This window comes from Ambystoma mexicanum, chromosome 4q, assembly GCF_040938575.1.
Source record: "Ambystoma mexicanum isolate Mex_15411 chromosome 4q, UKY_AmexF1_1, whole genome shotgun sequence".
Classification (NCBI taxonomy): Eukaryota; Metazoa; Chordata; class Amphibia; order Caudata; family Ambystomatidae; genus Ambystoma; species Ambystoma mexicanum.
The window spans coordinates 488,329,220-488,399,681 of record NC_090928.1 but is presented as its reverse complement, the minus strand read 5'-3'; positions in this window follow the sequence as shown (position 1 = coordinate 488,399,681).

Here is a 70,462-nt window from a genome sequence, read left to right as displayed (position 1 = left end):
CTCTCATGCCCCGTGTCTCTCTCCTGTTACCATCAAGCCCCCTCTCATGCCCCGTGTCTCTCTCCTGATGCCCCCACCCCAATCATGCCCCGTGTCCCCCTTCTGTTGCCCCCCACCCCCCGCTCATGCCCTGTGTCTCTCTCCTGTTACCCCGCACACCCCTCTCATGTCCCGTGTCTCCCTCATGTTCCCCCAACCCCACGCTCATGCCCCATATCTCCCTGCTGTTTCCCCCCACCCCCGGTCATGCACCATGTCTCCCTGCTGTTGCCCCCCGCTCATGCCCCGTGTCTCTCTCCTATTACCCCCACTCCCCGCTCATGCCCGTGTCGCCCTGCTGTTGTCCCCCACCCCCTGGTATGCCCTGTGTCTCCCCGCTGTTGCCCCCCACCCCCCGCTCATGCCCTCTGTCTCCCTGCTGTTGCCCCCACCCCCCGCTCATGCACCGTGTCTCTCTCCTGTTACCCCCCACCCCCCTCTCATGCCCCGCATCTCTCCCTCGTGTTCCCCCCACCCCCTCTCATGCCAGTGTCTCTCTCCTGTTGCCCCCCACCCCCCGGTCATGCCCCGTGTCTCCCTGCTGCTGCCCCCCAACCCCCACTCATGCCCTGTGTCTCTCTCCTGTTACCCCCACCCCCCGGTCATGCACGTGTCTCCCTGCTGTTGCCCCCCGCTCATGCCCCGTGTCTCCCTCGTGTTCCCCCCCACCCCCCGCTCATGCCCCGTGTCTCCCCTGTTCCCCCCCACCCCCGTTCATGCGCTGTGTCTCCCTACTGTTCCACCACCCCCCGATCATGCCCCGTGTGTCCCTATTGTTGCCCCCCACACCCCGCTCATGCCCCGTCTCTCCCTCGTGTTCCCCCCAACCCCTGCTCATGCCCCGTGTCTCCCTCGTGTTCCCCCCACCCCCCGCTCATGCCCTGTGTCTCCCTGCTGTTGCCCCCCCACACCCTGCTCATGCCCCGTGTCTCTCTCCTGTTGCCCCCCACTCCCCGGTCATGCCCCGTGTCTCCCTGCTGTTGCCCCCCACCCCCTGCGCATGCCCCCTGTCTCTCTCCTGTTACTCCCCACCCCCCTCTCATGCCCCTGGTCTCCCTCGTGATCCCCCCACCCCCACTCATGCCCCATGTCTCCCTGCTGTTGCCTCCCACCCCCCGCTCATGCCCTGTGTCTCCCTGCTGTTACCTCCCACCCCCCGCTCATGCCCTGTGTCTCCCTCGTGTTCCCCCCACGCCCCGCTCATGCCCCGTGTCTCTCTCCTGTAGCCCCCCACCCTCTGCTCATGCCCCGTGTCTCTCTCCTGTTACCCCCACGCCCCCGCTCATGCCCTGTGTCTCCCTCTTGTTGCCCCCCACCCCCTGCTCATGCCCCGTGTCTCCCTCATGTTCCCCCACCCCCTGCTCATGCCCTGTGTCTCCATCTTGTACCCCCCACCACCCACTCATGCCCCGTGTCTCCCTGCTGTTGCCCCCCCACCCCCCGCTCATGCCCTGTGTCTCTCTCCTGTTTCCCCCCACCCCCCGTTTATGTCCCGTGTCTCCCCTGTTACCCCACCCCCTGATCATGCCCGGTGTCTCCCTCGTGTTCCCCCCCACATCCCACTCATGCCCCATGTCTCCCTCCTGTCCCCCCAACCCCTGCTCATGCCCCATGTCTCCCCTGTTCCCCTCCACCCCCCGTTCATGCCCCGTGTCTCCCTCCTGTTCCCCCCACCCCCACTCATGCCCCATGTCTCTCTCCTGTTACCCCCACCCCCGCACATGCCCCGTGTCTCCCTCTTTTTGCCCCCCACACCCCGCTCATGCCTTGTGTCTCCCTCGTGTTCCCCCCACCCCCGCTCATGCCCCGTGTCTCCCTGTTGTTGCCCTCCACCCCCCGGTCATGCCCGTGTCTCCCTGGTGTTGCCCCCCACCCCCTGCTCATGCCCTGTGTCTCTCTCCTGTTACCCCCACCACCCTCTCATGCCCCGTTTCTCCCTCGTGTTCCCCCCACCCCCGCTCATGCCCCGTGTCTCTCTCCTGTTACCCCCACTCACGCCCTGTGTCTCACTCGTGTCCCCCCCGCTCATGCCCAGTGTCTCTCTCCTGTTACCCCCACCCCCCACTCATGCCCCATGTCTCCCTCTTGTTGCCCCCCACCCCCCGCTCATGCCCCGTGTCTCCCTCGTGTTCCCCCCACCCCCTGCTCATGCCCCGTGTCTCCCTGCTGTTGCCCCCCCATCCCCGGTCATGCCCCGTGTCTCCTTGCTATTGCCCCCCACCCCCCGCTCATGCCCCGTGTCTCTCTCCTGTTACCACCCACCCCCCTCTCATGCCCCGTGTCTCTCTCCTGTTGCCATCCACCCCCTCTAATGCCCCGTGTCTCTCTCCTGTAACCCTCCCGCTCATGCCCTGTGTCTCCCTCGTGTTCCCCCCACCCTCGCTCATGCCCCGTGTCTCCCTGCTGTTGCCCACCACCCACCGCTCATGCCCCGTGTCTCCCTCGTGTTCCCCCACCCCGCTCATGCCCTTGTCTCCCTCCTGTTGCACCCCACCCCCCGCTCATGCCCCGTGTCTCACTGCTATTACCCCCACTCCCCCGCTCATGCCCTGTGTCTCCCTCTTGTTGCTACCCACTCATGCCCCGTGTCTCCGTCGTGTTCCCCCCACCCTCCGCTCATGCCCCGTGTCTCTGTCTTGTTCCCCACACCCCCCGCTCATGCACCATGTCTCCCCTGTTCCCCCCACCCCCGTTCATGCGCGGTGTCTCCCTACTGTTCCCCCACCCCCCGATCATGCCCCGTGTGTCTCTCCTGTTACCCCCCACCCCCCGCTCATGCCCCGTGTCTCCCTATTGTTGCCCCACACACCCTGCTCATGCCCCGTCTCACTCGTGTTCCCGCCACCCCCCGCTCATGCCCCGTGTCTCCCTCGTGTTCCCCCCACCCCCCGCTCATGCCCTGTGTCTCCTTGCTGTTGCCCCCAACCCCTGCTCATGCCCCCTGTCTCTCTCCTGTGCCCCCCACTCCCCGGTCATGCCCCGTGTCTCCCTGCTGTTGCCCCCCACCCCCTGCTCATGCCCCCTGTCTCTCTCCGGTTACTCCCCAACCCCCTCTCATGCCCCTTGTCTCCCTCGTGTTCCCCCCACCCCCGCTCATGCCCTGTGTCTCCCTGCTGTTGCCTCCCACCCCCCGCTCATGCCCTGTGTCTCCCTCGTGTTCCCCCCACACCCCGCTCATGCCCCGTGTCTCTCTCCTGTTGCCCCCCACCCTCTGCTCATGCCCCGTGTCTCTCTCCTGTTACCCCCACACCCCTGCTCATGCCCTGTGTCTCCCTCTTGTTGCCCCCCACCCCCTGCTCATGCCCCGTGTCTCCCTCATGTTCCCCCACCCAATGTTCATGCCCCGTGTCTCCCTCTTGTACCCCCCACCACCCACTCATGCCCCGTGTCTCCCTCATGTTCCCCCACCCCCCGCTCATGCCCCGTGTCTCCCTCTTGTACCCCCCACCACCCACTCATGCCCCGTGTCTCGCTGCTGTTGCCCCCCACCCCCCGCTCATGCCCTGTGTCTTTCTCCTGTTTCCCCCACCCCCCGTTTATGTCCCGTGTCTCCCCTGTTACCCCACCCCCCGATCATGCCCGGTGTCTCCCTCGTGTTCCCCCCCACATCCCACTCATGCCCCATGTCTCCCTCCTGTCCCCCAACCCCTGCTCATGCCCCGTGTCTCCCCTGTTCCCCTCCACCCCCGCTCATGCCCCATGTCTCTCTCCTGTTACCCCCACCCCCGCACATGCCCCGTGTCTCCCTCTTGTTGCCCCCCACACCCCGCTCATGCCTTGTGTCTCCCTCGTGTTCCCTCCACCCCCGCTCATGCCCCGTGTCTCCCTGTTGTTGCCCTCCACTCCCCGGTCATGCCCGTGTCTCCCTGATGTTGCCCCCCACCCCCTGCTCATGCCCTGTGTCTCTCTCCTGTTACCCCCACCACCCTCTCATGCCCCGTTTGTCCCTCGTGTTCCCCCCACCCCCCGCTCATGCCCCGTGTCTCCCTGCTGTTGCTCCCCACCCCCCACCCATGCCCTGTGTCTCTCTCCTGTTACCCCCTGCTCATGCCCCGTCTCCCTCGTGTCTCCCCACCCCCGCTCATGCCCCGTGTCTCCCTGCTGTTGCCCACCACCCACCGCTCATGCCCCGTGTCTCCCTGCTGTTGCCCCCCAACCCCGGTAATGCCCTGTGTCTCCTTGCTGTTGCCCCCCACCCCCCGCTCATGCCCTGTGTCTCTCTCCTGTTACCACCCACTCCCCTCTCATGCCCCGTGTCTCTCTCCTGTTACCATCCACCCCCCTCTCATGCCCCGTGTCTCTCTCCTGTTACCCCCCGCTCATGCCCCGTGTCTCCCTCGTGTCTCCCCACCCCCGCTCATGCCCCGTGTCTCCCTGCTGTTGCCCACCACCCACCGCTCATGCCCCGTGTCTCCCTCGTGTTCCCCCCACCCCGCTCATGCCCCGTGTCTCCCTCCTGTTGCACCCCACCCCCCGCTCATGCCCCGTGTCTCACTGCTGTTACCCCCACTCTCCCGCTCATGCCCTGTGTCTCCCTCTTGTTGCCACCCGCTCATGCCAGTGTCTCCCTCGTGTTCCCCCCACCCTCCGCTCATGCCCCGTGTCTCTGTCTTGTTCCCCCCACCCCCGCTCATGCACCATGTCTCTCTCCTATTTCCTCCCACACCCCGCTCATGTCCCATGTCTCCCCTGTTACCCCACCCCCTGATCATGCCCCGTGTCTCCCTCGTGTTCCCCCACACCAACCGCTCATGCCCCGTGTCTCCATGCTGTTGCCCCCTACCCCCCTCTCATGCCCCGTGTCTCTCTCCTGTTACCCCCACCCCCCTCTCATGCCCCGTGTCTCTCTCCTGTTGCCCCCCACCCCCCGGTCATGCCCTGTGTCTCCCTGCTGTTGCCCCCAACCCCCGCTCATGCCCCGTGTCTCTCTCCTGTTACCCCCACCCCCGGTCATGCTTCGTGTCTCCCTGCTGTTGCCCCTCACCCCCGATCATGCCCTGTTTCTCCCTGCTGTTGCCCCCCACCTCCCGCTCATACCCCGTTTCTCTCTCCTGTTACCCCCACCCTCCGCTCATGCCCCGTGTCTCTCTCCTGTTACCCCCCACCCCCCTCTGATGACCCGTGCCTCTCTCCTGTTACCCTCCACCCCCTCCCATGCCCCGTGTCTCTCTCCTGTTACCCCCACCCCCCTCTCATGCCCTGTGTCTCCCTGCTGTTGCCCCCCACCCCCTGCTCATGCCCCATGTCTCTCCCCTGTTACCCCCCACCCCACGCTCATGCCCTGTGTCTCCCTGCTGTTGCCTCCCACCCCGGGTCATGCCCCGTGTCTCCCTGAGGTTGCCCCCCACCCCCTGAGCATGCCCTGTGTCTCTCTCCTGTTACCCCCCACCCCCCCTCATGCCCCGTGTCTCCCTCTTGTTCCCCCACCCCCCGCTCATGCCCCGTGTCTCTCTCCTGTTACCACCCACCCCCCTCTCATGCCCCGTGTCTCTCTCCTGTTACCATCCAGCCCCCTCTCATGCCCCGTGTCTCTCTCCTGATGCCCCCACCCCAATCATGCCCCGTGTCCCCCTTCTGTTGCCCCCCACCCCCCGCTCATGCCCCGTGTCTCTCTCCTGTTACCCCGCACACCCCTCTCATGTCCCGTGTCTCCCTCATGTTCCCCCCACCCCACGCTCATGCCCCACATCTCCCTGCTGTTTCCCCCCACCCCCGGTCATGCACCATGTCTCCCTGCTGTTGCCCCCCACCCCCCGCTCATGCCCCGTGTCTCTCTCCTATTACCCCCACTACCCGCTCATGCCCGTGTCGCCCTGCTGTTGTCCCCCACCCCCTGGTATGCCCTGTGTCTCCCCGCTGTTGCCCCCCACCCCCCGCTCATGCCCTCTGTCTCCCTGCTGTTGCCCCCACCCCCGCTCATGCACCGTGTCTCTCTCCTGTTACCCCCCACCCCCCTCTCATGCCCCGCATCTCTCCCTCGTGTTCCCCCCACCCCCTCTCATGCCAGTGTCTCTCTCCTATTGCCCCTCACCCCCCGGTCATGCCCCGTGTCTCCCTGCTGCTGCCCCCCAACCCCCACTCATGCCCTGTGTCTCTCTCCTGTTACCCCCACCCCCGGTCATGCCCGTGTCTCCCTGCTGTTGCCCCCCGCTCATGCCCCGTGTCTCCCTCGTGTTCCCCCACCTCCTGCTCATGCCCAATGTCTCCCTCCTGTTCCCCCCCACCCCCCGCTCATGCCCCGTGTCTCCCCTGTTCCCCCCCACCCCCGTTCATCCGCTGTGTCTCCCTACTGTTCCCCCACCCCCCGATCTTGCCCCGTGTGTCCCTATTGTTGCCCCCCACACCCCGCTCATGCCCCGTCTCTCCCTCGTGTTCCCCCCAACCCCTGCTCATGCCCCGTGTCTCCCTCGTGTTCCCCCCACCCCCCGCTCATGCCCTGTGTCTCCCTGCTGTTGCCCCCCCGCACCCTGCTCATGCCCTGTGTCTCTCTCCTGTTGCCCCCCACTCCCCGGTCATGCCCCGTGTCTCCCTGCTGTTGCCCCCCACCCCCTGCGCATGCCCCCTGTCTCTCTCCTGTTACTCCCCACCCCCCTCTCATGCCCCTGGTCTCCCTCGTGATCCCCCCACCCCCACTCATGCCCCATGTCTCCCTGCTGTTGCCTCCCACCCCCCGCTCATGCCCTGTGTCTCCCTGCTGTTACCTCCCACCCCCCGCTCATGCCCTGTGTCTCCCTCGTGTTCCCCCCACGCCCCGCTCATGCCCCGTGTCTCTCTCCTGTAGCCCCCCACCCTCTGCTCATGCCCCGTGTCTCTCTCCTGTTACCCCCACGCCCCCGCTCATGCCCTGTGTCTCCCTCTTGTTGCCCCCCACCCCCTGCTCATGCCCCGTGTCTCCCTCATGTTCCCCCACCCCCTGCTCATGCCCTGTGTCTCCATCTTGTACTCCCCACCACCCACTCATGCCCCGTGTCTCCCTGCTGTTGCCCCCGCACCCCCCGCTCATGCCCTGTGTCTCTCTCCTGTTTCCCCCCACCCCCCGTTTATGTCCCATGTCTCCCCTGTTACCCCACCCCCGGATAATGCCCGGTGTCTCCCTCGTGTTCCCCCCCACATCCCACTCATGCCCCATGTCTCCCTCCTGTCCCCCCAACCCCTGCTCATGCCCCATGTCTCCCCTGTTCCCCTCCACCCCCCGTTCATGCCCAGTGTCTCCCTCCTGTTCCCCCCACCCCCACTCATGCCCCATGTCTCTCTCCTGTTACCCCCACCCCCGCACATGCCCCGTGTCTCCCTCTTTTTGCCCCCCACACCCCGCTCATGCCTTGTGTCTCCCTCGTGTTCCCCCCACCCCCGCTCATGCCCCGTGTCTCCCTGTTGTTGCCCTCCACCCCCCGGTCATGCCCGTGTCTCCCTGATGTTGCCCACCACCCCCTGCTCATGCCCTGTGTCTCTCTCCTGTTACCCCCACCACCCTCTCATGCCCCGTTTCTCCCTCGTGTTCCCCCCACCCCCGCTCATGCCCCGTGTCTCCCTCCTGTTGCTCCCCCCACCCCGCTCATGCCCCGTGTCTCCCTCCTGTTGCCACCCACCCCCCGCTCATGCCCCGTGTCTCTCTCCTGTTACCCCCACCCCCCACTCACGCCCTGTGTCTCACTCGTGTCCCCCCCGCTCATGCCCAGTGTCTCTCTCCTGTTACCCCCACCCCCCACTCATGCCCCATGTCTCCCTCTTGTTGCCCCCCACCCCCCGCTCATGCCCCGTGTCTCCCTCGTGTTCCCCCCACCCCCTGCTCATGCCCCGTGTCTCCCTGCTGTTGCCCCCCCATCCCCGGTCATGCCCCGTGTCTCCTTGCTGTTGCCCCCCACCCCCCGCTCATGCCCCGTGTCTCTCTCCTGTTACCACCCACCCCCCTCTCATGCCCCGTGTCTCTCTCCTGTTGCCATCCACCCCCTCTCATGCCCCGTGTCTCTCTCCTGTAACCCCCCCGCTCATGCCCTGTGTCTCCCTCGTGTTCCCCCCACCCTCGCTCATGCCCCGTGTCTCCCTGCTGTTGCCCACCACCCACCGCTCATGCCCCGTGTCTCCCTCGTGTTCCCCCCACCCCGCTCATGCCCTTGTCTCCCTCCTGTTGCACCCCACCCCCCGCTCATGCCCCGTGTCTCACTGCTGTTACCCCCACTCCCCCGCTCATGCCCTGTGTCTCCCTCTTGTTGCCACCCGCTCATGCCCCGTGTCTCCGTCGTGTTCCCCCCACCCTCCGCTCATGCCACGTGTCTCTGTCTTGTTCCCCACACCCCCCGCTCATGCACCATGTCTCTCTCCTGTTACCCCCACCCCCCTCTCATGCCCCGTGTCTCTCTCCTGTTTCCCCCCACACCCCGGTCATGCCCCGTGTCTCCCTGCTGTTGCCCCCCACCCCCCGCTCATGCCCCTTGTCTCTCTCCTGTGCCCCCCACCCCCCGGTCATGCTTCGTGTCTCCCTGCTGTTGCCCCTCACCCCCGATCATGCCCTGTGTCTCCCTGCTGTTGCCCCCCACCTCCCGCTCATGCCCCGTGTCTCCCTGAGGTTGCCCCCCACCCCCTGATCATGCCCTGTATCTCTCTCCTGTTACCCCCACCCCCCGCTCATGCCCCGTGTCTCCCTCTTGTTCCCCCCACCCCCTGCTCATGCCCCGTGTCTCCCTGCTGTTGCCCCCAACCCCCGCTCATGCCCCGTGTCTCTCTCCTGTTACCACCCACCCCCTCTCATGCCCCGTGTCTCTCTCCTGTTACCATCCACCCCCCTCTCATGCCCCGTGTCTCTCTCCTGATGCCCCCACCCCCAGTCATGCCCCATGTCCCCCTTCTGTTGCCCCCACCCCCCGCTCATGCCCCGTGTCTCTCTCTTGTTACCCCGCACCCCCCTCTCATGTCCCGTGTCTCCCTCATGTTCCCCCCACCCCGCGCTCATGCCCCGTATCTCCCTGCTGTTTCCCCCCACCCCCGGTCATGCCCCGTGTCTCCCTGCTGTTGCTCCCCACCCCCCGCTCATGCCCCGTGTCTCTCTCCTATTACCCCCCACTCACCGCTCATGCCCGTGTCGCCCTGCTGTTGTCCCCCACCCCCCTGGCATGCCCTGTGTCCCCCCGCTGTTGCCCCCCACCCCCCGCTCATGCCCTGTGTCTCTCTGCTGTTGCCCCCCACCCCCGCTCATGCACCGTGTCTCTCTCCTGTTACCCCCCACCCCCCTCTCATGCCCCGCGTCTCTCCCTCGTGTTCCACCCACCCCCGCTCATGTCCTGTGTCCCCCCGCTGTTGCCCCCCACCCCCCGCTCATGCCCTGTGTCTCCCTGCTGTTGCCCCCCACCCCCCTCTCATGCCCCGCGTCTCTCTCCTGTTGCCCCCCACCCCCGGTCATGCCCCGTGTCTCCCTGCTGTTGCCCCCCAACCCCGGCTCATGCATGTGTCTCTCTCCTGTTACCCCCACCCCCCGGTCATGCCCCGTGTCAAAATGCTGGTGCCCCCCACCCCCCGCTCATGCCCCGTGTCTCTCTCCTGTGCCCCCCATCCCCCGGTCATGCTTTGTGTTTCCCTGCTGTTGCCCCTCACGCCCGCTTATGCCCCGTGTCTACCCCCTGTTGCCCCCCACCCCCCGCTCATGCCCCGTGTCTCTCTCCTGTTACCCCCCACCCTCCGCTCATGCCCCGTGTCTCTCTCCTGTTACCCTCCACCCCCCTCTCATGCCCCGTGTCTCTCTCCTGTTACTCCCACCTCCCGCTCATGCCCCGTGTGTCTCCTTTGTTACCCCGCACCCCCCGCTCTTGCCCTGTGTCTCCCTGCTGTTGCCCCCCACCCCGGGTCATTCCCCATGTCTCCCTGCTGTTGCCCCATCCCCCGCTCATGCCCTGTGTCTCCCTGTAGTTGCCCCCACCCCCGATCATGCCCCTTGTTTCTCTCCTGTTACCCCCAACCCCTGCTCATGCCCTGTGTCTCACTCGTGTTCCCCCCACCACCCCTCATGCCCTGTGTCTCCCTGCTCTTGCCCCCCACCCCCCGCTCATGCCCCGTGTCTCCCTCGTGTTCCCCCCACCCGACGCTCATACCCCGTAACTTCCTCCTGTTGCCCCCCACCCCCCGCTCATGCCCTTTGTCTCTCTCCTGTTACCCCCACGCCCCGCGCTCATGCCCGTGTCTCCCTCTTGTTGCCCCCAGCCCCTGCTCATGCCCCGTGTCTCCCTCGTGTTGCCCCCATCCCCCGCTCATGCCTCGTGTCTTCCTCTTGTTCCCCCTATCCCTGCTCATGCCCTGTGTCTCCCTGCTGTTGCCCCCCACCCCCTGCTCATGCCCCATGTCTCCCCTGTTCCCCCAACCCCGTTCATTCCCTGTGTCTCCCTCCTATTCCCCCCACCCCCGCTCATGCCCTGTGTCTCTCTCCTGTTTCCCCCCGCCCCCTGTTTATGTCCCGTGTCTCCCCTGTTACCCCACCCCCCGATCATGCTTGGTGTCTCCCTTGTGTTCCCCCCCACATCCCACTCATGCCCCATGTCTCCCTCCTGTCCCCCCAACCCTGCTCATGCCCGTGTCTCCCCTGTTCCCCTCCACCCCCCCGTTCATGCCCCGTGTCTCTCTCCTGTTGTCCCCCACCCCCCGCTCATGCCCCGTGTCTCTCTCCTGTTACCCCGCACCCCCCTCTCATGTCCCGTGTCTCCCTCATGTTCCCCCCATCCCGCGCTCATGCCCCGTATCTCCCTGCTGTTTCCCCCCACCCCCGGTCATGCACTGTGTCTCCCTGCTGTTGCCCCCCACCCCCTGCTCATGCCCCGTGTCTCTCTCCTATTACCCCCCCACTCCCCGCTAATGCCCGTGTCACCCTGCTGTTGTCCCCCACCCCCTGGCATGCCCTGTGTCTCCCCGCTGTTGCCCCCCACCCCCTGCTCATGCACCGTGTCTCTCTCCTGTTACCCCCTACCCCCCTCTCATGCCCCGCGTCTCTCCCTCGTGTTCCCCCCACCCCCCACTTATGCCCCGTGTCTCTCTCCTGTTGCCCCCCACCCCCTGGTCAGGCCCCGTGTCTCCCTGCTGCTGACCCCCAACCCCCGCTCATGCCCTGTGTCTCTCTCCTGTTACCCCCACCCCCGGGTCATGCCCGTGTCTCCCTGCTGTTGCCCCCCACCCCCCGCTCATGCCCTGTGTCTCCCTCGTGTTCCCCCCACCTCCTGCTCATGCCCCGTGTCTCTCCCCTGTTAATCCCCACCCCCCGCTCATGCCCTGTGTCTCCCTGCTGTTGCCCCCCACCCCGGGTCATGCCCCGTGTCTCCCTGCTGTTGCCCCCCATCCCCCTCTCATGCCCCGTGTCTCCCTGAGGTTGCCCCCCACCCCCTGAGCATGCCCTGTGTCTCTCTCCTGTTACCCCCCACCCCCTGCTCATGTCCCCTGTCTCCCTCTTGTTCCCCCCACCCCCTGCTCATGCCCCGTGTCTCCCTGCTGTTGCCCCCCAACACTCGCGCATGCCCTGTGTCTCTCTCCTGTTACCACCCACCCCCCTCTCATGCACCGTGTCTCTCTCCTGTTACCATCCACCCCCCTCTCATGCCCCGTGTCTCTCTCCTGATGCCCCCCCAGTCATGCCCCGTGTCTCCCTTCTGTTGTCCCCCACCCCCCGCTCATGCCCTGTGTCTCTCTCCTGTTACCCCGCACCGCCCTCTCATGTCCCGTGTCTCCCTCATGTTCCCCCCATCCCGCGCTCATGCCCCGTATCTCCCTGCTGTTTCCCCCCACCCCCGGTCATGCACCGTGTCTCCCTGCTGTTGCCCCCCACCCCCTGCTCATGCCCCGTGTCTCTCTCCTATTACCCCCCACTCCCCGCTAATGCCCGTGTCGCCCTGCTGTTGTCCCCCACCCCCCTGGCATGCCCTGTGTCTCCCCGCTGTTGCCCCCCACCCCCCGCTCATGCCCTCTGTCTCCCTGCTGTTGCCCCCACCCCCTGCTCATGCACCGTGTCTCTCTCCTGTTACCCCCTACCCCCCTCTCATGCCCCGCGTCTCTCCCTCGTGTTCCCCCCACCCCCCACTTATGCCCCGTGTCTCTCTCCTGTTGCCCCCCACCCCCTGGTCAGGCCCCGTGTCTCCCTGCTGCTGACCCCCAACCCCCGCTCATGCCCTGTGTCTCTCTCCTGTTACCCCCACCCCCGGGTCATGCCCGTGTCTCTCTCCTGATGCCCCCCCAGTCAAGCCCCGTGTCTCCCTTATGTTGTCCCCCACCCCCCGCTCATGCCCCGTGTCTCTCTCCTGTTACCCCGCACCCCCCTCTCATGTCCCGTGTCTCCCTCATGTTCCCCCCATCCCGCGCTCATGCCCCGTATCTCCCTGCTGTTGCCCCCCACCCCCTGCTCATGCCCCGTGTCTCTCTCCTATTACCCCCCCACTCCCCGCTAATGCCCGTGTCGCCCTGCTGTTGTCCCCCACCCCCTGGCATGCCCTGTGTCTCCCCGCTGTTGCCCCCCACCCCCTGCTCATGCACCGTGTCTCTCTCCTGTTACCCCCTACCCCCCTCTCATGCCCCGCGTCTCTCCCTCGTGTTCCCCCCACCCCCCACTTATGCCCCGTATCTCTCTCCTGTTGCCCCCCACCCCCTGGTCAGGCCCCGTGTCTCCCTGCTGCTGACCCCCAACCCCCGCTCATGCCCTGTGTCTCTCTCCTGTTACCCCACCCCCGGGTCATGCCCGTGTCTCCCTGCTGTTGCCCCCCACCCCCCGCTCATGCCCTGTGTCTCCCTTGTGTTCCCCCCACCTCCTGCTCATGCCCCATGTCTCCCTCCTGTTTCCCCCCACCCCCCGCTCATGCCCGGTGTCTCCCCTGTCCCCACCCCCGTTCATGCGCTGTGTCTCCCTACTGTTCCCCCACCCCCCGATCATGCCCTGTGTGTCTCTCCTGTTACCCCCCACCCCCCGCTCATGCCCCGTGTCTCCCTATTGTTGCCCCCCACACCCCGCTCATGCCCCGTCTCTCCCTCGTGTTCCCCTCACCCCCCGCTCATGCCCCGTGTCTCCCTCGTGTTCCCCCCACCCCCCGCTCATGCCCTGTGTCTCCCTGCTGTTGCCCCTAACCCCCTGCTCATGCCCCCTGTCTCTCTCCTGTTGCCCCCCACTCCCCGGTCATGCCCCGTGTCTCCCTGCTGTTGCCCCCCACCCCCTGCTCATGCCCCCTGTCTCTCTCCTGTTACTCCCCACCCCCCTCTCATGCCCCTTGTCTCCCTCGTGTTCCCCCCACCCCCGCTCATGCCCCGTGTCTCCCTGCTGTTGCCTCCCACCCCTCCGCTCATGCCCTGTGTCTCCCTCGTGTTCCCCCCACGCCCCGCTCATGCCCCGTGTCTCTCTCCTGTAGCCCCCCACCCTCTGCTCATGCCCCGTGTCTCTCTCCTGTTACCCCCACGCCCCCGCTCATGCCCTGTGTCTCCCTCTTTTTGCCCCCCACCCCCTGCTCATGCCCCGTGTCTCCCTCATGTTCCCCCACCGCCTGCTCATGCCCTGTGTCTCCCTCTTGTACCCCCCACCACCCACTCATGCCCCGTGTCTCCCTGCTGTTGCCCCCCCACCCCCCGCTCATGCCCTGTGTCTCTCTCCTGTTTCCCCCCACCCCCCGTTTATGTCCCGTGTCTCCCCTGTTACCCCACCCCCCAATCATGCCCGGTGTCTCCCTCGTGTTCCCCCCCACATCCCACTCATGCCCCATGTCTCCCTCCTGTCCCCCCAACCCCTGCTCACCCCCGTGTCTCCCCTGTTCCCCTCCACCCCCGTTCATGCCCCGTGTCTCCCTCCTGTTCCCCCCACCCCCACTCATGCCCCATGTCTCTCTCCTGTTACCCCCACCCCCGCACATGCCCCATGTCTCCCTCTTGTTGACCCCCACACCACACTCATGCCTTGTGTCTCCCTCGTGTTCCCCCCACCCCTGCTCATGCCCCGTGTCTCCCTGTTGTTGCCCTCCACCCCCCGGTCATGCCCGTGTCTCCCTGATGTTGCCCCCCACCCCCTGCTCATGTCCCTCTCCTGTTACCCTCACCACCCTCTCATGCCCCGTTTCTCCCTTGTGTTCACCCCACCCCCCGCTCATGCCCCGTGTCTCCCTGCTGTTGCTCACCACACCCCACTCAAGCCCCGTGTCTCCCTCCTGTTGCCACCCACCCCCCGCTCATGCCCCGTGTCTCTCTCCTGTTACCCCCACCCCCCACTCACGCCCTGTGTCTCCCTCGTGTTCCCCCCACTCATGCCGTGTCTCTCTCCTGTTACCCCCACCCCCCACTCATGCCCCATGTCTCCCTCTTGTTGCCCACCACCCCCGCTCATGCCCCGTGTCTCCCTTGTGTTCCCCCCACCCCCTACTCATGCCCCATGTCTCCCTCTTGTTCCCTCCACCACCCGCTCATGCCCCGTGTCTCCCTGCTGTTGCCCCCCATCCCCGGTCATGCCCCGTGTCTCCTTGCTGTTGCCCCCCAGCCCCCGCTCATGCCCCGTGTCTCTCTCCTGTTACCACCCACCCCCCTCTCATGCCCCGTGTCTCTCTCCTGTTGCCATCCACCGCCCTCTCATGCCCCGTGTCCCTCTCCTGTAACCCCCCAGCTCATGCCCCGTGTCTCCCTCGTGTTCCCCCTACCCCCGCTCATGCCCCGTGTCTCCCTGCTGTTGCCCACCACCCACCGCTCATGCCCCGTGTCTCCCTCATGTTCCCCCCACCCCGCTCATGCCCCGTGTCTCCCTCCTGTTGCACCCCACCCCCCGCTCATGCCCCGTGTCTCACTGCTGTTACCCCCACTCCCCCGCTCATGCCCTGTGTCTCCCTCTTGTTGCCACCCGCTCATGCCCCGTGTCTCCCTCGTGTTCCCCCCACCCTCCGCTCATGCCCCGTGTCTCTGTCTTGTTCCCCCCACCCCCCGCTCATGCACCATGTCTCTCTCCTATTTCCTCCCACACCCCGCTCATGTCCCATGTCTCCCCTGTTACCCAACCCCCCGATCATGCCCCGTGTCTCCCTCGTGTTCCCCCACACCAACCGCTCATGCCCCGTGTCTCCATGCTGTTGCCCCCCACCCCCTCTCATGCCCCGTGTCTCTCTCCTGTTACCCCGACCCACCTCTCATGCCCCGTGTCTCTCTCCTGTTGCCCCTCACCCCCCGGTCATGCCCTGTGTCTCCCTGCTGTTGCCCCCAACCCCCGCTCATGCCCCGTGTCTCTCTCCTGTTACCCCCACCCCCGGTCATGCCCCGTGTCAATCTGCTGTTGCCCCCCACCCCCCGCTCATGCCCCTTGTCTCTCTCCTGTGCCCCCCACCCCCCGGTCATGCTTCGTGTCTCCCTGCTGTTGCCCCTCACCCCCCAATCATGCCCTGTGTCTCCCTGCTGTTGCCCCCCACCTCCCGCTCATGCCCCGTGTCTCTCTCCTGTTACCCCCCACCCTTCGCTCATGCCCCGTGTCTCTCTCCTGTTACCCCCCACCCACCTCTGATGACCCGTGTCTCTCTCCTGTTACCCTCCACCCCCCTCTCATGCCCCGTGTCTCTCTCCTGTTACCCCCACCCCCCTCTCATGCCCTGTGTCTCCCTGCTGTTGCCCCCCGCCCCGGGTCATGCCCCGTGTCTCCCTGCTGTTGCCCCCCATCCCCCTCTCATGCCCCATGTCTCGCTGAGGTTGCCCCCCACCCCCTGATCATGCCGTGTATCTCTCTCCTGTTACTCCCCACCCCCCGCTCATGCCCCGTGTCTCCCTCTTGTTCCCCCCACCCCCTGCTCATGCCCCATGTCTCCCTGCTGTTGCCCCCCAACCCCCGCTCATGCCCCGTGTCTCTCTCATGTTACCACCCACCCCCCTCTCATGCCCCGTGTCTCTCTCCTGTTACCATCCACCCCCCTCTCATGCCCCGTGTCTCTCTACGGATGCCCCCACCCCCAGTCATGCCCCGTGTCCCCCTTCTGTTGCCCCCCACCCCCCGCTCATGCCCCATGTCTCTCTCCTGTTACCTCGCACCCCCCTCTCATGTCCCGTGTCTCCCTCATGTTCCCCCCACCCCGCGCTCATGCCCCGTATCTCCCTGCTGTTTCCCCACACCCCCGGTCATGCCCTGTGTCTCCCTGATGTTGCTCCCCACCCCCCGCTCATGCCCCGTGTCTCTCTCCTATTACCCCCCACTCCCCGCTCATGCCCGTGTCGCCCTGCTGTTGTCCCTCACCACCCTGGCATGCCCTGTGTCTCCCCGCTGTTGCCCCCCACCCCCCGCTCATGCCCTGTGTCTCCCTGCTGTTGACCCCCACCCCCCGCTCATGCACCGTGTCTCTCTCCTGTTACCCCCCGCTCATGCCCTGTGTCTCTCTCCTATTACCCCCCACTCCCCGCTCATGCCCGTGTTGCCCTGCTGTGTTCCCTCACCCCCCTGGCATGCCCTGTGTCTCCCCGCTGTTGCCCCCCACTCCCCGCTCATGCCCTGTGTCTCCCTGCTGTTGCCCCCCACCCCCCGCTCATGCACCGTGTCTCTCTCCTGTTACCCCCCACCCCCCTCTCATGTCCCGTGTCTCTCTCATGTTCCCCCCACCCCGCGCTCATGCCCCGTATCTCCCTGCTGTTTCCCCCCACCCCCGGTCATGCCCTGTGTCTCCCTGCTGTTGCTCCCCACCCCCCGCTCATTCCCCGTGTCTCTCTCCTATTACCCCCCACTCCCCGCTCATGCCCGTGTCGCCCTGCTGTTGTCCCTCACCCCCCTGGCATGCCCTGTGTCTCCCCGCTGTTGCCCCCCACCCCCTGCTCATGTCCCGTGTCTCCCTGCTGTTGCCCCTCACCCCCCTCTCATGCCCCGTGTCTCTCTCCTGTTACCCCCACCCCCCTCTCATGCCCCGTGTCTCTCTCCTGTTGCCCCCCACCCCCCGGTCATGCCCCGTGTCTCCCTGCTGTTGCCCCCCAACCCCCGCTCATGCCCTGTGTCTCTTTCCTGTTACCCCCACCCCCCAGTCATGCCCCGTGTCAAAATGCTGTTGCCCCCCACCCCCCGCTCATGCCCCGTGTCTCTCTCCTGTGCCCCCCCATCCCCCGGTCATGCTTTGTGTTTCCCTGCTGTTGCCCCTCACCCCCGGTCATGCCCCGTGTCTACCCACTGTTGCTCCCCACCTCCCTCTCATGTCCCGTGTCTCTCTCCTGTTACCCTCCACCCCCTCTCATGCCTCGTGTCTCTCTCTTGTTACTCCCACCTCCCGCTCATGCCCCGTGTCTCTCCTTTGTTACCCCACACCCCCCGCTCATGCCCTGTGTCTCCCTGCTGTTGCCCCCCACCCCGGGTCATTCCCCGTGTCTCCCTGCTGTTGCCCCATCCCCCGCTCATGCCCTGTGTCTCCCTGTAGTTGCCCCCCACCCCCGATCATGCCCCGTGTTTCTCTCCTGTTACCCCCCACCCCCGCTCATGCCCCGTGTCTCACTCGTGTTCCCCCCACCACCCCTCATGCCCTGTGTCTCCCTGCTCTTGCCCCCCACCCCCCACTCATGCCCCGTGTCTCCGTTGTGTTCCCCCCACCCGCCGCTCATACCCCGTAACTTCCTCCTGTTGCCCCCCTGCTCATGCCCTTTGTCCCTCTCCTGTTACCCCCACCCCCCACGCTCATGCCCGTGTCTCCCTCTTGTTGCCCCCCAGCCCCTGCTCATGCCCCGTGTCTCCCTCGTGTTCCCCCATCCCCTGCTCATGCCCCGTGTCTTCCTCTTGTTCCCCCTATCCCCGCTCATGCCCCGTGTCTCCCTGCTGTTGCCCCCCACCCCCCGCTCATGCCCCATGTCTCCCCTGAGCCCCCACCCCCGTTCATTCCCTGTGTCTCCCTCCTTTTCCCCCCCACCCCGCTCATGCCCTGTGTCTCTCTCCTGTTTCCCCCCACCCCCTGTTTATGTCCCGTGCCTCCCCTGTTACCCCATCCCCCGATCATGCCCGGTGTCTCCCTCGTGTTCCCCTCCACATCCCACTCATGCCCCATGTCTCCCTCCTGTCCCCCCCAACCCCTACTCATGCCCCGTGTCTCCCCTGTTCCCCTCCACCCCCCTTCATGCCCCGTGTCTCCCTCCTGTTCCACCCACCCCCGCTCATGCCCCATGTCTCTCTCCTGTTAACCCCACCCCCGCACATGCCCCGTGTCTCCCTCTTGTTGCCCCCCACACCCTGCTCATGCCTTGTGTCTCCCTCGTGTTCCCCCCACCCCCGCTCATGCCCCGTGTCTCCCTGTTGTTGCCCCCTACCCCCCGCTCATGCCCCATGTCTCCCTCCTGTTCCCCCCACCCCCGCTCATGCCCCATGTCTCTCTCCTGTTAACCCCACCCCCGCACATGCCCCGTGTCTCCCTCTTGTTGCCCCCCACACCCTGCTCATGCCTTGTGTCTCCCTCGTGTTCCCCCCACCCCCTGCTCATGCCCCGTGTCTCTCTCCTTTTGCCCCTACCCCCGGTCATGCCCCGTGTCTCCCTGCTGTTGCCCTCCACCCCCGGTCATGCCCGTGTCTCCCTGCTGTTGCCCCCACCCCCTGCTCATGCCCCGTGTCTCTCTCCTGTTACCCCCACCACCCTCTCATGCCCCGTTTCTCCCTCGTGTTCCCCCCACCCCCCGCTCATGCCCCGTGTCTCCCTGCTGTTGCTCCCCACACCCCGCTCATGCCCCGTGTCTCCCTCCTGTTGCCACCCACCCCCTGCTCATGCCCCGTGTCTCTCTCCTGTTACCCCCACTCACGCCCTGTGTCTCCCTCGTGTTCCCCCCCGCTCATGCCCCGTGTCTCTCTCCTGTTACCCCCACCCCCACTCATGCCCCATGTCTCCCTCTTGTTGCCCCCCACCCCCCGCTCATGCCCTGTGTCTCCCTCGTGTTCCCCCACCCCCTGAAAATGCCCTGTGTCTCCCTCTTGTTCCCTCCACCACCCGCTCATGCCCCGTGTCTCCCTGCTGTTGCCCCCCATCCCCGGTCATGCCCCGTGTCTCCTTGCTGTTGCCCCCCACCCCCCGCTCATGCCCCGTGTCTCTCTCCTGTTACCACCCACCCCCCTCTCATGCCCCGTGTCTCTCTCCTGTTACCATCCACCCCCCTCTCATGCCCCGTGTCTCTCTCCTGTTACCCCCCCGCTCATGCTCCGTGTCTCCATGCTGTTGTCCACCACCCACCGCTCATGCCCCTTGTCTCCCTCGTGTTCCCCCCACCCCCGCTCATGCCCCGTGTCTCCATGCTGTTGTCCACCACCCACCGCTCATGCCCCTTGTCTCCCTCGTGTTCCCCCCAGCCCGCTCATGCCCCGTGTCTCCCTCCTGTTGCACCCCACCCCCCGCTCATGCCCCGTGTCTCACTCCTGTTACCCCCACTCCCCCGCTCATGCCCTGTGTCTCCCTCTTGTTGCAACCCGCTCATGCCCCGTGTCTCCCTCATGTTCCCCCCACCCTCCGCTCATGCCCCGTGTCTCTGTCTTGTTCCCCCCACCCCCGCTCATGCACCGTGTCTCTCTCCTATTTCCCAATACACACCCCGCTCATGTCCCATGTCTCCCCTGTTACCCCACCCCCCGATCATGCCCCGTGTCTCCCTCGTGTTCCCCCACAACAACCGCTCATGCCCCGTGTCTCCATGCTGTTGCCCCCTCACCCCCTCTCATGCCCCGTGTCTCTCTCCTGTTACCCCCACCCCCCTCTCATTCCCCGTGTCTCTCTCCTGTTACCCCCACCCCCGGTCATGCCCCGTGTCAACCTGCTGTTGCCCCCCACCCCCCGCTCATGCCCCGTGTCTCTCTCCTGTGCCCCCCACCCGACCGGTCATGCTTCGTGTCTCCCTGCTGTTGCCCCTCACCCACCGATCATGCCCCATGTCTCCCTGCTGTTGCCCCCCACCTCCCGCTCATGCCCCTTGTCTCTCTCCTGTTACCCCCCACCCTCCGCTCATGCCCCATGACTCTCTCCTGTTACCCCCCACGCCCCTCTGATGACCCGTGTCTCTCTCCTGTTACCCTCCACCCCCCTCTCATGCCCCGTGTCTCTCTCCTGTTACCCCCACCCCCCTCTCATGCCCTGTGTCTCCCTGCTGTTGCCCCCCACCCCCTGCTCATGCCCCGTGTCTCTCCCCTGTTACCCCAAACCCCCTGATCATGCCCTGTGTCACCCTGCTGTTGCCCCCCACCCCGGGTCATGCCCCGTGTCTCCCTGCTGTTGCCCCCCATCCCCCTCTCATGCCCCGTATCTCCCTGAGGTTGCCCCACCCCCTGATCATGCCCTGTGTCTCTCTCCTGTTACCCCCCACCCCCCGCTCATGCCCCGTGTCTCCCTCTTGTTCCCCCACCCCCTGCTCATGCCCTTGTCTCCCTGCTGTTGCCCCCCAACCCCTGCTCATGCCCCATGTCTCTCTCCTGTTACCACCCACCCCCCTCTCATGCCCCGTGTCTCTCTCCTGTTACCATCCACCCCCCTCTCATGCCCCATGTCTCTCTCCTGATGCCCCCACCCCCAGTCATGCCCAGTGTCCCCCTTCTGTTGCCCCCCACCCCCCGCTCATGCCCTGTGTCTCTCTCCTGTTACCCCGCACCTCCCTCTCATGTCCCGTGTCTCCCTCATGTTCCCCACACCCCGCGCTCATGCCCCGTATCTCCCTGCTGTTTCCCCCCACCCCCGGTCATGCCCCGTGTCTCGCTGCTGTTGCCCCCCACCCCCCGCTCATGCCCCGTGTCTCTCTCCTATTACCCCTCACTCCCCGCTCATGCCCGTGTCGCCCTGCTGTTGTCCCCCCACCCCCTGGCATGCCCTGTGTCTCCCTGCTGTTGCCCCCCCCGCGCTCATGCTCTGTGTCTCCCTGCTGTTGCCCCCCACCCCCCGCTCATGCACCATGTCTCTCTCCTGTTACCCCCCACCCCCCTCTCATGCCCGGCGTCTCTCCCTCGTGTTCCCCCCACCCCCGCTCATGTCCCGTGTCTCCCTGCTGTTGCCCCCCACCCCCCTCTCATGCCCCGTGTCTCTCTCCTGTTACCCCCACCGCCCTCTCATGCCCCGTATCTCCCTCTTGTTCCCCCACCCCCTGCTCATGCCCCGTGTCTCCCTGCTGTTGCCCCCCAACCCCTGCTCATGCCCCATGTCTCTCTCCTGTTACCACCCACCCCCCTCTCATGCCCCGTGTCTCTCTCCTGTTACCATCCACCCCCTCTCATGCCCCGTGTCTCTCTCCTGATGCCCCCACCCCCAGTCATGCCCAGTGTCCCCCTTCTGTTGCCCCCCATCCCCCGCTCATGCCCTGTGTCTCTCTCGTGTTACCCCGCACCTCCCTCTCATGTCCCGTGTCTTCCTCATGTTCCCCACACCCCGCGCTCATGCCCCGTATCTCCCTGCTGTTTCCCCCCACCCCCGGTCATGCCCCGTGTCTCGCTGCTGTTGCCCCCCACCCCCCGCTCATGCCACGTGTCTCTCTCCTATTACCCCTCACTCCCCGCTCATGCCCGTGTCGCCCTGCTGTTGTCCCCCACCCCCTGGCATGCCCTGTGTCTCCCTGCTGTTGCCCCCCACCCCCGCTCATGCTCGGTGTCTCCCTGCTGTTGCCCCCCACCCCCCGCTCATGCACCATGTCTCTCTCCTGTTACCCCCCACCCCCCTCTCATGCCCGGTGTCTCTCCCTCGTGTTCCCCCCACCCCCGCTCATGTCCCGTGTCTCCCTGCTGTTGCCCCCCACCCCCTCTCATGCCCCGTGTCTCTCTCCTGTTACCCCCACCGCCCTCTCATGCCCCGTGTCTCTCTCCTGTTGCCCCCCACCCCACGGTCATGCCCCGTGTCTCCCTGCTGTTGCCCCCAACCCCCGCTCATGACCTGTGTCTCTCTCCTGTTACCCCCACCCCCCGGTCATGCCCCGTGTCAAAATGCTGTTGCCCCCCACCCCCGCTCATACCCCGTGTCTCTATCCTCTGCCCCACCATCCCCCGGTCATGCTTTGTGTTTCCCTGCTGTTGCCCCTCACCCCCCGCTCATGCCCCGTGTCTCCCTGCTGTTGCCCCCACCCCCTGCTCATGCCCCGTGTCTCTCTCCTGTTACCCCCACCCCCAGTCATGCCCAGTGTCCCCCTTCTGTTACCCCCACCCCCCTCTCATGCCCTGTGTCTCCCTGCTGTTGCCCCCCACCCCCTGCTCATGCCCCGTGTCTCTCCCCTGTTACCCCAAACCCCCTGATCATGCCCTGTGTCACCCTGCTGTTGCCCCCCACCCCGGGTCATGCCCCGTGTCTCCCTGCTGTTGCCCCCCATCCCCCTCTCATGCCCCGTATCTCCCTGAGGTTGCCCCACCCCCTGATCATGCCCTGTGTCTCTCTCCTGTTACCCCCCACCCCCCGCTCATGCCCCGTGTCTCCCTCTTGTTCCCCCACCCCCTGCTCATGCCCCGTGTCTCCCTGCTGTTGCCCCCAACCCCTGCTCATGCCCCATGTCTCTCTCCTGTTACCACCCACCCCCCTCTCATGCCCCGTGTCTCTCTCCTGTTACCATCCACCCCCCTCTCATGCCCCATGTCTCTCTCCTGATGCCCCCACCCCCAGTCATGCCCAGTGTCCCCCTTCTGTTGCCCCCCACCCCCCGCTCATGCCCTGTGTCTCTCTCCTGTTACCCCGCACCTCCCTCTCATGTCCCGTGTCTCCCTCATGTTCCCCACACCCTGCGCTCATGCCCCGTATCTCCCTGCTGTTTCCACCCACCCCCGGTCATGCCCCGTGTCTCGCTGCTGTTGCCCCCCACCCCCCGCTCATGCCCCGTGTCTCTCTCCTATTACCCCTCACTCCCCGCTCATGCCCGTGTCGCCCTGCTGTTGTCCCCCACCCCCTGGCATGCCCTGTGTCTCCCTGCTGTTGCCCCCCACCCGCGCTCATGCTCTGTGTCTCCCTGCTGTTGCCCCCCACCCCCCGCTCATGCACCATGTCTCTCTCCTGTTACCCCCCACCCCCCTCTCATGCCCAGCGTCTCTCCCTCGTGTTCCCCCCACCCCCGCTCATGTCCCGTGTCTCCCTGCTGTTGCCCCCCACCCCCCTCTCATGCCCCGTGTCTCTCTCCTGTTACCCCCACCGCCCTCTCATGCCCCGTATCTCCCTCTTGTTCCCCCACCCCCTGCTCATGCCCCGTGTCTCCCTGCTGTTGCCCCCCAACCCCTGCTCATGCCCCATGTCTCTCTCCTGTTACCACCCACCCCCCTCTCATGCCCCGTGTCTCTCTCCTGTTACCATCCACCCCCCTCTCATGCCCCGTGTCTCTCTCCTGATGCCCCCACCCCCAGTCATGCCCAGTGTCCCCCTTCTGTTGCCCCCCACCCCCCGCTCATGCCCTGTGTCTCTCTCCTGTTACCCCGCACCTCCCTCTCATGTCCCGTGTCTTCCTCATGTTCCCCACACCCCGCGCTCATGCCCCGTATCTCCCTGCTGTTTCCCCCCACCCCCGGTCATGCCCCGTGTCTCGCTGCTGTTGCCCCCCACCCCCCGCTCATGCCCCGTGTCTCTCTCCTATTACCCCTCACTCCCCGCTCATGCCCGTGTCGCCCTGCTGTTGTCCCCCACCCCCTGGCATGCCCTGTGTCTCCCTGCTGTTGCCCCCCACCCCCGCTCATGCTCTGTGTCTCCCTGCTGTTGCCCCCCACCCCCCGCTCATGCACCATGTCTCTCTCCTGTTACCCCCCACCCCCCTCTCATGCCCGGCGTCTCTCCCTCGTGTTCCCCCCACCCCGCTCATGTCCCGTGTCTCCCTGCTGTTGCCCCCCACCCCCTCTCATGCCCGTGTCTCTCTCCTGTTACCCCCACCACCCTCTCATGCCCCGTGTCTCTCTCCTGTTGCCCCCCACCCCACGGTCATGCCCCGTGTCTCCCTGCTGTTGCCCCCAACCCCCGCTCATGACCTGTGTCTCTCTCCTGTTACCCCCACCCCCCGGTCATGCCCCGTGTCAAAATGCTGTTGCCCCCCACCCCCGCTCATGCCCTGTGTCTCTATCCTCTGCCCCACCATCCCCCGGTCATGCTTTGTGTTTCCCTGCTGTTGCCCCTCACCCCCCGCTCATGCCCCGTGTCTCCCTGCTGTTGCCCCCACCCCCTGCTCATGCCCCGTGTCTCTCTCCTGTTACCCCCCACCCTCCGCTCATGCCCCGTGTCTCTCTCCTGTTACCCCCCCACCCCCCTCTCATGCCCCGTGTCTCTCTCCTGTTACCCTCCACCCCCCTCTCATGCCCCGTGTCTCTCTCCTGTTACTCCCACCTCCCGCTCATGCCCGTGTCTCTCCTTTGTTACCCCCCACCCCCCCGCTCATGCCCTGTGTCTCCCTGCTGTTGCCCCCCACCCCGGGTCATGCCCCGTGTCTCCCTGCTGTTGCCCCATCCCCCGCTCATGCCCCGTGTCTCTGTGTAGTTGCCCCCGATCATGCCCCGTGTCTCTCTCCTGTTACCCCCCCACCCCCCGCTCATGCCCCGTGTCTCACTCGTGTTCCCCCCACCCTCCCCATGCCCTGTGTCTCCCTGCTCTTGCCCCCCACCCCCTGCTCATGCCCCGTGTCTCCCTCGTGTTCCCCCCACCCGCCGCTCATACCGCGTAACTTCCTCCTGTTGCCCCCCACCCCCCGCTCATGCCCCGTGTCTCCCTGCTGTTGCCCCCCATCCCCCTCTCATGCCCCGTGTCTCCCTGAGGTTGCCCCACCCCCTGATCATGCCCTGTGTCTCTCTCCTGTTACCCCCCACCCCCCGCTCATGCCCCGTGTCTCCCTCTTGTTCCCCCACCCCCTGCTCATGCCCTGTGTCTCCCTGATGTTGCCCCCCAACCCCTGCTCATGCCCCATGTCTCTCTCCTGTTACCACCCACCCCCCTCTCATGCCCCGTGTCTCTCTCCTGTTACCATACACCCCCCTCTCATGCCCCGTGTCTCTCTCCTGATGCCCCCACCCCCAGTCATGCCCAGTGTCCCCCTTCTTTTGCACCCCACCCCCCGCTCATGCCCTGTGTCTCTCTCCTGTTACCCCGCACCTCCCTCTCATGTCCCGTGTCTCCCTCATGTTCCCCACACCCCGCGCTCATGCCCCGTATCTCCCTGCTGTTTCCCCCCACCCCCGGTCATGCCCCGTGTCTCGCTGCTGTTGCCCCCACCCCCCGCTCATGCCCCGTGTCTCTCTCCTATTACTCCTCACTCCCCGCTCATGCCCGTGTCGCCCTGCTGTTGCCCCCCACCCCCGCTCATGCTCTGTGTCTCCCTGCTGTTGCCCCCCACCCCCCGCTCATGCACCATGTCTCTCTCCTGTTACCCCCAACCCCCCTCTCATGCCCGGCGTCTCTCCCTCGTGTTCCCCCCACCCCCGCTCATGTCCCGTGTCTCCCTGCTGTTGCCCCCCACCCCCCTCTCATGCCCCGTGTCTCTCTCCTGTTACCCCCACCGCCCTCTCATGCCCCGTGTCTCTCTCCTGTTGCCCCCCACCCCACGGTCATGCCCCGTGTCTCCCTGCTGTTGCCCCCAACCCCCGCTCATGACCTGTGTCTCTCTCCTGTTACCCCCACCACCCGGTCATGCCCCGTGTCAAAATGCTGTTGCCCCCCACCCCCCGCTCATGCCCCGTGTCTCTCTCCTGTGCCCCACCATCCCCCGGTCATGCTTTGTGTTTCCCTGCTGTTGCCCCTCACCCCCGCTCATGCCCCGTGTCTCCCTGCTGTTGCCCCCACCCCCTGCTCATTCCCCGTGTCTCTCTCCTGTTACCCCCCACCCTCCGCTCATGCCCTGTGTCTCTCTCCTGTTACCCTCCCACCCCCCTCTCATGCCCCGTGTCTCTCTCCTGTTACCCTCCACCCCCCTCTCATGCCCCGTGTCTCTCTCCTGTTACTCCCACCTCCCGCTCAAACCCGTGTCTCTCCTTTGTTACCCCCCACCCCCCGCTCATGCCCTGTGTCTCCCTGCTGTTGCCCCCCACCCTGGGTCATGCCCCGTGTCTCCCTGCTGTTGCCCCATCCCCCGCTCATGCCCCGTGTCTCCGTGTAGTTGCCCCCCACCCCCGATCATGCCCCGTGTCTCTCTCCTGTTACCCCCCCACCCCCCGCTCATGCCCCGTGTCTCACTCGTGTTCCCCCCACCCCCCTCATGCCCTGTGTCTCCCTGCTCTTGCCCCTCACCCCCCGCTCATGCCCCGTGTCTCCCTCGTGTTCCCCCCACCCGCCGCTCATACCGCGTAACTTCCTCCTGTTGCCCCCCACCCCCCGCTCATGCCCTTTGTCTCTCTCCAGTTACCCCCACCCACCCGCTCATGCCCGTGTCTCCCTCTTGTTGCCCCCCAGCCCCCGCTCATGCCCCGTGTCTCCCTCGTGTTCCCCATCCCCCGCTCATGCCCCGTGTCTTCCTCTTTTTCCCCCTATCCCCGCTCATGCCCCGTGTCTCCCTGCCTGTTGGCCCCCATCCCCCGCTCATGCCCCATGTCTCCCCCTGTTCCCCCACCCCCGTTCATGCCCCGTGCCTCCCTCCTGTTCCCCCAACCCCCGCTCATGCCCTGTGTCTCTCTCCTGTTACCCCCACCCCTGCTCATACCCTGTGTCTCCCTCTTGTTGCCCCCCAACCCCGCGTATGCCCCGTGTCTCCCTCGTGTTCCCCCACCCTTCGCTCATGCCCCGTGTCTCCCTCTTGTTGCCCCCACCCCCGCTCATGCCCCGTGTCTCCCTCGTGTTCCCAGCATCCCCCGCTCATGCCCCGTGTCTCCCTCTTGTTCCCCCTATCCCCGCTCATGCCCCGTGTCTCCCTGCTGTTGCCCCCCACCCCCTGCTCATGCTCCGTGTCTCGACTGTTCCCCCCACCCCCGTTCATGCCCCGTGCCTCCCTCCTGTTCCCCCCACCCCCGCTCATGCCCTGTGTCTCTCTCCTGTTACCCCCACCCCCGCTCATACCCCGTGTCTCCCTCTTGTTGCCCCACCCCCTGCTTATGCCCCGTGTCTCCCTCGTGTTCCCCCCACCCTCCGCTCATGCCCCGTGTCTCCCTCTTGTTGCCCCCACCCCCGCTCATGCCCCATGTCTCCCTCATGTTCCCCCACGCCTCGCTCATGCCCTGTGTCTACCTGCTGTTGCCCCCCACCCCCTGCTCATGCCAGTGTCTCTCTCCTGTCGCCCCCCACCCCCCGGTCATGCCCCATATCTCCCTGCTCTTGCCCTCCACCCCCAGGTCATTCCCTGTGTCTCCCTGCTGTTGCCCCTCACCCTTCTGCTCATGCCCCGTGTCTCTCTCCTGTTACCCCCCACCCCCTCTCATGCCCCGTTTCTCCCTCATGTCCCCCCACCCCCGCTCATGCCCAGTGTCTCCCTGCTGTTGCTCCCCCTGCACATGCCCCGTGTCTCCCTCCTGTTGCCCCCCACCCCCCGCTCATGCCCCGTGTCTCTCTCCTGTTACCCCCACCCCTCTCATGCCCCGTGTCTTTCTCCTGTTACCATCCACCCCCCGCTCATGCCCCGTGTCTCTCTCCTGTAACCCCGCACCCCCTCTCAAGTCCCGTGTCTCCCTCATGTTCCCCCCACCCCGCGCTCATGCCCCGTATCTCCCTGCTGTTTCCCCCCACCCCCAGTCATGCCCCGTGTCTCCCTGCTGTTGCCCCCCACCCCCGCTCATGCCCCGTGTCTCTCTCCTATTACCCCCCACTCCCCGCTCATGCCCGTGTCGCCCTGCTGTTGTCCCCACCCCCCTGGCATGCCCTGTGTTTCCCTGCTGTTGCCCCCCACCCCCTGCTCATGCCCTGTGCCTCCCTGCTGTTGCCCCCCACCCCCCGCTCATGCACCGTGTCTCTCTCCTGTTACCCCCCACCCCCCTCTCATGCCCCGCGTCTCTCCCTCGTGTTCCCCCCACCCCCGCTCATGTCCCGTGTCTCCCTGCTGTTGCCCCCTACCCCCCTATCATGCCCCGTGTCTCTCTCCTGTTACCCCCACCCCCATCTCATGCCCCGTGTCTCTCTCCTGTTGCACCCCACACCCCGGTCATGCCCCGTGTCTCCCTGCTGTTGCCCCCAACCCCCGCTCATGCCCTATGTCTCTCTCCTGTTACCCCCACCCCCGGTCATGCCCTGTGTCAAAATGCTGTTGCCCCCCACCCCCCGCTCATGCCCCGTGTCTCTCTCCTGTGCCCCCCCATCCCCCGGTCATGCTTTGTGTTTCCCTGCTGTTGCCCCTCACCCCCCGCTCATGCCCCGTGTCTCCCTGCTGTTGCCCCCCCACCCCCCGCTCATGCCCCGTGTCTCTCTCCTGTTACCCCCCACCCTCCGCTCATGCCCCGTGTCTCTCTCCTGTTACCCCCCCACCCCCTCTCATTCCCCGTGTCTCTCTCCTGTTACCCTCCACCCCCCTCTCATGCCCTGTGTCTCTCTCCTGTTACTCCCACCTCCTGCTCATGCCCCGTGTCTCTCCTTTGTTACCCCCGCCCCCCGCTCATGCCCTGTGTCTCCCTGCTGTTGCCCCCCATCCCCTGCTCATGCCAGTGTCTCCCTCGTGTTCCCCCACCCCCTGCTTATGTCCCGTGTCTCCCTCGTGTTCCCCCACCCTCCGCTCATGCCCCGTGTCTCCCTCTTGTTGCCCCCACCCCCGCTCATGCCCCGTGTCTCCCTCGTGTTCCCCCACCCCTCGCTCATGCCCTGTGTCTACCTGCTGTTGCCCTCCACCCCCTGCTCATGCCAGTGTCTCTCTCCTGTCGCCCCCCACACCCCGGTCATGCCCTGTGTCTCCCTGCTCTTGCCCTCCACCCCCAGGTCATTCCCCATGTCTCCCTGCTGTTGCCCCGCACACTTTTGCTCATGCCCCGTGTCTCTCTCCTGTTACCCCCCCACCCCCCTCTCATGCCCCGTTTCTCCCTCATGTTCCCCCCACCCCCGCTCATGCCCCATGTCTCCCTGCCGTTGCTCCCACCTGCTCATGCCCCGTGTCTCCCTCATGTTCCCCCATCCCCCGCTCATGTCCCGTGTCTTCCTCTTGTTCCCCCTATCCCCGCTCATGCCCCGTGTCTCCCTGCTGTTGCCCCCCACCCCTGCTCATGCCCAGTGTCTCCACTGTTCCCCCACCCCCATTCATGCCCCGTGTCTCCCTCCTGTTCCCCCAACCCCCGCTCATGCCCTGTGTTTCTCTCCTGTTACCCCCACCCCTGCTCATACCCCGTGTCTCCCTCTTGTTGCCCCCCACCCCCTGCTTATGCCCCGTGTCTCCCTCGTGTTCCCCCCACCCTCCGCTCATGCCCCGTGTCTCCCTCTTGTTGCCCCCACCCCCGCTCATGCCCCGTGTCTCCCTCGTGTTCGCCCACCCCTCGCTCATGCCCTGTGTCTACCTGCTGTTGCCCCCCACCCCCTGCTCATGCCAGTGTCTCTCTCCTGTCGCCCCCCACCCCCCGGTCATGCCCTGTGTCTCCCTGCTCTTGCCCTGCACCCCCAGGTAATTCCCCGTGTCTCCCTGCTGTTGCCCCGCACCCTTCTGCCCATGCCCCGTGTCTCTCTCCTGTTACCCCCACCCCCCTTTCATGCCCCATTTCTCCCTCATGTTCCCCCCACCCCCCGCTCATGCCCCATGTCCCCCTGCTGTTGCTCCCCCCTGCTCATGCCCCGTGTCTCCCTCCTGTTGCCCCCACCCCCTGCTCATGCCCCGTGTCTCTCTCCTGTTACCCCCACCCCCCGCTCACGCCCCGTGTCTCCCTCGTGTTCCCCCCACCCCTCGCTCATACCCTGTGTCTCCCTGCTGTTGCCCCCCACCCCCCGATCATGCCCTGTGTCTCCCTTGTGTTCCCCCACCCCCCGCTCATGCCCTGTGTCTCTCTCCTGTTACCCCCACCCCCCGCTCATGCCCCGTGTTTCCCTCTTGTTGTCCCCCACCCCCGCTCATGCCCCGTGTCTCCCTCGTGTTCCCCCCACCCCTGCTCATGTTCTGTGTCTCCCTCTTGTTCCCCATACCCCCTGCTCATGCCCCGTGTCTCCCTGCTGTTGCCCCCCACTCCCGGTCATGCCTCGTGTCTCCTTACTGTTGCCCCCCACTCCCCGCTCATGCCCCGTGTCTCTCTCCTGTTCCCCCCACCCCCCGCTCATACCCCGTGTCTCCCTGCTGTTGCCCCCACCCCCCTCTCATGCCCTGTGTCTCCCTCGTTGTCCCCCCACCCACTGCTCATGTCCCATGTCTCTCTCCTGTTGCCCCCACCCCCAGTCATGCCCCGTGTCTCCCTCCTATTACCCCCCAACCCCCGCTCATGCCTGTGTCACCTGCTGTTGTCCCCCACCTCGCTGGCATGCCTTGCGTCTCCCCGCTGTTGCCCCCACCACCCTGGCATGCCCCGTGTCTCCCCGCTGTTGCCCCCCCACCCCCCACTCATGCCCTGTGTCTCTCTGCTGTTGCCCCCCACCCCCGCTCATGCACCGTGTCTCTCTCCTGTTACCCCCACCCCCCTCTCATGCCCCGCGTCTCTCCCTCGAGTTCCCCCCACCCCCCGCTCATGCCGTGGGTCTCCCTACTGTTGCCCCCCAACCCCCTCTCATGCCCCGTGTCTCTCTCCTGTTACCCCCACCCCCCTCTCATGCCCCGTGTCGCCCTGCTGTTGTCCCCAACCCCCCGCTCATGCCCTGTGTCTTCCTGCTGTTGCCCCCCACCCCCTGCTCATGCACCGTGTCTCTCTCCTGTTACCCCCCACCCCCTCTCATGCCCCGCGTCTCTCCCTCGTGTTCCCCCCACCCCCGCTAATGTCCCGTGTCTCCCTGCTGTTGCCCCCTACCCCCTCTCATGCCCCGTGTCTCTCTCCTTTTACCCCCACCCCCCTCTCATGCCCCGTGTCTCTCTCCTGTTGCCCCCACACCCCGGTCATGCCCCGTGTCTCCCTGCTGTTGCCACCAACCCCCGCTCATGCCCTGTGTCTCTCTCCTGTTACCCCCACCCCCCGGTCATGCCCCGTGTCAAAATGCTGTTGCCCCCCACCCCCCGCTCATGCCCCGTGTCTCTCTCCTGTGCCCCCCCATCCCCCGGTCATGCTTTGTGTTTCCCTGCTGTTGTCCCTCACCCCCCGCTCATGCCCCGTGTCTCCCTGCTGTTGCCCCCCACCCCTCGCTTATGCCCCATGTCTCTCTCCTGTTACCCCCACCCCTCCGCTCATGCCCCATGTCTCTCTCCTGTTACCCTCCCACTCCCCTCTCATGCCCCGTGTCTCTCTCCTGTTACCCTCCATCCCCCTCTCATGCCCTGTGCCTCTCTCCTGTTACTCCCACCTCCCGCTCATGCCCCGTGTCTCTCCTTTGTTACCCCCCACCCCCCGCTCATGCCCTGTGTCTCCCTGCTGTTGCCCCCCACCCTGGGTCATGCCCCGTGTCTCCCCCGCTGTTGCCCCCCCACCCCCCACTCATGCCCTGTGTCTCTCTGCTGTTGCCCCCCACCCCCCGCTCATGCACCGTGTCTCTCTCCTGTTACCCCCCACCCCCCTCTCATGCCCCGCGTCTCTCCCTCGTGTTCCCCCACCCCCCGCTCATGCCGTGGGTCTCCCTACTGTTGCCCCCCAACCCCCTCTCATGCCCCGTGTCTCTCTCCTGTTACCCCCACCCCCCGCTCTCATGCCCCGTGTCGCCCTGCTATTGTCCCCAACCCCCCTGGCATGCCCTGTGTCTCCCCGCTGTTGCCCCCCACCCCCCGCTCATGCCCTGTGTCTTCCTGCTGTTGCCCCCCACCCCCTGCTCATGCACCGTGTCTCTCTCCTGTTACCCCCCACCCCCTCTCATGCCCCGCGTCTCTCCCTCGTGTTCCCCCACCCCCGCTCATGTCCCGTGTCTCCCTGCTGTTGCCCCCTACCCCCTCTCATGCCCCATGTCTCTCTCCTGTTACCCCCACCCCCCTCTCATGCCCCGTGTCTCTCTCCTGTTGCCCCCAACACCCCGGTCATGCCCCCGTGTCTCCCTGCTGTTGCCACCAACCCCCGCTCATGCCCTGTGTCTCTCTCCTGTTACCCCCCATTCCCCGGTCATGCTTTGTGTTTCCCTGCTGTTGTCCCTCACCCCCCGCTCATGCCCCGTGTCTCCCTGCTGTTGCCCCCCACCCCTCGCTTATGCCCCATGTCTCTCTCCCTGTTACCCCCCACCCTCCGCTCATGCCCCATGTCTCTCATCCTGTTACCCCCCACTCCCCTCTCATGCCCCGTGTCTCTCTCCTGTTACCCTCCATCCCCCTCTCATGCCCTGTGCCTCTCTCCTGTTACTCCCACCTCCCGCTCATGCCCCGTGTCTCTCCTTTGTTACCCCCCACCCCCCGCTCATGCCCTGTGTCTCCCTGCTGTTGCCCCCCACCCTGGGTCATGCCCCGTGTCTCCCTGCTGTTGCCCCATCCCCCGCTCATGCCCCGTGTCTCCCTGTAGTTGCCCCCCACCCACCGATCATGCCCCGTGTCTCTCTCCTGTTACCCCCCACCCCCCGCTCATGCCCCGTGTCTCACTCGTGTTTCCCCCACCCCCCCTCATGCCCTGTGTCTCCCTGCTCTTGCCCCCCACCACGCGCTCATGCCCCGTGTCTCCCTCGTGTTCCCTCCACCCACCGCTCATACCCTGTAACTTCCTCCTGTTGCCCCCCACCCCCCGCTCATGCCCTTTGTCTCTCTCCTGTTACCCCCAGCCCCGCTCATGCCGTGTCTCCCTCTTGTTGCCCCGCAGCCCCCGCTCATGCCCCGTGTCTCCCTTGTGTTCCCCATCCCCCGCTCATGCCCCGTGTCTTCCTCTTGTTCCCCCTATCCCCGCTCATGCCCCGTGTCTCCCTGCTGTTGCCCCTACCCCCGCTCATGCCCTGTGTCTCTCTCCTGTTACCCCCACCCCCGCTCATACCCTGTGTCTCCCTCTTGTTGCCCCCCACTCCCCCGCTTATGCCCCGTGTCTCCCTCGTGTTCCCCCCACCCTCCGCTCATGCCCCGTGTCTCCCTCTTGTTGCCCCCACCCCCGCTCATGTCCCGTGTCTCCCTCGTGTTCCCCCCATCCCCCGCTCATGCCCCGTGTCTTCCTCTTGTTCCCCCTATCCCCACTCATGCCCTGTGTCTCCCTGCTGTTGCCCCCCACCCCCTGCTCATTCCCTGTGTCTCCACTGTTCCCCCACCCCTGTTCATGCCCCGTGTCTCCCTCCTGTTCCCCCACCCCCCGCTCTGTTCCCCCACCCCCCGCTCATGCCCTGTGTCTCTCTCCTGTTACCACCACCCCTGCTCATACCCCGTGTCTCCCTCTTGTTGCCCCCCACCCCCTGCTTATGCCCCGTGTCTCCCTCGTGTTGCCCCCACCCTCCGCTCATGCCCCGTGTTTCCCTCTTGTTGCCCCTAGCCCCGCTCATGCCCCGTGTCTCCCTCGTGTTCCCCCACCGCTCGCTCATGCCCTGTGTCTACCTGCTGTTGCCCCCCCTGTTCATGCCAGTGTCTCTCTCCTGTCGCCCCCCACCCCCTGCTCATGCCCCGTGTCTCCCTGCTCTTGCCCTCCACCCCCAGGTCATTCCCCGTGTCTCCCTGCTGTTGCCCCGCACCCTTCTGTTCATGCCCAGTGTCTCTCTCCTGTTACCCCCCACCCCCCTCTCATGCCCCGTTTCTCCCTCGTGTTCCCCCCACCCCTCGCTCATACCCTGTGTCTCCCTGCTGTTGCCCCCCACCCCCGATCATGCCCTGTGTCTCCCTCGTGTTCCCCCACCCCCCGCTCATGCCCCGTGTCTCCCTCATGTTCCCCCCACCCCCGCTCATGCCCTATGTCCCCCTGATGTTGCTCCCCCCTGCTCATGCCTCGTGTCTCCCTCCTGTTGCCCCCACCCCCCGCTCATGCCCCGTGTCTCTCTCCTGTTACCCCCACCCCCCGCTCACGCCCCGTGTCTCCCTCGTGTTCCCACCACCCCTCGCTCATACCCTGTGTCTCCCTGCTGTTGCCCCCCACCCCCTGATCATGCCCTGTGTCTCCCTCGTGTTCCCCCACCCCCCGCTCATGCTCCGTGTCTCTCTCCTGTTACCCCCAACCCACGCTCATGCCCCGTGTCTCTCTCTTGTTGCCCCCCACCCCCGCTCATGCCCCGTGTCTCTCTCCTGTTACCCCCAGCCCCCGCTCATGCCCCGTGTCTCCCTCGTGTTCCCCCCACCCCTCGCTCATACCCTGTGTCTCCCTGCTGTTGCCCCCCACCGGCCGATCATGCCCTGCGTCTCCCTCGTGTTCCCCCACCCCCCGCTCATGCCCCGTGTCTCTCTCCTGTTACCCCCACCCCGCTCATGCCCCGTGTCTCTCTCTTGTTGCCCCCCACACCCGCTCATGCCCCATGTCTCCCTCGTGTTCCCCCCAACCCCGCTCATGCCCCGTGTCTCCCTGTTGTTGCCCTCCACCCCCCGGTCATGCCCGTGTCTCCCTGATGTTGCCCCCCACCCCCTGCTCATGCCCCGTGTCTCTCTCCTGTTACCCCCACCACCCTCTCATGCCCCGTTTCTCCCTCGTGTTCCCCCCACCCCCCGCTCATGCCCCGTGTCTCCCTGCTGTTGCTCCCCACACCACGCTCATGCCCCGTGTCTCCCTCCTGTTGCCACCCACCCCCCGCTCATGCCCTTTGTCTCTCTCATGTTACCCCCACCCCCCTCTCATGCCCTGTGTCTCCCTCGTTGTCCCCGCACACCCTGCTCATGTCCCGTGTCTCTCTCCTGTTGCCCCCACCCCCAGTCATGCCCCGTGTCTCCCTCCTATTACCCCCCAACCCCCGCTCATGCCTGTGTCACCCTGCTGTTGTCCCTCACCCCGCTGGCATGCCCTGCGTCTCCCTGCTGTTGCCCCCACCACCCTGGTATGCCCCGTGTCTCCCCGCTGTTGCACCCCCACCCCCCGCTCATGCCCCGTGTCTCCCTGCTGTTGCCCCCCACCCCCCGCTCATGCACCGTGTCTCTCTCCTGTTACCCCCCACCCCCTCTCATGCCCCGCGTCTCTCCCTCGTGTTCCCCCCACCCCCCGCTCATGCCCTGTGTCTCCCTGCCTGTTGGCCCCCAACCCCCTCTCATGCCTCGTGTCTCTCTCCTGTTACCCCCACCCCCCTCTCATGCCCCGTGTCTCTCTCCTGTTGCCCCCCACACCCCAGTCATGCCCCGTGTCTCCCTGCTGTTGCCCCCCAACCCCCGCTCATGCCCCGTGTCTCTCTCCTGTTAACCCCACCCCCCAGTCATGCCCTGTGTCAACCTGCTGTTGCCCCCCACCCCCCGCTCATGCCCCGTGTCTCTCTCCTGTGCCCCCCACCCCATGGTCATGCTTCCTGTCTCCCTGCTGTTGCCCCTCACCCCCCACTCATGCCCCGTGTCTCCCTGCTGTTGCCCCCACCCCTGGTCATTCCCCGTGTCTCCCATTGTTGCCCCCACCCCTCGCTCATGCCCCGTGTCTCTCTCCTGTTACCCCCACCCCCTCTCATGCCCCGTGTCTCTCTCCTGTTACCCCCCACCCCCCTCTCATGCCCCGTGTCTCTCTCCTGTTGCCCCCCACCTCCCGGTCATGCCCCATGTCTCCCTTCTGTTGCCCCCCACAACCCGGTCATGCCCCGTGTCTCCCTGCTGTTGCCCCCCACCCCCGCTCATGCCCCATGTCTCTCTCCTGTCCCCCCACCCCGCGCTCATGCCCCGTGTCTCTCTGCTGTGGCCCCCACCCCCTGCTCATGCCCCGTGTCTCTCTCATGTTGCCCCCCACCCCCGCTTATGCCCCGTGTCTCTCTCCTGTTACCCCCCACCCCCGCTCATTCACCGCGTCTCTCTCCTGTTACCCGCAACCCCCCTCTCCTGCCCCGTGTCTCACTTCTCTTGCCCCCCACCCCCCAGTCATGCCCCGTGTCTCTCTCCTGTTGCCCCCCACACCCCAGTCATGCCCCGTGTTTCCCTCTTGTTGCCCCCCACCCCCGCTCATGCCCCGTGTCTCACTCGTGTTCACACCACCCCCCGCTTATGCCCCGTGTCTCCCTGCTCTTGCCCCACACCCCCCGCTCATGCCCCGTGTCTCCCTCTTGTTCCCCCCACCCCCCGCTCATACCCCGTAACTTCTTCCAGTTGCCCCCCTCTCATGCCCCTTGTCTCTCTCCTGTTACCCCCAGCCCCCCGCTCATGCCCCATGTCTCTCTCCTGTTACCCTCCACCCCCTCTCATGCCCCGTGTCTCTCTCCTGTTACCCCCACTCCCCTCTCATGCCCTGTGTCTCCCTGCTGTTGCCCCCCACCCCCGCTTATGCCCCGTGTCTCTCCCTGTTAACCCCACCCCCCGCTCATGCCCTTTGTCTCCCTGCTGTTGCCCCCACCCGGGTCATGCCCCGTGTCTCTTTGCTGTTGGCCTATCCCCTGCTCATGCCCCGTGTCTCCCTATAGTTGCCCCACACCCCTGATCATGCCCCGTGTCTCTCTCCTGTTACCCCCCACACTCCGCTCATGCCTGTGTCTCCCTGCTGTTGGCCCCCAACCCCCTCTCATGCCCCGTGTCTCTCTCCTGTTACCCCCACCCCCTCTCATGCCCCGTGTCTCTCTCCTGTTACCCCCCACCCCCCTCTCATGCCCGTGTCTCTCTCCTGTTGCCCCCCACCCCCCGGTCATGCCCCATGTCTCCCTTCTGTTGCCCCCCACAACCCGGTCATGCCCCGTGTCTCCCTGCTGTTGCCCCCCACCCCCCGCTCATGCCCCATGTCTCTCTCCTGTCCCCCCACCCCCGCTCATGCCCCGTGTCTCTCTGCTGTGGCCCCCACCCCCTGCTCATGCCCCGTGTCTCTCTCATGTTGCCCCCCACCCCCGCTTATGCCCCGTGTCTCTCTCCTGTTACCCCCCACCCCCGCTCATTCACCGCGTCTCTCTCCTGTTACCCGCAACCCCCCTCTCCTGCCCCGTGTCTCACTTCTCTTGCCCCCCACCCCCCAGTCATGCCCCGTGTCTCTCTCCTGTTGCCCCCACACCCCATTCATGCCCCGTGTTTCCCTCTTGTTGCCCCCACCCCCGCTCATGCCCCGTGTCTCACTCGTGTTCCCACCACCCCCCGCTTATGCCCCGTGTCTCCCTGCTCTTGCCCCACACCCCCCGCTCATGCCCCGTGTCTCCCTCTTGTTCCCCCCACCCCCCGCTCATACCCCGTAACTTCTTCCAGTTGCCCCCTCTCATGCCCCTTGTCTCTCTCCTGTTACCCCCAGCCCCCCGCTCATGCCCCATGTCTCTCTCCTGTTACCCTCCACCCCCTCTCATGCCCCGTGTCTCTCTCCTGTTACCCCCACTCCCCTCTCATGCCCTGTGTCTCCCTGCTGTTGCCCCCCACCCCCGCTCATGCCCCGTGTCTCTCCCCTGTTAACCCCACCCCCCGCTCATGCCCTTTGTCTCCCTGCTGTTGCCCCCCACCTGGGTCATGCCCCGTGTCTCTTTGCTGTTGGCCTATCCCTGCTCATGCCCCGTGTCTCCCTATAGTTGCCCCACACCCCTGATCATGCCCCGTGTCTCTCTTCTGTTACCCCCCACACTCCGCTCATGCACTGTGTCTCCCTGCTGTTGGCCCCCAACCCCCTCTCATGCCCCGTGTCTCTCTCCTGTTACCCCCACCCCCCCTCTCATGCCCCGTGTCTCTCTCCTGTTGCCCCCCACCCCCCAGTCATGGCCCGTGTCTCCCTGCTGTTACCCCCCACCCCCGCTCATGCACCGTGTCTCTCTCCTGTTACCCCCACCCACCTCTCATGCCCCGCGTCTCTCCCTCGTGTTCCCCCACCCCCCGCTCATGCCCCGTGTCTCCCTGCTGTTGCCCCCACCCCCCTCTCATGCCCCGTGTCTCTCTCCTGTTGCCCCCCACCCCTCGGTAATGCCCCGTGTCTCCCTGCTGTTGCCCCCCAACCCCCGCTCATGCCCCGTGTCTCTCTCCTGTTACCCCCAACCCCCAGTCATGCCCTGTGTCAACCTCCTGTTGCCCACCACCCCCCGCTCATGCCCCGTGTCTCTCTCCTGTGCCCCCCACCCCCCGGTCATGCTTCGTGTCTCCCTGCTGTTGCCCCTCACCCCCCGCTCATGCCCCGTGTCTCCCTGCTGTTGCCCCCCACCCCCCACTCATGCCCCTTGTCTCTCTCCTGTTACCCCCACCCTCTGCTCATGCCCCGTGTCTCTCTCCTGTTACCGCCCACCTCCCTCTCATGCCCCATGTCTCTCTCCTGTTACCCCCACCCCCTCTCATGCCCTGTGTCTCCCTGCTGTTGCCCCCCACCCCCGCTCATGCCCCGTGTCTTTCCCCTGTTAACCCCACCCCCCGCTCATGCCCTTTGTCTCCCTGCTGTTGCCCCCCACCCGGGTCATGCCCCGTTTCTCCCTGCTGTTGCCCCCCATCTCCGTGTCTCCCTATAGTTGCCCCACACCCCCCGATCATGCCCTGTGTCTCTCTCCTGTTACCCCCGTACATGCCCCGTGTCTCACTCGTGTTCCCCCCACCCCCCGCTCATGCCCCGTGTCTCCCTGCTCTTGCCCCCACCCCCCGCTCATGCCCTGTGTCTCCCTCGTGTTCCCCCCACCCCCCGCTCATACTCATAACTTCTTCCTGTTGCCCCCACTCCCGGCTCATGCCCCCTGTCTCTCTCCTGTTCCCCCCACCCCCCGCTCATACCCGTGTCTCCCTGCTGTTGCCCCCACCCCCCTCTCATGCCCTGTGTTTCCCTCGTTGTCTCCCCACCCCCTGCTCATGTCCTGTGTCTCTCTCCTGTTGCCCCCACCCCCAGTCATGCCCCGTGTCTCCCTCCTATTACCCCCCAACCCCCGCTCATGCCTGTGTCACCCTGCTGTTGTCCCCCACCCCCCTGGCATGCCCCGTGTCTACCCGCTGTTTCCCCCCCACCCCCCTGGCATGCCCCGTGTCTCCCCGCTGTTGCCCCCCAACCCCCGCTCATGCCCCGTGTCTCCCTGCTGTTGCCCCCCACCGCCTGCTCATGCACCGTGTCTCTCTCCTGTTACCCCCAACTCTCTCTCATGCCCGACGTCTCTCCCTCGTGTTCCCCCCATCCCCCACTCATGCCCCGTGTCTCTCTCCTGTTACCCCCACCCCTCTCATGCCCCGTGTCTCTCTCCTGTTGCCCCCCACACCCCGGTCCATGCCCCGTGTCTCCCTGCTGTTGCCCCCCAACCCCCGCTCATGCCCCGTGTCTCTCTCCTGTTACCCCCACTCCCCAGTCATGACCTGTGTCAACCTGCTGTTGCCCCCCACCCCGCGCTCATGCCCTGTGTCTCTCTCCTGTTACCCCCCACCTCCCTCTCATGCCCCACGTCTCTCCCTCGTGTTCCCCCCATCCCCCACTCATGCCCCGTGTCTCTCTCCTGTTACCCTCCACCCCCTCTCATGCCCCGTGTCTCTCTCCTGTTACCCCCAGCCCCCTCTCATGCCCTGTGACTCCCTGCTGTTGCCCCCCACCCCCGCTCATGCCCCGTGTCTCCCTCATGTTCCCCCATCCCCCGCTCATGCCCCGTGTCTCCCTCATGTTCCCCCCACCCCCGCTCATGCCCCGTGTCTCCCTGCTGTTGCTCCCCCCTGCTCATGCCCCGTGTCTCCCTCCTGTTTCCCCCCACCCCCCGCTCATGCCCCGTGTCTCTCTCCTGTTACCCCCACCCCCCGCTCACTCCCCGTTTCTCCCTCATGTTCCCCCCACCCCCGCTCATGCCCCGTGTCTCCCTTCTGTTGCTCCCCCCTGCTCATGCCCTGTGTCTCCCTCCTGTTGCCCCCACCCCCCGCTCATGCCCCGTGTCTCTCTCCTTTTACCCCACCCCCCGCTCACGCCCCATGTCTCCCTCGTGTTCCCCCACCCCTCGCTCATACCCCGTGTCTCCCTGCTGTTGCCCCCACCACCGCTCATGCCCTGTGTCTCCCCTCGTGTTCCCCCCACCCCCCGCTCATGCCCCGTGTCTCACTCCTGTTACCCCCACCCCCCGCTCATGCCCCGTGTCTCACTCTTGTTGCCCCCACCCACGCTCATGCCCCGTGTCTCCCTCGTGTTCCCCCCACCCCTGCACACGCCCCGTGTCTCCCTCTTGTTCCCCCACCCCCTGCTCATGCCCCGTGTCTCCCTGCTGTTTCCCCCCACTCCCGGTCATGCCTCGTGTCTCCTTACTGTTGCCCCCCACTCCCCGCTCATGCCCCCTGTCTCTCTCCTGTTCCCCCCACCCCCGCTCATACCCCGTGTCTCCCTGCTGTTGCCCCCACCCCCTCTCATGCCCTGTGTTTCCCTCGTTGTCCGCCCACCCCCTGCTCATGTCCCGTGTCTCTCTCCTGTTGCCCCCACCCCCAGTCATGCCCCGTGTCTCCCTCCTATTACCCCCCAACCCCCGCTCATGCCTGTGTCACCCTGCTGTTGTCCCCCACCCCCCTGGCATGCCCCGTGTCTCCCCGCTGTTGCCCCCACCCCCCTGACATGCCCATGTCTCCCCGCTCTTTCCCCCCACCCCCTGCTCATGCCCCGTGTCTCCCTGGCTGTTGCCCCCCACCCCCCTGCTCATGCACCGTGTCTCTCTCCTGTTACCCCCACCTCCCTCTAATGCCCCACGTCTCTCCCTCGTGTTCCCCCCAACCCCAACTCATGCCCTGTGTCTCTCTCCTGTTACCCCCACCCCCACTCATGCCCCGTGTCTCTCTCCTGTTGCCCCCACCCCCGGTCATGCCCCGTGTCTCCCTGCTGTCGCCCCCCAACCCTCGCTCATGCCCCGTGTCTCTCTCCTGTAACCCCCACCCCCCAGTCATGCCCTGTGTCAACCTGCTATTGCCCCCCACCCCGCGCTCATGCCCTGTGTCTCTCTCCTGTGCCCCCACCCCCCGGTCATGCTTCGTGTCTCCCTGCTGTTGCCCCTCACCCCCGCTCATGCCCCGTGTCTCCCTGCTGTTGCCCACCACCCTCTGCTCATGCCCTGTGTCTCTCTCCTGTTACCCCCACCTCCCTCTAATGCCCCATGTCTCTCTCCTGTTACCCTCCACCCCCTCTCATGTCCCGTGTCTCTCTCCTGTTACCCCCAGCCCCTCTCATGCCCTGTGACTCCCTGCTGTTGCCCCCCGACCCCGCTCATGCCCCGTGTCTCTCACCTGTTAACCCCACCCCCCTGGCATGCTCCGTGTCTCCCCGCTGTTGCCCCCCACCCCCCGCTCATGCCCCGTGTCTCCCTGCTGTTGCCCCCCACCCCCCGCTCATGCACCGTGTCTCCCTGCTGTTGCCCCCACCCCCGCTCATGCACCGTGTCTCTCTCCTGTTACCCCCACCCCCCTCTCATGCCCCGCGTCTCTCCCTCGTGTTCCCCCATCCCCCACTCATTCCCCGTTTCTCTATCCTGTTACCCCCACCCCCCTCTCATGCCCCGTGTCTCTCTCCTGTTGCCCCCCGCCCCCCGGTCAAGCCCTGTGTCTCCCTGCTATTGCCCCCCCAACCCCTGCTCATGCCCCGTGTCTCTCTCCTGTTACCCCCACCCCCCAGTCATGCCCTGTGTCAACCTGCTGTTGCCCCCCACCCCGCGCTCATGCCCCGTGTCTCTCTCCTGTGCCCCCCACCCCCTGGTCATGCTTCGTGTCTCCCTGCTGTTGCCCCCCACCCTACGCTCATGCCCCGTGTCTCCCTCCTGTTTCCCCCCACCCCCCGCTCATGCCCCGTGTCTCGCTCCTGTTACCCCCATCCCCCGCTCACGCCCCGCTTCCCCCTCATGTTCCCCCCACCCCCCGCTCATGCCCCGTGTCTCCCTGCTGTTGCTCCCCTCTGCTCATGCCCCATGTCTCCCTCCTGTTGCCCCCACCCCCGCTCATGCCCCATGTCTCTCTTCTGTTACCCCACCCCCCGATCACGCCCCGTGTCTCCCTCGTGTTCCCCCACCCCTCTCTCATACCCCGTGTCTCCCTGCTGTTGCCCCCCACCCCCTGCTCAAGCCCTGTGTCTCCCTCGTGTTCCCCTACCCCCGCTCATGCCCCGTGTCTCTCTCCTGTTACCCCCACCCCCGGCTCATGCCCCGTGTCTCCCTTTTGTTGCCCCCACCCCCGCTCATGCCCGTGTCTCCCTCGTGTTCCCCCCACCCCTGCTCATGCCCCATGTCTCCCTCTTGTTCCCCCACCCCCTGCTCATGCCCCGTGTCTCCCTGCTGTTTCCCCCCACTCCCGGTCATGCCTCGTGTCTCCTTACTGTTGCCCCCCACTCCCCGCTCATGCCCCCTGTCTCTCTCCTGTTCCCCCCACCCCCCGCTCATACCCCGTGTCTCCCTGCTGTTGCCCCCACCCCCTCTCATGCCCTGTGTTTCCCTCGTTGTCCCCCACCCCTGCTCATGTCCCGTGTCTCTCTCCTGTTGCCCCCACCCCCAGTCATGCCCCGTGTCTCCCTCCTATTACCCCCCAACCCCCGCTCATGCCTGTGTCACCCTGCTGTTGTCCCCCACCCCCCTGGCATGCTCCGTGTCTCCCCGCTGTGGCCCCCCACCCCCCTGGCATGCCCCGTGTCTCCCGCTGATGCCCCCACCCCCTGCTCATGCCCCGTGTCTCCCTGCTGTTACCCCCCACCCCCCTCTCATGCCCCGCGTCTCTCCCTCGTGTTCCCCCATCCCCTACTCATGCCCCGTTTCTCTCTCCTGTTACCCCCACCCCCCGTCTCATGCCCCGTGTCTCTCTCCTGTTGTCCCCCACCCCCCGGTCATGCCCCGTGTCTCCCTGCTGTTGCCCCCAACCCCCGCTCATGCCCCGTGTCTCTCTCCTGTTACCCCCACCCCCCAGTCATGCCCTGTGTCAACCTGCTGTTGCCCCCCACCCCGCGCTCATGCCCCGTGTCTCTCTCCTGTGCCCCCCACCGCCCGGTCATGCTTCGTGTCTCCCTGCTGTTGCCCCTCACCCCCCGCTCATGCCCCGTGTCTCCCTTCTGTTGCCCCCACCCTCTGCTCATGCCCCGTGTCTCTCTCCTGTTACCCCCCACCTCCCTCTCATGCCCCATGTCTCTCTCCTGTTACCCTCCACCCCCTCTCATGCCCTGTGTCTCTCTCCTGTTACCCCCAGCCCCCTCTCATGCCCTGTGACTCCCTGCTGTTGCCCCCACCCCAGCTCATGCCCCGTGTCTCTCCCCTGTTAACCTCACCCCCTGGCATGCCCCGTGTCCCCCCACTGTTGCCCCCCACCCCCTGCTCATGCCCCGTGTCTCCCTGCTGTTGCCCCCCACCCCCGCTCATGCACCTTGTCTCTCTCCTGTTACCCCCCACACCCCTCTCATGCCCCGCGTCTCTCCCTCGTGTTCCCCCCATCCCCCACTCATTCCCCATTTCTCTATCCTGTTACCCCCACCCCCCTCTCATGCCCTGTGTCTCTCTCCTGTTGCCCCCCACCCCCCGGTCATGCCCCGTGTCTCCCTGCTGTCACCCCCCAACGCCCGCTCATGCCCCATGTCTCCCTGCTGTTGCCCCCCACCCGGGTCATGCCCCGTTTCTCCCTGCTGTTGCCCCCCATCTCCCGTGTCTCCCTATAGTTGCCCCACACCCCCCGATCATGCCCTGTGTCTCTCTCCTGTTACCCCCCGTACATGCCCCGTGTCTCACTCGTGTTCCCCCCACCCCCCGCTCATGCCCCGTGTCTCCCTGCTCTTGCCCCCACCCCCCGCTCATGCCCTGTGTCTCCCTCGTGTTCCCCCCACCCCCCGCTCATACTCATAACTTCTTCCTGTTGCCCCCACTCCCGGCTCATGCCCCCTGTCTCTCTCCTGTTCCCCCCACCCCCCGCTCATACCCCGTGTCTCCCTGCTGTTGCCCCCACCCCCCTCTCATGCCCTGTGTTTCCCTCGTTGTCTCCCCACCCCCTGCTCATGTCCTGTGTCTCTCTCCTGTTGCCCCCACCCCCAGTCATGCCCCGTGTCTCCCTCCTATTACCCCCCAACCCCCGCTCATGCCTGTGTCACCCTGCTGTTGTCCCCCACCCCCCTGGCATGCCCCGTGTCTACCCGCTGTTTCCCCCCACCCCCCTGGCATGCCCCGTGTCTCCCCGCTGTTGCCCCCCAACCCCCGCTCATGCCCCGTGTCTCCCTGCTGTTGCCCCCCACCGCCTGCTCATGCACCGTGTCTCTCTCCTGTTACCCCCAACTCTCTCTCATGCCCGACGTCTCTCCCTCGTGTTCCCCCCATCCCCCACTCATGCCCCGTGTCTCTCTCCTGTTACCCACACCCCCTCTCATGCCCCGTGTCTCTCTCCTGTTGCCCCCCACCCCCCGGTCATGCCCCGTGTCTCCCTGCTGTTGCCCCCCAACCCCCGCTCATGCCCCGTGTCTCTCTCCTGTTACCCCCACTCCCCAGTCATGACCTGTGTCAACCTGCTGTTGCCCCCCACCCCGCGCTCATGCCCTGTGTCTCTCTCCTGTTACCCCCCACCTCCCTCTCATGCCCCACGTCTCTCCCTCGTGTTCCCCCCATCCCCCACTCATGCCCCGTGTCTCTCTCCTGTTACCCTCCACCCCCTCTCATGCCCCGTGTCTCTCTCCTGTTACCCCCAGCCCCCTCTCATGCCCTGTGACTCCCTGCTGTTGCCCCCCACCCCCGCTCATGCCCCGTGTCTCCCTCATGTTCCCCCATCCCCCGCTCATGCCCCGTGTCTCCCTCATGTTCCCCCCACCCCCCGCTCATGCCCCGTGTCTCCCTGCTGTTGCTCCCCCCTGCTCATGCCCCGTGTCTCCCTCCTGTTTCCCCCCACCCCCCGGTCATGCCCCGTGTCTCCCTGCTGTTGCCCCCCAACCCCCGCTCATGCCCCGTGTCTCTCTCCTGTTACCCCCACTCCCCAGTCATGACCTGTGTCAACCTGCTGTTGCCTCCCACCCCGCGCTCATGCCCTGTGTCTCTCTCCTGTTACCCCCCACCTCCCTCTCATGCCCCACGTCTCTCCCTCGTGTTCCCCCCATCCCCCACTCATGCCCCGTGTCTCTCTCCTGTTACCCTCCACCCCCTCTCATGCCCCGTGTCTCTCTCCTGTTACCCCCAGCCCCCTCTCATGCCCTGTGACTCCCTGCTGTTGCCCCCCACCCCCGCTCATGCCCCGTGTCTCCCTCATGTTCCCCCATCCCCCGCTCATGCCCCGTGTCTCCCTCATGTTCCCCCCCACCCCCCGCTCATGCCCCGTGTCTCCCTGCTGTTGCTCCCCCCTGCTCATGCCCCGTGTCTCCCTCCTGTTTCCCCCCACCCCCCGCTCATGCCCCGTGTCTCTCTCCTGTTACCCCCACCCCCCGCTCACTCCCCGTTTCTCCCTCATGTTCCCCCCACCCCCCGCTCATGCCCCGTGTCTCCCTTCTGTTGCTCCCCCCTGCTCATGCCCTGTGTCTCCCTCCTGTTGCCCCCACCCCCCTGCTCATGCCCCGTGTCTCTCTCCTTTTACCCCACCCCCCGCTCACGCCCCATGCCTCCCTCGTGTTCCCCCACCCCTCGCTCATACCCCGTGTCTCCCTGCTGTTGCCCCCCACCCACCGCTCATGCCCTGTGTCTCCCTCGTGTTCCCCCCACCCCCCGCTCATGCCCCGTGTCTCACTCCTGTTACCCCCACCCCCCGCTCATGCCCCGTGTCTCACTCTTGTTGCCCCCACCCACGCTCATGCCCCGTGTCTCCCTCGTGTTCCCCCCACCCCTGCACACGCCCCGTGTCTCCCTCTTGTTCCCCCACCCCCTGCTCATGCCCCGTGTCTCCCTGCTGTTTCCCCCCACTCCCGGTCATGCCTCGTGTCTCCTTACTGTTGCCCCCCACTCCCCGCTCATGCCCCCTGTCTCTCTCCTGTTCCCCCCACCCCCCGCTCATACCCCGTGTCTCCCTGCTGTTGCCCCCACCCCCTCTCATGCCCTGTGTTTCCCTCGTTGTCCGCCCACCCCCTGCTCATGTCCCGTGTCTCTCTCCTGTTGCCCCCACCCCCAGTCATGCCCCGTGTCTCCCTCCTATTACCCCCCAACCCCCGCTCATGCCTGTGTCACCCTGCTGTTGTCCCCCACCCCCCTGGCATGCCCCGTGTCTCCCCGCTGTTGCCCCCACCCCCCTGACATGCCCATGTCTCCCCGCTCTTTCCCCCCACCCCCTGCTCATGCCCCGTGTCTCCCTGCTGTTGCCCCCCACCCCCTGCTCATGCACCGTGTCTCTCTCCTGTTACCCCCACCTCCCTCTAATGCCCCACGTCTCTCCCTCGTGTTCCCCCCAACCCCAACTCATGCCCTGTGTCTCTCTCCTGTTACCCCCACCCCCACTCATGCCCCGTGTCTCTCTCCTGTTGCCCCCACCCCCCGGTCATGCCCCGTGTCTCCCTGCTGTCGCCCCCCAACCCTCGCTCATGCCCCGTGTCTCTCTCCTGTAACCCCCACCCCCCAGTCATGCCCTGTGTCAACCTGCTATTGCCCCCCACCCCGCGCTCATGCCCTGTGTCTCTCTCCTGTGCCCCCCACCCCCCGGTCATGCTTCGTGTCTCCCTGCTGTTGCCCCTCACCCCCGCTCATGCCCCGTGTCTCCCTGCTGTTGCCCACCACCCTCTGCTCATGCCCTGTGTCTCTCTCCTGTTACCCCCACCTCCCTCTAATGCCCCATGTCTCTCTCCTGTTACCCTCCACCCCCTCTCATGTCCCGTGTCTCTCTCCTGTTACCCCCAGCCCCCTCTCATGCCCTGTGACTCCCTGCTGTTGCCCCCCGACCCCGCTCATGCCCCGTGTCTCTCACCTGTTAACCCCACCCCCCTGGCATGCTCCGTGTCTCCCCGCTGTTGCCCCCCACCCCCCGCTCATGCCCCGTGTCTCCCTGCTGTTGCCCCCCACCCCCCGCTCATGCACCGTGTCTGTTGCCCCGCCCCGCCCCCCGGTCAAGCCCTGTGTCTCCCTGCTATTGCCCCCCAACCCCTGCTCATGCCCCGTGTCTCTCTCCTGTTACCCCCACCCCCCAGTCATGCCCTGTGTCAACCTGCTGTTGCCCCCCACCCCGCGCTCATGCCCCGTGTCTCTCTCCTGTGCCCCCCACCCCCTGGTCATGCTTCGTGTCTCCCTGCTGTTGCCCCCCACCCTACGCTCATGCCCCGTGTCTCCCTCCTGTTTCCCCCCACCCCCCGCTCATGCCCCGTGTCTCGCTCCTGTTACCCTCATCCCCCGCTCACGCCCCGCTTCCCCCTCATGTTCCCCCCACCCCCCGCTCATGCCCCGTGTCTCCCTGCTGTTGCTCCCCTCTGCTCATGCCCCATGTCTCCCTCCTGTTGCCCCTACCCCCGCTCATGCCCCATGTCTCTCTTCTGTTACCCCACCCCCGATCACGCCCCGTGTCTCCCTCGTGTTCCCCCCACCCCTCTCTCATACCCCGTGTCTCCCTGCTGTTGCCCCCCACCCCCTGCTCAAGCCCTGTGTCTCCCTCGTGTTCCCCCTACCCCCGCTCATGCCCCGTGTCTCTCTCCTGTTACCCCCACCCCCGGCTCATGCCCCGTGTCTCCCTTTTGTTGCCCCCCACCCCCGCTCATGCCCGTGTCTCCCTCGTGTTCCCCCCACCCCTGCTCATGCCCCATGTCTCCCTCTTGTTCCCCCACCCCCTGCTCATGCCCCGTGTCTCCCTGCTGTTTCCCCCCACTCCCGGTCATGCCTCGTGTCTCCTTACTGTTGCCCCCCACTCCCCGCTCATGCCCCCTGTCTCTCTCCTGTTCCCCCCACCCCCCGCTCATACCCCGTGTCTCCCTGCTGTTGCCCCCACCCCCTCTCATGCCCTGTGTTTCCCTCGTTGTCCCCCACCCCCTGCTCATGTCCCGTGTCTCTCTCCTGTTGCCCCCACCCCCAGTCATGCCCCGTGTCTCCCTCCTATTACCCCCCAACCCCCGCTCATGCCTGTGTCACCCTGCTGTTGTCCCCCACCCCCCTGGCATGCTCCGTGTCTCCCCGCTGTGGCCCCCCACCCCCCTGGCATGCCCCCTGTCTCCCCGCTGATGCCCCCACCCCCTGCTCATGCCCCGTGTCTCCCTGCTGTTACCCCCCACCCCCCTCTCATGCCCCGCGTCTCTCCCTCGTGTTCCCCCCATCCCCTACTCATGCCCCGTTTCTCTCTCCTGTTACCCCCACCCCCGTCTCATGCCCCGTGTCTCTCTCCTGTTGTCCCCCACCCCCCGGTCATGCCCCGTGTCTCCCTGCTGTTGCCCCCCAACCCCCGCTCATGCCCCGTGTCTCTCTCCTGTTACCCCCACCCCCCAGTCATGCCCTGTGTCAACCTGCTGTTGCCCCCCACCCCGCGCTCATGCCCCGTGTCTCTCTCCTGTGCCCCCCACCCCCCGGTCATGCTTCGTGTCTCCCTGCTGTTGCCCCTCACCCCCCGCTCATGCCCCGTGTCTCCCTTCTGTTGCCCCCACCCTCTACTCATGCCCCGTGTCTCTCTCCTGTTACCCCCCACCTCCCTCTCATGCCCCATGTCTCTCTCCTGTTACCCTCCACCCCCTCTCATGCCCTGTGTCTCTCTCCTGTTACCCCCAGCCCCCTCTCATGCCCTGTGACTCCCTGCTGTTGCCCCCCACCCCAGCTCATGCCCCGTGTCTCTCCCCTGTTAACCTCACCCCCTGGCATGCCCCGTGTCCCCCCACTGTTGCCCCCCACCCCCTGCTCATGCCCCGTGTCTCCCTGCTGTTGCCCCCCACCCCCGCTCATGCACCTTGTCTCTCTCCTGTTACCCCCCACACCCCTCTCATGCCCCGCGTCTCTCCCTCGTGTTCCCCCCATCCCCCACTCATTCCCCATTTCTCTATCCTGTTACCCCCACCCCCCTCTCATGCCCTGTGTCTCTCTCCTGTTGCCCCCCACCCCCCGGTCATGCCCCGTGTCTCCCTGCTGTCACCCCCCAACGCCCGCTCATGCCCCATGTCTCTCTCCTGTTACCCCCAGCCCCAAGTCATGCCCTGTGTCAACCAGCTGTTTCCCCCCCACCCCGCGCTCATGCCCCGTGTCTCTCTCCTGTGCCCCCCACCCCCCGCTCATGCCCCGTGTCTCCCTGCTTTTGCCCCCCACCCTCTGCTCATGCCCTGTGTCTCTCTCCTTTTACCCCCGACCTCCCTCTCATGCCCCATGTCTCTCTCCTGTTACCCTCCACCCCCTCTCATTCCCCGTGTCTCTCTCCTGTTACCCCCAGCCCCCTCTCATGCCCTGTGACTCCCTGCTGTTGCCCCCCACCCCCCGCTCATGCACCGTGTCTCTCTCCTGTTACCCCCCACCCCCCTCTCATGCCCTGTGACTCCCTGCTGTTGCCCCCCACCCCCCGCTCATGCACCGTGTCTCTCTCCTGTTACCCCCCACCCCCCTCTCATGCCCCGTGTCTCTCCCTCGTGTTCCCCCCATCCCCCACTCATGCCCCGTGTCTCTCTCCTGTTACCTCCACCCCCTCTCATGGCTCTGTGTCTCTCTCCTGTTGCCCCCAACCCTGCGCTCATGCCCCGTGTCTCTCTCCTGTGCCCCCCACCCCCCGGTCATGCTTTGTGTCTCCCTGCTGTTGCCCCCCACCCTCCGCTCATGCCCCGTGTCTCTCTCCTGTTACCCTCCACCCCCTCTCATGCCCCGTGTCTCTCGCCTGTTACCCCCAGCCCCCTCTCACGCCCTGTGACTCCCTGCTGTTGCCCTCCACCCCCGCTCATGCCCCGTGTCTCTCCCCTGTTAACCCCACCCCCCGCTCATGCCCTTTGTCTCCCTGCTGTTGCCCCCACCCGGGTCATGCCCCGTGTCTCCCTGCTGTTGCCCCCCATCCCCTGCTTATGCCCCGTGTCTCCCTATAGTTGCCCCACACCCCGATCATGCCCCGTGTCTCTCTCCTGTTACCCCCCACCCCCCGCTCATGCCCCGTGTCTCACTTGTGTTCCCCCCACCCCCCGCTCATGCCCCGTGTCTCCCTGCTCTTGCCCCCACCCCCCGCTCATGCCCCGTGTCTCCCTCGTGTTCCCCCCACCCCCCGCTCATACCCCGTAACTTCTTCCTGTTGCCCCCCACCCCCCGCTCATTCCCCTTGTCTCTCTCCTGTTACCCCCACCCCCCTGCTCATGCCCCGTGTCTCCCTCTTGTTGCCTCCCAGCCCCCGCTCATGCCCCGTGTCTCCCTCATGTTCCCCCACCCCCCGCTCATGCCCCGTGTCTCCCTGCTGCTGCCCCCCACACCCCGCTCATGCCCTGTGTCTCTCTCCTGTTACCCCCGAATCCACGCTCATGCCCTGTGTCTCTCTCCTGTTACCCCCCACGCCACTTCATGCCCCGTGTCTCTCTCCTGTTGCCCCACACACACGGTCATGCCCTGTGTCAACCTGCTGTTGCCCCCACCCCCCCTCATGCCCCGTGTCTCTCTCCTGTGCCCCCCACCCCCGGTCATTTTTCGTGTCTCTCTGCTGTTGCCCCTCACCCCCCGCTCATGCCCCGTGTCTCCCTGATGTTGCCCCCCACCCCCCGCTCATGCCCCGTGTCTCTCTTCTGTTACCCCCCACCTCCCTCTCATGCCCCATGTCTCTCTCCTGTAACCCTCCACCCCTCTCATGCCCGTGTCTCTCTCCTGTTACCCCCACCCCCCTCTCATGCCCTGTGTCTCCCTGATGTTGCCCCCCACCCCCCGCTCATGCCCCGTGTCTCTCCCCTGTTAACCCCACCCCCCTCTCATGCCCTTTGTCTCCCTGCTGTTGCCCGCCACCCGGGTCATGCCCCGTGTCTCCCTGCTGTTGCCCCCCATCCCCCGCTCATGCCCCGTGTCTCTCTATAGTTGCCCCACACCCCCCGATCATGCCCAGTGTCTCCCTCCTGTTAACCCCCATCCCCCACTCATGCCCCGTGTCTCACTCGTGTTCCCCCCACTCCCTGCTCATGCCCCGTGTCTCCCTGCTCTTGCCCCCCACCCCCCTCTCATCCCCCATGTCTCCCTCGTGTTCCCTCCAACCCCCGCTCATACCCCGTAACTTCTTCCTGTTGCCCCCCACCCCCCGCTCATGCCCCTTGTCTCTCTCCTGTCTCCTGTTACCCCCCACCCCCCCGCTCATGCCCCGTGTCTCCTTCTTGTTGCCCCCAGCCCCCGCTCATGCCCCGTGTCTCCCTCGTGTTCCCCCACCCCCCGCTCATGCCCCGTGTCTCCCTCTTGTTCCCCCGTCCTCGCTCATGCCCCGTGTCTCCCTGCTGTTGCCCCCCACCCCCGCTCATGCCCTGTGCCTCTCTCCTGTTACCCCCGAATCCACGCTCATGCCGGGTGTCTCTCTCCTGTTACTCCCACGCCACTCTCATGCCCCGTGTCTCTCTCCTGTTGCCCCACACACCCGGTCATCCCCCGTGTCACCCTGCTGTTGCCCCCCACCCCCTGCTCATGCCCTGTATCTCTCTCCTGTTACCCTCACCCCCTTCCAACCCCCTCATGCCCCGTGTCTCCCTCGTATTCAATCCACCCCCCGCTCATGCTCATGCCCCGTGTCTCGCTGCTGTTTCCCCCCACCCCCCGGTCATGCCCTGTGTCTTCCTGCTGTTGCCCCTCACCCCCCGCTCATGCCCCGTGTCTCCCTCGTGTTCCCCCACCCCCAGCTCATGCCCTGTGTCTCCCTGCTGCTGCCCCCCACCCCCGCTCATGCCCCGTGTCTCCCTGCTGTTGCCCCCCACTCCCCCCTCATGCCCCGTGTCTCCCTCGTATTCAATCCACCCCCCGCTCATGCTCATGCCCCGTGTCTCCCTGCTGTTTCCCCCCACCCCCCGCTCATGCCCTGTGTCTCCCTCGTGTTCCCCCCACCCCCCGCTCATGCCCCGTGTGTCCCTGCTGTTGCTCTCAACCCCCTGCTCATGCCCTGTGTCTCCCTCCTGTTGCCCCCACCCCCCGCTCATACCCGTGTCTCTCTCCTGTTATCCCCCACCCCCCGCTCATGCCCCGTGTCTCCCTGCTGTTGCCCCCCACCCCCGCTCATGCCACTTGTCTCCCTCCTGTTTCCCCCCACACCCCGCTCATGCCACTTGTCTCCCTCCTGTTGCCCCAACCCCCAGCTCATGCCCCGTGTCTCCCTGCTGTTACCCCCACCCCCTCTTATGGCCCGTGTCTCTCTCCTGTTACCCGCCACCCCGCTCATGCCCTGTGTCTCCCTCGTGTTCCCCCCACCCCCCGCTCATGCCCCGTGTGTCCCTGCTATTGCCCTCCACCCCCCGCTCATGCCCTGTGTCTCCCTCCTGTTGCCCCCACCCCCCGCTCATACCCGTGTCTCTCTCCTTTTATCCCCCACCCCCCGCTCATGCCCCGTGTCTCCCTGCTGTTGCCCCCCACCCCCGCTCATGCCACTTGTCTCCCTCCTGTTGCCCCAACCCCCCGCTCATGCCCCGTGTCTCCCTGCTGTTACCCCCACCCCCTCTTATGCCCTGTGTTCTCTCCTGTTACCCGCCACCCCCCTCTCATGCCCCATGTGTCTCTCCTGTTGCCCCCCACCCCCCGGTCATGCCCCGTGTCTCTCTCCTGTTGCCCCCTACCCCCCAGTCATGCCCCGTGTCTCCCTCCTGTTGCCCCCCACCCACCGCTCATGCCCCATCTCTCTTCTGTTATCCCCCAACCCCCTCTCATGCCCCGTGTCTCCCTCGTGTTCCCCCACCCCCCGGTCATGGCCCGTGTCTCCCTGCTGTTGCCCCCCACTCCCGCTCATGCCCCGTGTCTCCCTTCTGTTGCCCCCCACCCCCCGGTCATGCCCCGTGTCTCCCTTCTGTTGTCCCCCACCCCCCGGTCAAGCCCCGTGTCTCTCTCCTGTTACCCCCACCCCCGCTCATGCCCTGTGTCTCCCTGCTGTTGCCACCCCCCGCTCATGCCCTGTGTCTCTCTCATGTTGCCCCACCCCCCGCTCATGCCCCATGTCTCTCTCTTGTTTCCCCCCACTCCCCCGCTCATGCCCCGTGTCTCTCTCCTATTGCCCCCCACCCCCCGGTCATGCCCAGTGTCTCTCTCCTCTTGCCCCCACCCCCTGGTCATTCCCCGTGTCTCCCATTGTTGCCCCCACCCCTCGCTCATCCCCCATGTCTCTCTCCTGTTACCCCCCACCCCCTCTCATGCCCCGTGTCTCTCTCCTGTTACCCCCCACCCCACTCTCATGCCCCGTGTCTCTCTCCTGTTGCCCCCCACCCCCGGTCATGCCCCATGTCTCCCTTCTGTTGCCCCCCCACCACCCGGTCATGCCCTGTGTTTCCCTCCTGCTGCCCCCCACCCCCGCTCATGCCCCGTGTCTCTCTCATGTTGCCCCCACCCCCCGCTCATGCCCCATGTCTCTCTCTTGTTACCCCCCACACCCCGCTCATGCCCCGTGTCTCTCTCCTGTTACCCACCACCCCCCTCTCATGACCCTTGTCTCTCTCCTGTTGCCCCCCACCCCCCGGTCATGCCCCGTGTCACTCTCCTGTTGCCCCCACCCCCTGGTCATTCCCCGTGTCTCCCATTGTTGCCCCCACCCCTCGCTCATGCCCCGTGCCTCTCTCCTGTTACCCCCCACCCCCTCTCATGCCCCGTGTCTCTCTCCTGTTACCCCCCACCCCCCTCTCATGCCCCGTGTCTCTCTCCTGTTGCCCCCTACCCCCCTCTCATGCCCGTGTCTCTCTCCTGTTGCCCCCCACCCCCGGTCATGCCCCATGTCTCTCTTCTGTTGCCCCCCACCACCCGGTCATGCCCTGTGCCTCCCTGCTGTTGCCCCCCCCACCCCCGCTCATGCCCCATGTCTCTCTCCTGTCACCCCCCACCCCCCGCTCATGCCCGTGTCTCTCTGCTGTGGACCCCACCCCCTGCTCATGCCCCGTGTCTCTCTCATGTTTCCCCCCACCCCCGCTCATGCCCCGTGTCTCTCTCCTGTTACTCCCCACCCCCCGCTCATTCCCCCCGTCTCTCTCCTGTTACCCACAACCCCCCTCTCCTGCCCCGTGTCTCACTTCTCTTGTCCCCCACTCCCCGGTCATGCCTTTTGTCTCTCTCCTGTTGCCCCCCACACCCTGGTCATGCCCCGTGTTTCCCTCCTGCTGCCCCCCACCCCCCCGCTCATGCCCCGTGTCTCCCTTCTGTTGCCCCCCTAACCCTCGGTCATGCCCCGTGTCTCCCTGCTGTTGCCCCCCACCCCCGCTCATGCCCCGTGTCTCTCTCCTGTTACCCCCACCCCTCGCTCACGTCCTGTGTCTCCCTGCTGTTGCCCCCATACCCCGCTCATGCCCCGTGTCTCTCTCCTGTTGCCCCCACCCCCTGGTCATTCCCCGTGTCTCCCATTGTTGCCCCCACCCCTCGCTCATGCCCCGTGTCTCTCTCCTGTTACCCCCACCCCCTCTCATGCCCCGTGTCTCTCTCCTGTTACCCCCACCCCCCTCTCATGCCCCGTGTCTCTCTCCTGTTGCCCCCCACCCCCCGGTCATGCCCCATGTCTCCCTTCTGTTGCCCCCCACAACCCGGTCATGCCCCGTGTCTCCCTGCTGTTGCCCCCCACCCCCCGCTCATGCCCCATGTCTCTCTCCTGTCCCCCCACCGCCGCTCATGCACCGTGTCACTCTGCTGTGGCCCCCACCCCCTGCTCATGCCCCGTGTCTCTCTCATGTTGCCCCCCACCCCCGCTTATGCCCCGTGTCTCTCTCCTGTTACCCCCACCCCCGCTCATTCACCGCGTCTCTCTCCTGTTACCCGCAACCCCCCTCTCCTGCCCCGTGTCTCACTTCTCTTGCCCCCCACCCCCCAGTCATGCCCCGTGTCTCTCTCCTGTTGCCCCCCACAACCCAGTCATGCCACGTGTTTCCCTCTTGTTGCCACCCACCCCCCCGCGCATGCCCAGTGTCTCTCTTCTGTTATCCCCCATCCCCTCTCATGCCCCGTGTTCCCTCACCCCCCGCTCATGCCCAGTCCCTCCCTGCTGTTGCCCCAACCCCCCTCTCATGCCCTGTGTCTCCCTCCTGGTCCCCCATGCCCTGTTGTGTTCTCTTTATACACCCCACCTTCCCTTTCCATGGTGTCCATCTTGGTAAAAGATTTTCCTTCCTACACCGTAATGCCGCAGGCATTCCGGTTTGGGAAGAAAAATCTTTTTTTTACCACCCCGGGTTCCCGCTTTGAGAACCTAGGATGCCAGTGGTCTTCATCCATTGAAAAGGACGTTATGGTTATGTTGCACTAATAAAAAACTATGAAATTCAATTAAAAAAATGTGTTAAAGGGACGTTATGGTTAAGTTGCACTAATAAAAAACTATGAAATTCAATGAAAAAACTTTGTTAAAGGGATGTTATGGTTAAGTTGCACTAATAAAAACCTATGAAAATCAATGAAAAAACTTTGTTAAATGGATGTTATGGTAAAGTTGCACTAATAAAAACCAATGAAATTCAGTGAAAAAACTTTGTTAAAGGGACGTTATGGTTAAGTTGCGCTATTAAAAACCTATGAAATTCAGTGAAAAACGTTGTTAAAGAGACGTTATGGTTAAGTTGCTCTACTAAAAACCTATGAAATTCAGTGAAAAAACTTTGTTAAAGGGACGTTATGGTTCCAAGTAAAACCGAAAAACCCTTGAAACTCCGCCAGTTATGGTAAGCTAAGCAACCATAACTTGCGCCACCACCGTGCACTGCTAAGCCTAACACCCAGGACATCAAAGATGACATCACAAATGTCATTGATGACATCACTGATGACATCACATGTGCATTTACCTTTCATGAAAAGTCTGTACAAGGGATTCTTAGTGTAATGTTAATAAAAAAGTGTCAAATATTATTGGAATAAATATCAAGTGCTAATCAGTGCATTAAGCTATGCATTGATATAAATAGCATTCTATTATTAACTTCAATCCAGTATACTAAGGTACTCATGTAGAAACATAGGCATTGTGTGTAGCATACATGCTGGAGGTGCAATATTCATAAGCTTGCCATGTTGAATAGTGAAGTGATAACTGTTTTCATATTAGAGTTTTGCGTACAGTGAAACTTGTGATAAGTAGGTAATAAAACCCACTTACTACATAATTGCATTATTATAGACAAATCACAAAGAGACAACACCACATACAAATATGAATATATACAAGGGAATTGAAGTAAGAAAAAAACAGCAATAGTAGCAGAAAGTGTTCGTAACCTAACTGATTACCTTTATGCAGAGAAATGATTGCTCTGTTTCAAAGCTGTTACTTACCCTATCTATATATATCACATGATATGTCTGGACCCTAAGGAAAATAGTGCGAGTACAACATATAAAAATGTAAGCATGTACAGGAAAGTACAGTAATAAAAAACATCAAAACTATCAGAAAGTGCTGATAACTCTACAGATAATTTCAATGCACAAAAACACAAAAAGGATTGCTGTCTTTCAAGGTTGTGTCTTCCCCTATGTATATGTTTCATATGATATGACTGGACCACAAGGGAATTATTGTAAGAACATACTTGAAGGATAAGTCTACAAATATAGTACATTTACAATTTTTAGTTCCTGACTGTTACTGAAGAAAATCATGTGGCCTAGACATGTCAGGAAAGGAAAAAAGGGGGCATCAGACATGTGATGTCACCAGTGATGTCATCAGTGACATTTGTGATGTCATCTTTGATGTCCTGGTGTTAGGCTTAGCAGTGCACGGTGGTGGCGCGAGTTATGGTTGCTTAGCTTACCATAACTGGCGAATTTCAAGGGTTTTTTTGGTTTTACTTGGAACCATAATGTCCCTTTAACAAAGTTTTTTCACTGAATTTCATAGGTTTTTAGTAGCGCAACTTAACCATAACGTCCCTTTAACAACATTTTTTCACTGAATATATATATATATATATATAATTATATACCAAAGAAAGAAAAACAAGAAAAAAAAGCCAATCAAAGCTTTTTTAGGTGGCACTCTTCTCCCAAGTAAAAATGCACCAGATGCAAAAAAGGAACTCCATCACACGTCCTTTATTTTGCCAGAAAAACACGGTGGACAAGCAGTTTCAGGAGAGAACAAACAATTACGCGTTTCACCCTTCCGGGCTTCGTCGGATTGTAAACATAGAAAACAGGTATCTCCATTTAACATTTCTCTGATGTTGTAGTCCCTCTTCACTTTCATGTGAAAAATGCATCTACACTTAACCTGGTTAACATGGGTGCCATATTGGAAATGCTTTCTTACAACGTGTATTGCCTACTTTCTTGCACATCTTGTGCTTTCATCATTTCATTTGCTTAAGAATTTAATTTATATAATTTTAATTTTTTATACAAAAACTTAAGGTGACTGAAGTTAAAATCAAAATCACATAAATAGAAAATCTTTGTTTGAATTCACAAGTGCATATGATATTTTTGGAACACCACATCTTCTTAAAATTCCGATTATTTAGGATTCTTGATGGCAGTCTGTGAATAACTGATCCTGCATGGAGACTACCTTAACATTATTGCCATAATATTAGCATAGAGTGTTTAATATTCATATTGTGTTGACAATTTGACCATGCTCTATCCGAATCCTTCCATTGTTATTTGCTGATGGATTATATTAGCCATGTAGTGCATAGTGCTTTGTCATGACCGTAAAGTGCATAGTGATTTATCATGACCTTAAAGTGCATAGTGCTTAAAGTGCACGGTGCTAGAAATTAAAAGCAATGTTATAATTTTGCACATAATTTACACAATTTACACAGTTGTCATGACCGTAAAGTGCATAGTGCTTTGTCATGACCTTAAAGTGCATAGTGCTTAAAGTGCACGGTGCTAGAAATTAAAAGCAATGTTGTAATTTTGCACATATTTTACACAGTTGCTAATTGTTCTCCATCGTTGGTATATAGATATGCAATATAAGGATTGATAATGGTCTTAAATTAAATGGGCTGTCATGTTGGGCTGGTTTGTCGGTTGTCTTTGTATGAGGAAAGAAAAGATTAGTAGAAAATAATAATTAAATGCTATTATCCATATTTGCCTTTGCATAGTGCTTACAATTTGTGTGGCATATAATTAGTACATAACTTTCATTATTTTTTTCTTTTAAGAGCCAGTAATGACAAAGTTCCATAAATTTGATTAAATTTCATCATTTCATCTTAGCATTTCAGAACTAGTGTCCAAAACATTAGACATTAGATCAGTCCCACTATGTAGCTATTCGATTCTAAGAATTATATATATATATAATATATATATATATATATATATATAGAGAGAGAGAGAGAGAGAGAGAGAGAGAGAGAGAGAGAGAGAGAGAGAGAGAGAGAGAGTAAAAGATGTGAAAACCACATTTCTGCATTGATATTGCGGCACAGGCCATATGACATAGAAAAAGGAGCCTTGCCCTGTGGAATAATGTTCCAATCGGCTCCAGGTTTTCACAAAAGAGTGACCGGTTGCAACGATAACCAGGAATCTTGTTGTAGTTGTTTCTTCCATATTTTGAGAGCTTTTCTATACTTCTGTCTGACCCTGACCCCTCACTGCAAACAAGTTGCTCCTCTTTCAATCAGAAAGTAATAATGTTGTGCTTTATGACAGTCGCCATAAAATGAACTTTGTGTAGGCTGTGAAACTCTTCTAACATTCTCTGTAGTAAGAAGATTACTCCTACATTTGATTATTTTCATGCATACTTTTTCTTTGAGGGTATCAAACAAAGCTGGATAGAGGCAGAATTTGATGTCCATCACAGTGCCATTAATCAAATTCCTGGCATTTTCTGTGAGTTCAACCAAAGATCACTTCAATGTCCTCACGTTATTCACTATTTTAGTTAAAAAGTTAAAATCAAGGGATGGAGTTCACTATCAGATCTTGAAGCAAAACCAAAATCAATTATTCTTTTCCTTCTAAGAAGATCTATGAGAAAGTAATCAATTAGAGGAGATACTTTGGCACAAATAAAGAATAAAAGTAGATTTCCCAAGCTGATCAGGTGGAAATCTACCACTGGCCAATCTAAAGCCTAATTCATGATGGAAGGCAACAAATAGAAGTCCTGTTATGTCAGTATGTGTGTTTTATATGATCAGAGAAGATACCCCATAACAAATATCTTCATCTTCACAGACGTAATAATCGGATACGCATAAAACCATTTTAAAACTAAAATCTCCTCCTATCAAAATAGAAAAAATCTGCAAGCAAAGATCTTAAAAAGATGAATACAATATTTTAATAGTGTCTTTCACATTCATAATAGGGGGACCAAGGCCATACCCATGAAAGGCATTGCAATGTGGACAATATGGTGGTTCCAGGCAGGAGAGATCAATACAGCAAGCCATTTCTCAGAAGAAAGTTGCTCAATGAAGCCGTAGGTTTTCAATGAAACAGCAATATGTCACTAAACCAGCATTATGTGTTCCCCTCTTATTCTGTTTAGCAGCACAAACAAAACTTCAAACTCATCAATGTCGGTAAAATCAAAACACCAAGTTTCCTGATAAAGCAGTGTATCAAAAGACCAAACACTTTTAACAAAATCCTCATCAGATACATTTCCAACATTGGAAACTATGGCAGCTACTGCAAGGTTTCTGTAGTCTATGTCCTGTGTCCTCTATCTTTGCAAACCATTAGAATGTATGAAAGATATTTGAGGAATGATCCAATGGGCCAATTTCTATATATGAAATTCATTCTGCTGATAATGTCCATTGCACACATTTTGCAAATTCTGTCATTTTTGTCTGGAAAGATGAACATTTTGTAATGTATTTTTTATTTAATTATTTTATTGTTTAAAGCGACAACGTAGCTCAAGAGTAGCAGAGTACTATACAGAGTGTGGGTAGCCAGCATTTGGGCTGCCATCGTTTAACAGTTGGGCAACACTGTGAGGTCTGTGCATTTGTATGTGCATCCAATGAAATGAGTCCTTGGTCATATGTTGTTGAACACCCACATTTTGAGAAATGTTCAAACATTTGAATTGTGGTGGTATTCCGAGGAGACACAGGGCTCGAGTTACAGAGGTTGGATGCATGACAAGGCAAGGTTTCTTTGTGGGTCTTTGCAGACGAGCTATGATTCAAGCCGGTTGGTCGATTTGCTGTGCGAAGAGCATGTGTCACCAGATATGTGGAGCTTAGCTGCCAGGTACTTGTGACTGCTTTGTAGATGATACATGCAGTCTTGAACAGTATCCTGACCTGCAGAGAAAGCCAATGTAGTCTGCGTAGGATAGAGGTAATTCAGTCAAATTTCCATGCTCCAATAATAAGACGTGCTATAGCAAGGTGGACTGCTTTTAGGGAAGCCAAGTGAGCAATTGGGAGCCCTGTCAGGAGAGCATTTCCCCCATCTATGAGTGATCCACAAGGGCCTGCACTACAATCCAGAAGTCCTGCAGAGGGATCAAGGTTTTGATTTTTTGAAGGGTAGAGATTCTGAGCCAGGCTATTTGGCCCTTTTTTGGCTATGAGTTTCTGAAAGGACACGCTACTGACAATGGTGAAATCTAAGGATTTTGCTGAGTCCGAGAGTTTCAAAATCCTCAAGGCGCATATCATAGAGCCATTGTTGGACACTTTTTTTTAAGTGGGCAGACCAATTTAATTTTATTTTTAATTTTATTTATTTAATGTACCAGTGAGTGGTTACTCAGCGCAGGAACAGGATTCAAACCTTTATTACGCCACGTTGTCTTGCTTCCAATACAAATGTGTTACCCCTGAACTATCCTTCCTCCCCAATGAGGATGAATTCAGTCTTAGATGGGTTTAGTTTGAATGATGCAGTCTGCATCCAGGACTGGATGATGGCTAGGTAATCGTGGAAATGAATGATATCCTGCATGCTATTTACTTATATGTACAACTGATTATTGTCCACTTATTGTTGGACGGCTACATTAGGATCTTTGAGGAGAGTGCACAGAGGCTCCATGTCAAGGCTAAAAAGGATTTGTGACAGGTTGGACCTTGGGGGACTTAGCAGGAGACCTAAAGTCGGTTTGAATGCCAAGAGTTCATCTGGACAGCCTGGTGTCTGCCTGAGAGGTTGGAGGTAAACCAATTCAGGACAGCGCTGAAAATCCCTTCATGTCAGCAAGGAGGGAGAGAAGGATGTGGTGGTTGACAGTGTCAAATGCTGCCAAGAAATCAAGGAGGACAAGAGGCATGAGTCGCCCTTATCCATAATTTGGAGGACATCATCCACCACCTGGATTGTGGCTGCCTCAATACTACACTTGGGGCAGAACCCTGAATGATAGTCATTTAGGAAGTTGAGGTCCGGTAGATGGCCAGGTTGTCAGGATCTAGGATTGTTTCTTGTCAAAAGGGGTCATATGAGACCAGTTTTGAGGGTGTCCAGGAATGACCCTTCTGTGAGGGAGGCATTGATGATGCTGAGGAACGCATTGTATTTTTTCATCAATTTTTTAATGATGGAGACTGGGACAATCATTTTTAGGAGATCCGGGGAAGAGACAGGAGATAATTTGGTCCAAAGAGACAGTGTGTATGCTGGGTTCCAGGGGGCGCTAATGCTGTGAGAAGTTGATTCGATTGTCTCTTGGACTTTTTAATGAAGATGTGTTTAATCTGTCACATTTTTCCTGAATTACTGGTACCGTGGGGGCAGTTGGCGGTTTGGTACAATGCTTTACTTCTTCAAAGAGGGATTTGCTCCTGTTAGATGCTGGCGAAAGGGTGGTGGAGTAGTAAGTAGCATTGACCTCAGCAATTAGAATCCTATAGTTTAAGCAGCAAGATTTGAGACAGTTGCAGCCTCCCGGGTTATGGTTTTTGCGCTGTTTCTCTAGTGCTCTGATTGAGCGTTTGTTGGAGGCTAGTTCGGGGGTATACCAAGGGGTGGGTGGTTTGATCTTAGCAGGCTGGTATTTAGGGGGGGCATGAGTGTCTGCCAGTTTCATAAGAGATTTGTTGAATAATTCAGGATCCGATAAGGCATTCCCTGTGTTGGGGAAGTCTGCAAAGACTGGCTCTAGCTCATTGACCAGGAAGGTTTTGAAGGAGCGACGCTGAGTGAGGGGGCATTCAGCCTGACCTTTTTGGGCCGTAGTCAAGTGGGTAAATGATAATGGGATGGCAGCATGGCCTGATTAGTCAAGTAGGATAGGCTCTGCTCCAGTGATGTGGGGGACAATGTGAAGACTAAGGGCCTCATTATGAGTATGGAGGTAGCCATGGTGCTATTAGCGCCATGGCTGCCTCCATACCGGGCTCCAATACCGGGTTCCTGCAATGAGGAATTACCGGGTCATTCCGACATGGGAGGACCCAGTAATTGCTCCTTGCAAGAACCCATCCCTATTCCCATTTGAGCCCCCATAGGGCTCAATGGTTATGGCGAGGGAGCTAGTAACGGCACTGTCAATAACGGCCAGTTATTAGTTTCCTCTTCCCCTCATGAGACCTGCTAAGGACGCCTGGTTTTACCAGGCATCCTAAGCGGGTCCCGCAAAGGGACCCTCATAATCGGTGCCCCCGTAATGAAGGGTGCCGGTTCCGTACCAGCACCCTTCATTACGAGAGCTCCAGGGTTATAATGAGGCTCCAAATCTACAGTGTTGACTTTGTTTTGCATGCTATGTGTGGTGAGAGCACAATTTGCTTAGGTCCATGGACCGATCAGTGCGAAAAGTGTGCTTCAAATGTGGTTGTCAACCTGTCACTTGGGGACATTAAAATCACTGGGAAAGACATTATTAGAGTTTGCTAATTTGGCAGAGGAGAGTAAGTTGGAGATGTCAGCAATGAAAGAGTCACTCCTGTGAGATGGTCTGCAGATGAGGTTGAAGGTCATGGAGTTGGAAGGCAAGGGATTCAAACAAACTTGCTCTGGGAGAGGGGATGATGGTGCGTGGTCAGTCGCTCCTATGGCCGGTCGGCATGTTGGATGCAATAGCCTTGTGGCAGGAGGATGTCGAAAAAACATGTGGGGAGGATGCGGTAAACCATTTTTCAGTGATGAACAGGGCATCATGGTTGTTGTATGAGATGAAGTCTACGATCTCAGCAGTGTGAACGACTGCTGAGCGATCATTGATCAACATGAGAGGTAGTGTGCTTGTGGTCCATGGTTGTTGAATGGGGGAAAGAGCAACTTGGATGAAGTTCACTAGGGAGAGTGGGTTGGGACATGGAGGAAGGAAACACATGCTGATGTCTTTTGGGGAGTAGCAGTAGTAGTGATTTGTTTGTAGGTGAAATGCAGGATAGTAGGTGTGGTCATCAACCATACCAGGCTCAAACAGGCACAATTAGGTGAGGTCCTTGTCTTCTCCTGTCCTTTGCTGAGGACACCAGCGATGAGGATGCCTAAGGAGGACTTATTAAATTGGTGGTGGGAGAAGCAACTGAGTGGCAGGCCCTAGTCACATCACAAGCATCCTATTCAATGCTGTCAGCCTGAAGCTGGCCTAGCATCCTTAAGTAGAGGATTGGAAGGCATGACAACTGGTGGTGGGCAAAACAACTGAGTGGCAGGTGGTGGCCACATGACCAGCAGCCTAATGAATGCTGTATAACTTAAGCTAAGCTAGAGTCCTCACATGGAAACTTGGAAGGTGCGAAAAACTGGTGGTGGGCGGAGCAACTGAGTGGCAGGGCCTGGCCATGTGACCAGCAGCCTACTCAATGCTCTCTGCCTGAATGTATCCTAGAGTCCTTAAGTAGAGGCTAGGAAGGCACAAAAACTGGTGGTGGGCAAAACAATTGAGTGGCATTGCCTGGCCACATGACCAGCAGCCTACTCAATGCTGTCTGCCTTGAGCTGGCCTAGAGTGCTCTAGAATAGAGGCTTGGAAGGTAAAAAAAAGATACAATGGTCGGCAGAGCGACTGAGTGGCAGGTCCTTGTCACCTAACCAGCAGCCTACACAAGGCAGGTGCTGTAATGATGAGTTATGATCATGAGGCTTTTAAAGATTTGGTTGAGTGAAATCGAGCACTGACAAGTATCTAGAAAAATGCATCACTGGTTGAGCATTCCTCTCAGTGAACCATCATTGTGTGTGGGGGATCCATTTACTGCCAACAACATTTGTTTCAAAGCCCATTTGAAAATGTATTGAATGGAAGTTAATTCTACAAATTGTCCAGGGAATTCTTAACTTGAGAGTTCTTAGCTTTTGGGACATTGAACAAGGGGGATTTCCCGACCATAATACTCCTACACAGGTTATTGTAATGCATTTCAATTCTCCATTTATTTGTAGGCATACTTTAGGTGACGTTGAAGAATTTCTAACCTTGGAATTTTACATTGTTTTATATCAAATTGAGGGTGAGATGAAATCTGTAAATAAAGTAAAAAATCTAGAGAGATGAGCATTTAGTCTGGGGTAATGTTGAGCATAACATGTGGTGAGAATAGTTATTTTGAGAGAAAAATGGTATGGATTAAATCTATCACACCAACACAAACCATGAAAAACAACAAGAATGGGCATGGATAAAAATATGTTGCTGCCCTGTTTCTTACAGTAGTTCTAAAGACATGGCACACCAATTAACATACAGTTATGAGATACAAGAAGTTGTAAAAGCTTCCTAAAAGGATAGCAATATATGTATATAAGCATGATGTTATTTGTTTGCATGAAGTATGGCAAACTGAAACCCCTTGTTTGGACAGCTCTTATTGTATTTTGAGGCTGCCAAAGTAGGGGTCTATTGGCCATCCAAAAGGGGACCATACAGTAGCTAGAAACCCTCTGAAATTGGAAAATATTTCACTACCAAGCACGTGTGTTTCAGTGTTGCCTGCATTATTAACATCGGAGAGTGCTTCTGAATAATACATATTTCTTACCATAATTGTGTATTTTTTAATGGACAAAGGGGATTTGGAGACATGCACTTTATAGGTTTATAATTAAAGAATTGATATCTAGCAGAGTATCTAGAGCATCACTCTAGATACTCTGCAGAGACCTGTGGGTTGCAAACAGGATGAATCCAGACAGGACATCCCTTACCACATGAGGAGTCTATAACAGATGTGAAGAAGAGGAAACTCATTTGCCAACCTAACAACACTTACGAGCCGATTCATGGAATTAATGTGCGCTGAAATTTTCAGCGCAGGCGTGCGAAAGCGTGCGAATCGCAGTGCAAGGGCGAAAATCACAGCGAAACCCGCGCACAGCGATTCATGGAAGTCCGTGCATGAGGAAATTCCAGGATGTGCGCCAAAATTCTGCGTGGCGCACACGTCTCCAAACGGCGTGCGCTAAGCGCATAGCGAAATCGCACATAGCGCAGAGCACACAACAAAGTAGGAGGAACAGGGGCCGTGACACGCGGAATGGGGAACAACTCGTGAAAATGTGGGCGTCACGGGGGAAGTACAGGAGGCAAGTGCGCAGAACGCCCACACGCACGTTCAAAACACGTATTCATGGAATTGAACGGGGCTAAAGCGTGCACCAAAAAAGACGTGCTAATCCAGAAACACGTACGCCAACAGGAAGCAGGGGTACGTGGACCCACGCAGCATGAAAGTGCGCGCAAACAACAAACAAGCACAGACGCCAGGATGAATATACCGTTCCTAGCAGCAGTGGCCATGGGATACCGCAGGAGGAGGAGGAGGATAGTCAGGCACCAGGCAGGTGCTGTAATAATGAGTTATGATCATGAGGCTTTTAAAGATTTGGTTGAATGAAATTGAGCACTGACAAGTATCTAGAAAAATGCATCACTGGTTGAGCATTCCTCTCAGTGAACCATCATTGTGTGTGGGGGATCCATTTACTGCCAACAACATTTGTTTCAAAGCCCATTTGAAAATGTATTGAATGGAATTTAATTCTACAAATTGTCCATGGAATTCTTAACTTGAGAGTTCTTAGCTTTTGGGACATTGAACAAGGGGAATTTCCCGACCATAATACTCCTACACAGGTTATTGTAATACATTTAAATTCTCCATTTATTTGTAGGCATACTTTAGGTGACGTTGAAGAATTTCTAACCTTGGAATTTTACATTGTTTTGTATCAAATTGAGGGTGAGATGAAATCTGTAAATAAAGTAAAAAATCTAGAGAGATGAGCATTTAGTCTGGGGTAATGTTGAGCATAACATGTGGTGAGAATAGTTATTTTGAGAGAAAAATGGTATGGATTAAATCTATCACACCAACACAAACCATGAAAAACAACAAGAATGGGCATGGATAAAAATATGCTGCTGCCCTGTTTCTTATAGTAGTCCTAAAGACATGGCACACCAATTAACATACAGTTATGGGATACAAGAAGTTGTAAAAGCTTCCTAACAGGATAGCATATATGTATATAAGCATGATGTTATTTGTTTGCATGAAGTATGGCAAACTGAAACCCCTTGTTTGGACAGCTCTTATTGTATTTTGAGGCTGCCAAAGAAGTGGTCTATTGGCCATCCAAAAGGGGGCCATACAGTAGCTAGAAACCCTCTGAAATTGGAAACTATTTCACTACCAGGCACGTGTGTTTCAGTGTTGCCTGCATTATTAACATCGGAGAGTGCTACTGAATAATACATATTTCCTACCATAATTGTGTATTTTTTAATGGACAAAGGGGATTTGGAGACATGCACTTTATAGGTTTATAATTAGAGAATTGATATCTAGCAGAGTATCTAGAGCATCACTCTAGATACTCTGCAGAGACATGTGGGTTGCCCACAGGATGAATCCAGACAGGACATCCCTTACCACATGAGGAATCTATAACAGATGTGAAGAAGAGGAAACTCATTTGCCAACCTAACAACACTTACGAGCCGATTCATGGAATTAATGTGCGCTGAAATTTTCAGCGCAGGCGTGCGAAAGCGTGCGAATCGCAGTGCAAGGGCGAAAATCGCAGCGAAACCCGCGCACAGCGATTCATGGAAGTCCGTGCGTGAGGAAATTCCAGGATGTGCGCCAAAATTCTGCATGGCGCACAGGTCTCCAAACAGCGTGCGCTAAGTGCACAGCGAAATCGCACATAGCGCGGCGCACACAACAAAGTAGGAGGAACAGGGGGCGTGACACGCGGAATGGGGAACAACTCGTGAAAATGTGGGCGTCACGGGGGAAGTACAGGAGGCAAGTGCGCGGAACGCCCACACGCACGTTCAAAACACATATTCATGGAATCGATCGGGGCTAACGCGTGTACCAAAAAAGACGTGCTAATCCGGAAACACGTACGCCAACAGGAAGCAGGCGTACGTGGACCCACGCAGCATAAAAGTGCGCGCAAACAACAAACAAGCACAAACGCCAGGATGAATATACCGTTCCTAGCAGCAGTGGTCATGGGATACCGCAGGAGGAGGAGGAGGATAGTCAGGCCCAGAATTTCTACACCGAGAACCAGCCTTTTTGGGATGCCTGATGACCAGGTATATAGGAGGTACAGGTTTCCACCTCACATAATACTCAACCTGGTCAGTGAGTGGGAGGATGACCTCACATCACCCACCCTGTGCTCCCAAGCACTCATCCCCCTGCATAAGGTCCTCAATGTACTGCACTTCTTGGCCACTGGATCATTTCAACAGACAACTGCTATATTGGGGGGGTGTCACAGGCCATGCAGTCACGCTGCCTACACAAGGTCTTGGCCATCATGACTGCACGCCCATCAGTCCACAGGCACATATACCTGCCCAGAACACCTGCAGAAAGGCAGGCTGTCGTCCAGGATTTTTATGGGGTGGCACACTTCCCCAAAGTGCTAGGTGCCATTGACTGCACCCATGTGGCTCTACGTCCCCCCAGGGCATCAGAGCACATCTACAGAAACCGCAAGCACTGGCATTCCATCAACGTCCAGGTAGTATGTGATGCCAAGGGAATCATCACCTCAGTATATGCCAACTATCCAGGGTCCACTCACGACAGTTTTATTTACAGAATGTCAACCCTAAACCGGGACCTAGAAGCTGGGCGGCATGGCGATACATGGCTGCTCGGTGAGTATAAATGCCACAGCACATGCATGCATGTCAGATACTGAGCAATGTCACAACCCCACTAATGATACCCATCACCACCTCCCCAGGGGACAGTGCCTACCCTCTGAGCACCCACATGATGACGCCAATTCGGAACCCCACCACGCCACCCGAGGTACGATACAACACAGCCCACATTGCAACCCGGGGCATAGTGGAGCGCACATTCGAAGTGCTCAAGTCACCCTTTCGCTCCCTTGACCCTTCTGGCGGGCAGCTGTTATACGCTCCCCCAGTAGTGTGCAGGATCATAGTGGCAGCATGTGTCCTGCACAACGTTGCAACACGCCGGGGCCTGCCCGTGGACATGGTGGTGCCCCCACATCCCCAACCACAAGCACGCCCGCTGCGCATGGGATGGGAAAGGGCACGGGGTGAGGCAGCCCGTACACAGCTGGTGGATAATTACTTCACCTAAAATCACACCCTGTGGAGTGCACACAGCCCTGGCACATACCAGCTGACAATCAATGATGATGACATAAGGGACAGTCAGCTGTCACAACCATACCAGCCTGAGATTGGTCACCTGGAAGTGTTACATTGTGTGCCCTACCTACACAAACACCACCAATGCTGTGTCATCAAAAGACACACTTCTATGCTAGAAAAATCATTACCCCCTTGCAAAATACAACATGACAACAGTGCCATGTCACCCAACCCCTCCCCAGCACTGCCACCCAACACACCATGGCATTTCATGCTATGTGAGAGCAAACAAAGCAATCCCCAAAACATCACACAAGTGTCAAAGTACAGTGTCCTCAATGGAAACTGCCCACACACAATATGCTCCCAGTAATGTAGAACTAACAACACACATGACCAAATACTTACCAACAATACAATGCAGCTACACAACCTCAAACATAGCATAAACATGACAGTACTAAGTTAAAGTAGTGATAGTCTTACAACCTGATCATGCCAGCACATCGGCCACTTCCAACTGTACAGTGCTGCTGCCACGCAAATGTCCAAGTGCACTGCTTACAACATGAATTCCATCTCCAAAGTAGACGGCCTTGTGAAGACATGAGGAATTAACCTGCAAATTAGGCGAAAGACATGGATGCACAAGCACCTAGCAATACACCATGCAGTGTACAATTCAACAATAATATCCACTAGGAATGTATTCACAGTATTGACTACAGACTGCCCACACAGCTCATGGGAGTCCTACGTCACCGTGTAAGTCAATGTCACTTGGGCACACCCTTTGCAGCCCATGGAAACGGGAAGCAGGAGGGGTGTGTGTCTCACAAACCCAAGCATCTAACCCAAACTCAGGACAAGCCTGCATGTGCCCAGCCGGAATACAGTGGATGCCCACGGGAGCCACACAAGGCAACACACTGCAAAAAAAAAAAAAAATCAAAAATCAAAAATCAAAAATGGCCATGTGGGGGCCAGGGGGAGAGGCCACCCAGGAGGTCCGAGGACAGAGTGCGCACCAACACCCACCTGTGTGGATGTTGGAAAAAAAAAACACCTCCATGGGCTCATGGCCTGCACGGCTATGCCAATGTGAGAGAACTGCTGCTGTCGCTATCATCACCCTCTGCTGCTGCCACAGGAGGTGGTACTGCCACAGGAGGTGGTGGTGCAATGGGAGGCAGCCCACGCAAAGCCCTGGTACGGTCCGCCATGGCAGGAAGCATGCGGGTGTGGAAGGTCTTGTTTTGGAGGATTATAGTGCGGAGATCCCCATGCAGCACCTGACGTGATGCACAGATCTCCTCCCGAGTTGCCTGCATCTCAGCTGAGAGCAAACGTGTGAGCCGCTCCAGCTGCTGTTCTGTCCTCAAGTTATTGGAAGCCTCAAGGTCAACAAAAGTCTCCCTGAGGTGATGGAGTTCTACCCTCAGGGCTTCCCTGTGGCCCTGGGACTCTATTGATATCCATTGGCGTAGAGTCTCCAGTGCCGCCCGTCTCTCCCTGTTGGACGCCAACATGTCCTCCCTGTGTGATTGGCAAATGGAGTCTGTTGCCTGCTGTAGTAGCTCCATCTGCCTTTCAGGGGGGACAATGGAAGTGGCCACCCTCTCCATTGCTTGAGCCATCATCTCAACTGATGCTGCCTGTTGGGTTGCCATACCGTAAATGGATTGTTCCCATGCGGTATTGCCTGGTGGCGTACGGCCACCGCATCGGCGGGCACCACACCTGTTTGGGGCAAGGCGATCTGCGCCTTGCTGTGCCGGCACTGCCTGAGGCTACAGGACTGCATTGCCCCTCTGATCTACTGGCCCAGGAACAGGATCAGATGTTGTGGAGTGTGACCCTGCATCCGTAACCGCCAAAGGCGGACTTACCAACACTGACATCCCCATAGAGGGTTCTACACCTGGTACAGGTGGGTTGGACAGAACAGAATCCCTGCCAAAAACACTTACCTACGACGCCACATAGGTCTCATCATCCGAATCAGCACCTGAATAGCGGTCTGGGGAGGTGCACCCAGAGGCGCCCCTCGACAGAATGTTCTGCAGCAAGATTGGGTTCTCACCCACCATGACACCACATCCCCCACTGGTGCCCGGTCATGCCTGAGATTCCTCCTGGGTCTGCACCATCTCCTCAACCTCAACAGCATCAAGTGCGTCATCCCCTGCAAAAACAT